General features: G+C 37.5%; 1 pseudogene; it reads left to right on the top strand.

The window, feature by feature from the left end:
• The first annotated feature begins 30554 nt into the window (after nucleotides 1-30554).
• On the top strand, nucleotides 30555-31420 carry LOC147613631 (germin-like protein 8-2 pseudogene; annotated as a pseudogene).
• The last annotated feature ends 40669 nt before the right edge of the window (nucleotides 31421-72089 follow it).

Here is a 72089-nt window from a genome sequence, read left to right on the forward strand (position 1 = left end):
GGAGGAATCTTACAGCTTTCTTCAAGCTTTCATGGTTTTGTTCAATCTTTGTGTTCTTCCAAGCTTTAATGGAAATCTTGGACATAGCTTTATATGACCTTTTCTCCCTTCCCCTCTCTCCCTTTGTCCCTTCCCCTCGCTTTACTCTCCCTTGCCCTAATCCTAGCCTAGTACATAGAGCTCTAATAGAGAGCTTTGATGGAGAGCTCTCCATCAAAGCTTTCTATTAAGCATTATATGCATAGAGCTAGGGTTTAGGCTTAACATAAACTAAAATTTCCATTCACTTATGCATTAATAGTAGGGTTTAGGGTATTCAACTCTTTTTTCTCTTGTTCTTCTTGCTTACTAATGTGTCAATGAGAGGACTAACTTTTTATTATTATTATGTTTCTTTCTTATAGGTTTATTCGAGTGAGCAAGGTTTTGGGCATAGCCTCTTATACCGTTTAAAGCCCTCTTTCTTCATTTTTGCTTATGCTTCTTGTCTTTCACTACTAGAGGTTTAGGGCATACTGACGCTAGAACACCGACGCAAATGTCGAGCGGCGTCGGTATGTACATCCTAAACTTGGAGGCAAAAAGTCGGGCGGGGTAATTTTCAAAAGTGTGTATATCGACGCATATAGCGACACGTATATCGATGCATATTCCGATGCCTATTCCGATGCATATTTCGACAGATATTCTGACGTAGATACCACGATAAATATTCCGACGTATATTTCGATGCAGATATCGACGGATATTTCGACGCAGATACCGACGTCCGCAACTTTTTTACAGTCGAGAACCTATTATTCTCTGTTTTGCAAGGCGTCGACAAGGTATGCATGCATCTCCCTCAAGCATTCGCCTTCTTCCATTCGACCCACTCTTGATGTGTGTGTGTGTGTGTGTGTGGAAAGAATTAGTGAAGTGTGTGTGTAGATCTCCCTCTCTCTCCTTGGGCGTTTTGCCTCTCCCCATCTCCTCATCTTCTTATGTGTGTGTGTGTGTGTGTGTGTGTGGAGAGATGAGGGTAAATGTGTGATGTGTGTATATCTCCTTCCCCTCTCTCCATCCTTTTTCTTACCTTCTTAATTATGTTTGGAGAGAGGATTTGTATGTGTGTGTTGTGAGAGATGTAGAGAGTGAGAGAGCTTGTGTATGTGCATCTATTACTAATGTATGCAATGTGTGTGTAGGTTTGTTCCTCCCACGTGTGTCCTAGCTTGCAGATCTACTTCGAACACGCACTATCCAATCCACATTTGAGAGGTAAGCACATTACCAATTATGTTGTTTTATTACTTCTCTTTTTGTTATGTTTTAATTTGTTCTCAATTTGTAATTATTAATTGAAATTGAGTATGCAAGCTTGTTGTTTTATTAGCATATATGTGAGTGCATAAGAAATTAATGTATGTGCTTATTTGTCTTTACACACACACACACACTTTGCAAGAGAGAGAGAGAGAGAGAGAGAGAGAGAGAGAGAGAGAGAGAGAGAGAGATTTTCTTTTTGGCGCATACCCAAGGCGTTTCGGTCTCTTTTTTGACTTGAAATCTAATGTCTAAGACACGCATGTCAACGCTATGTCTATATGTATATACTCTAATATATATGCCTAAAGCACATATCCATAAGCTAATGTATATGCCTAAACATCGCTAATGTATACTTGATCTCCCTCAACGGCTGGGGAAAAGAAGCCCGTTTGACGCTTTAAATGTTATTTTTAAAATCTCCCTCAGCGGTTGGGGAAAAGAAGCCCGTTTGACACTTTAAATGTTATTTTTAAAATCTCCCTCAACGGCTGGGGAAAAGAAGCCTGTTTCACGCTTTAAATGTTGTTTTTAGAATCTCCCTCACGCGGCTGGGAAAAAGAAGCCCTGTTTTATGATTTACATAATGCTTTGTGTAATGCGTAATGATTTGCATTTAATGAGCTACATATACATGTTATCCTGCTAGATGGAGCCTCTCAATCTTGAAGAGAGAATAGCATGTCCATGCATGCGATGTAAGTACCAAATATTTCAAAAACGAAGGATTTGCAACCAGCATATTCATGACGCTGGCATATTTCCAATGGAGCGCTTACAAAATTTACGGTTTTAATCGTACAACCAAGCAATTGTGCAACCACATCTTGATAACATTGTGCCTATGAATTCTCGTCCCCAACAAAGGATGAGAATATCGAAGGAGGGAGTGACAGATGGAGCTCAATTAACAGCACCTGAGGGAATGGAAGAAGTCAGGGAATGGAAGAAGGTCCAATGGAGGAAATGTTGGATGCCTTTCTCGAGCAACAAGAAGGTGTCTTTGAGGAGCATGAACATGAAGATCATCAACCATGACATTCTCAACAGTCAAATTATGAACGAGAGGACGAGGCCATGCGTAAACTTGCATGCCTTCCACTATACAATGGTGCCACGATATCTGTATTGCGTGCATCTCTTACGATGCTAAATTTATAGTCAATTTTTGGATGGTCTAATACAAGTGTCACTGAACTCTTCAAGTAAGGGATTTATGGAGATTACACCTAATGTTGAAATGATAAATTTTTAACTTGTATTTGACTAAATCTTAATAGTAATGATCAGATATTGCCATACTTGAAAGACCAGATATTGCCATACGACGGCAACGAGATGCCTCCATCTCGTGCAGATGCTAAGAAGTTATTGAAATCCATAGGCATGGATTACAATAATATTCATGCTTGTCGCAATGATTGTATTCTCTTCCGCCATGAATACGAGCATTTGCAAGAATGTCCGCATTGTGGCTCTAACAGATATAGAGAAGATGTTCAGGGGGTAGCTATCCCAGTAAAGGTTCTTAGGCACTTTCCAATCATCCCAAGAATAAAAAGCATGTTCATGTGAAAATCTATAGCAAGCTTGATGACATGGCATGCCACAACTTGATCCACAAATGAAGTGATGCGTGTGCCTACTGATTCACCCGCATGGAGACACATGAAGAGAAATGGCCAGCTTTTAGGGAAGATCCTCGTACCTCCATCTTGGCCTAGCAATGGATGGTGTAAACCCTTTTGGTTTACGGAGCTCTTCATGGAGCACATGGCCTGTTTGCCTTGTGAGTTATAATCTTCCGCCATGGTTAGCAATAAAGAAAGGTCATTTGTTGCTCTCATTAATAGTTCCAAGAAAGTACAAGGTGAAGAACATGGATGTATATTTGGCACCACTTATTGATGAGTTACGCACCTTGTGGAACGAAATTGAAGTGAAGGACATGTCAAAGTAGCAGAGTAGCCAAAGACTTGCAACTGTGCGAGGTATTCTCACGTGGACAATGCATGATTGGCCTGGCTATGGAGAATGCTCAGGGTTGTCTATATCGGGCTATAATGCATGTCCTCTATGTGGTCCTCGACTTTATTCAAGATACTCAAAAGCATTACGAAAGAATGTGTACCAAGGACATGTTAGGTATCTTCCAAAAAATCATGAATTGCAGGATGGTAATCTAGGAAGACCTCCTCCAAGTGCACTGAAGGCAAGCGATTGGAAGCTCAAATGTGAGGAATGTGGCAACTTGGCATGTCCTAGGATGAAGAGGCTCTCTATCTTTCACCAACTCCCCTATTGGGGTGATCTTCTTATAAACCATTTGCTTGACCCGATGCATATTTTCAAGAATGTAGCTGACATTCTGTGGAAGACCATGATAGGAAAAAAGGAGACTAAAGGCCAAAGGGACGACTTAGAAGAGATAGGTTGCATGCAAGAGTTGTGGGATCGCACTAGACCCAATGGAAAGGTGCTACTTCCAAGAGCCCCATGGGTTTTTGGTAAGATGGAGGAACAACAAGTGAAGAGGACAATTTCAGAGTTTTGGACTCCTACAGGTTGTATGCATTGCTTGAAAAGTGCATTTACAAAGGATGATGATCTTAGTGGCCTCAAGAGTCATGATTGGCACAAGTTTTTACAATTTGTGCTCCCCATAGCAATAAAGGATTGCCTCACTGAAGACATTAGAGCTACTATCTATAAGATTAGCACATTGGTGCATTGGACTTCTTCAAAAGAGCTAAAGAGAGACACTTTGGAGACAGCGCGTTTAAACTCCATAGAGGCACTCTGCATGGTAAAGACGTTTTTCCCTACAAGTTTATTAACAATCCAGATGCATCTGCTAGTTCATGTTGTAGATGAGGTTGTAGTTGCTGGAACAGTCCATTCAAGATGGATGTTCTTTTTGGAGAGGTTTATGAAGACATTAAAGGGATTTGTTCGCCAAATGGCTCGCCCAGAGGGAAGTATGTCAGAAGGGTGGTTGATAGAAGAGTCCCTTGTTTACATCACTGAATATTTAAGTTCATCAGATCCAGAGATACCTCGACTATGGTCAGGAACCTCAAGGCCAAGGCATTAAGAGAAAGATGGATAACAATTTGCGGGAAAAAATCAACAAATTTTGCATCTTGAACTCACATGTAATGGAGAAGTGGATTGAGACATATGAAGCTCTCAAGCGACAGTGAGCGACGAGTACAAGATCATTTAAGTTTCAGAAGGAATCGCACTATAAGATATCTCCCATATCCAGAAGGTCTGCAAGCTCTTCCAGACTTTCCCACAGGTAGATGGCTAGAAGCTACAATTTTAGAAGCCAAATGTGCTGGTTTAACTATAACAGAGGAGGAGGAGGAGCTTACAAAATGATGCGATTGGCATGTAAGTGTTTAAGTTCTACATGTCTCTCTTTTTTTTCTCTACATCTCAGTTATTATTTGTCCATCAACAATCTTTATGTGCTATTTGTAGTATCACAAATATGGGGCATTTTGGTTACATGGACGTCATTTTTGAGTAGAACGAATAGACCAAAGAAGAGCAACCTTTGATTATGGTGTCACATCACAATTTGTTCAAGAAAGTCGAGCAAGTGCAAGTGATGATAACACAATTAGTGGAATGCTTGATTACTTTGGAACCATTCAAGACATATTAAAGGTTGGATTTAGAAGTTTTGAGTTTTTTATCTTTGATGTGAAGTGGTTCAAGGTAATCACAAATGGGCCACATGCAACTGTACGTAAAGACAAGAGTGGCCTCATCCAAGTGGACTCCACAAAGGTATGGACCGATCAGCAAGGTGCCCAGAGCATTGTGACCAAGTTGTCTTTAAAGCGGATCCAAAAGATCCACGCTGGCTATTTGTGGTTCAAGTCGGCCCCCGCAGTAAGCAAATTTGTGAAGAATTAGAGCTACAACAGGGTGATGTGGATTCACAGGGTGGTGGGGAGCAACAAGAACAAGCCGATATCAACAATGAAGAGGAGCAAGCAAATGAAGAGGAGCAACTAGAGCAAGATCCAAATGAAGAGGTGCAAACCAAAGAAGCTAGAAAACCTATTGAGGAAGAAGACATAGATGATGAGGACAACCTTCATCAAGGGACTTTTAATGATGAGGATGCTGAAATGTACATAGAAATAGATCTCTTTGGGGCTACTGATCTTAATGAGGATGATAGAATAGATAATGATTTTTAAAATGATGTATCTTAATGATTTTGCAAATAGTTATGACATATTTGTAATGATTTTATGACATTGAAGGTGCAAAGTGATATGGTTTACCATTGTTGTTTAGGGAAGTTAATGTTTGTCGTATGGTCCTTTCATTGTTTACCATTGTTAATGTTTACCATCATAATCACTAGTGCAGGTGCAAAGTGATATGGTTTACCATTGTTGTTTATCATTGTTAATGTTTGTCATATGGTTCTTTCATTGTTTACCATGTAATTTTCATTTCGCACAAGTTTGTCATATGGTTTTTTGTCCAACAGGCCATGGGTGATGACTCACCGCCGCTCAACTACAGTCTTGATTTCTCATTTAACCCTACACCTCAAGGCATGAGTCCCGAGCAGTTATATGGTTTTTTCTCGTCCACAGCAGAGAGCCATGGCTCAAACTTATTGGGGTTCTGGTGGAGCAGGGACATCTGCCTCACCATCTGGCTTCATGACGGCAGTTCCCACACCTGTAGGTACGAAAGCAGTTCCCACACTTCATACCACACAGCCTTCCACTCCTCTTACAGCTCGATCTACCACCTCTTCACATAGACGTCGCTCACGTAGTAGGTCTTCAGGGGGAGGTTGTTGTGGTGGTAGTGCCACAGATGTTGTGACACCACCACCACGTGAGCGTCGTCCTTCGCTCTCATCTGTTGATAGCACACCCATGGGTTCACCTTCCACTCCTTGGGTTGCACATGACCATGACAACAACAAGATATACACAATTAGGGATGGGACACCTATAATGAATAGTGCAGGGAAGGCAATGAAGACACGAATTCGACAATTGTGCACTATACAGTTTCACAACTCTGTTATGACTTTATGGGATCAGTAAGAGAAGGAGAAGAAAAATTACATAAATACAAAGATAAAGCAAGAGTTTCAGCCACATCTGACCCTATGAATGTCGTCTCTAATGAGTGGATACAATATACAGCTCGCATTTTGATGGGGCATCGTAGGTCAGAGGTGAGAGATACATTTAGAGAGGGGAAAGAGAAACCTGTTTGGCTAGATGATAGGGAGTGGGAAGCCATAGCTCAGGAGCTCACAGAGACACCAGAGAGGTTTCAACAACAAAGAGAGGTGGCAAGGATGAGACTTCAAACAGTAGAGTCTTCTCATCTTGAAAGTGGTGGTTATGAAACCATGCGCCATGAACTCGTAAGTATTTGTACAATTTTGTTTATCTAAATGTATGTATGAGGGCTAAATGTTGATCTCTAAAAGTTGTAATTGTTAATCTTTTATGTAGGAGTTGGCCATGAATCGCCACCAAGTAGGCGAGAAGAAAAGTACGCTCACAAATATGGCCTTGTGGCCTTATTTAAGATGCTTGAAGCAGAAGGAGAGACCATCAATTGCGAGGCATTACCATAATGTAAGTCCTCTAAACTATTATGTAAGATGCCTCCCCCAACCCCTTTTTGATGTCTAGTATCTTCCCATGTAATTAAATCCCTCTTCATGAATATAAGAGATCTTGTTTTTGCCTGTTTTAACCTAGAGAGAGAAAATATTTTGGAGAGAGAATATTTAGATTTTTATTATTTTTAGATAGAAAATTATCTCATCTTATTAAAATAAGTTTCCCTGAAACAGAAATTCAAAAAGAACTTTCCAATGTGCAATTGGAATTTATTGGAAATGGGTATAAAGGACCTTAGCCTAAGGGTCTAGATTTTTAAAAAATTTTGGATTATGGTCCAATTAAGGTTCCTATGGGCCAACAGCATCAATCCATGTGTATGGAGGAGATAAATCCAATTTGTAAAAGAAGATACCCAAAAATGAGTAAAGGCTCACATAAGATGAAGAGTTGAATATGTACAAGGTTTATTAGTAAAAAACTATGAGTAATATCAAAAAAATGAGATAAATTGAGTATCCAAAAATGAGTAAATGCTCACATAAGATGAAGAGTTGAAAATGTACAAGGTTTATTAGTAAAAAACTATGAGCAATATTAAAAATATGAGATATTTTGGGTATAATGATTCCATTTTGACACATATGTAAGGAAGGGGAATTCTTTAAAGGAGGTGCATATTTCACATGCTTGAATGAGTTTTAAACTCAAATATAATGTGATATTTTTATCTCTCCTCTCTCTTGAACCAAACCAAATCAAAATGGAACCAAACCGAATCAAAAAGTAACCAAACTAGGTCCAAATCTAGTCCAAATTCAACCAAACTGAATTTGGAAAATTCTAGAATTCAGTTAGCTTTGGTTAGAGCTTCACTCTCCTATAAATAGAACATGAGTCCTTTGAAAAAAATAGAAGAATTTTACTATACTAGAGTTATGCTAAAATAATGCTAGTTTCTACTATTCTCTAAAATTCTCTCCAAATTGAAGAAATTGGAACTTCCCTCTTTCTTCAATCCCCATTGGTGGCTCCATCAACATACTTAACCAATTGATTGGTTGGGGGCCTCTACCATGAACAAAGAATCAAGCAATTTGTAAGGTAAATGGTGAATTTTGATCTTTTCTATAATTTCTCAATGCTTCTCTCTTCTCAACCCCTCTCAAGCTTGAGAAGCTTATTTGGAATGGTTTTTGATTGCTATTGAAGTTAATTGATGAATGATAGTGAAGAGTTATATAAATTGATGAATGCTATTGAAGTTAATTGATTAATGATAGTTAAGAACTACATAAATTTCCATTTATGCTTCATTCAAATGGTTTTTATGTAATTTCTCTCTCTCACTCAAGAAATGGTCATACTCATGACCCATTCTCAATCCAAATGAAGCTTTTACTTAATCCAAGATTAATCTATACTTGAGGTCAAATTAATGGCTTTTTTCTATGCTTTTAGTTTATGTATTTCATGAATATTGATGATTCAATCAATTAGGGATTAATGATCCAATTAGGGATCATTCTAATGATTTTCTTAAAGATAAGCTTTATCCCTTAGAAAAATTGAGATTTATCAGTCATCATAGCAGCGGAGCTATGGCAAAATTTTTATAAAAATTACTCATAAAATAATTTCATTCAAAGCATAAAAAGAGGACTTCCTACCATATTCTAGGAATTATCATCCTAGATTAATTGAAAGATATTCATTGTAATCCTAGAGAAATTGATTTTTATACTATGCATAATTGAATTTCATGCCTGGAGGTATGCATAAGAGATGAATATTTTATTATAAAAGAGTTACTTTTAGCTTAATTGAAATTCATGCATAGAGGTATGCATAAGAGATGAATATTTTATTATAAAAGTGTTACTTTTAGCATAATTGAAATTCATGCATAGAGGTATGCATAAGAGATGAATATTTTATTATAAAAGTGTTACTTTTAGCATAATTGAAATTCATGCATAGAGGTATGCATAAGAGATGAATATTTTATTATAAAAGTGTTACTTTTAGCATAATTGAATTTCATGCATAGAGGTATGCATAAGAGATGAATATTTTATTATAAAAGTGTTACTTTTAGCATAACTGAAATTCATGCATAGAGGTATGCATAAGAGATGAATATTTTATTATAAAAGTGTTACTTTTAGCATAATTGAATTTCATGCATAGAGGTATGCATAAGAGATGAATATTTTATTATAAAAGTGTTACTTTTAGCATAATTGAATTTCATGCATAGAGGTATGCATAAGAGATGATTATTTTATTATAAAAGTGTTACTTTTAGCATAATTGAATTTCATGCATAGAAGTATGCGTAAAAGATATGGGAAGTGATAAGATATGATAAGATGCATATGAGATGAGTTAGGATGTGATAAGATGCATATGAGATGAGTTAGGATGTGATAAGATGAGTAAAGAAGTGATAGGATGTGTATGGGATGAGGTAAGAAGTGTATGTGATGGGATAAGATATATATGGGTTGTGATAGGGTGAGAATATGGATGTGAATGTGGATGGGTATGTATGGATGTATGCATGTAGATGTGGATGCATGAATGTGGATGTATGGATGTGAATGAGGATATAGATGTGAATAGGAATGTGGATGTGGATGTATGTATGTATGTGGATGTGGATGTATGAATGAGGACGTGATAATGGATGTATGCATGTGGATGTGGATATGGATGTGTATGTATGAATGTGGATATGGGATGTGGATGTATGAATGTGGATATGGGATGTGGATGTATAAATGAGGATGTGAAAATGGAGATAAGCATGTAGATGTGGATGTATGGATGTGAATGTATGGATGTGAATATATGATATGTGATGTGAAGGAATCTAAAGTGAAGAGATGAAAAATGAGGTGATTGGATGAGTACACATATAAATGGAATGTGGAATAAGTAATGTGGATTAATGAGGGATAATGTGAAAAAATGAGAGTTAATATAGAAACTGTATTTGTAAACTGTTTGTAAATGCTGTTTGTAAATGGCTGTTTTATGTCAAGAATGTTGGGGAAGCATTTTGACTGTCTTGTGATGGAGACCTAACTGATAAAGTTGCAACTGCTGACGGAGAGTCAATGGAGGACGTCTCGCGTAGCAAAGTCGACCGAGGTCTTGACCAGCCTCGGTTCGATTAAAATGGTGAGCTTCCGGTACGGTGGATGAGGGACCAAGGAAGCGGCCTATGAGCGAAGGATCCTAGAGGGTGCTGACCATACGGTGCTCGGGCTCTGGGTCACCTAGGATACCCACGCGTGCGTCGAGGAAGATATTGGAACAACGAGTAAGAGTTGTTTTCTGAAACCGGGCATGGATCTGGTTGATTGACCTTGCTGGTCTTCAATGGATGAGTCCATGGCTCTTTATATGGATCTGTTGGTTGATCTTGCTGATCTTCAACGAGAGTCCATCTTGATAAGTGATTATATTGCCGAGTATTATGGGCTACGAACTATAATCTGATGAAGGAATGATGGGAAATTGAATCAATCGGATAATTTGGAAGATGGTGATCAGTGATACTATGGTTTTATTAAAGGATTGTTTTAATACTAGTTGAATCTATGAAAAGGCAATCTCATATTGGGTGTGTAAGTGGTGTGACTAGTTTTATTTTGCATGAACTTCCTGCTAGGGGGCCTTGGAACTCTTTTCCTTGGTACCCGGGACAAAACCTAACCAAATTCTTAATTGGATCCCATCACTACAGTGGCTGGGCGGTTGGCTAACCCATGGGATCGGATGGGGTTAGGCTGGACTGATGGATCCGTAAATCGAGACTCAACTTTTGTTATTACGATAGATAAAGTAAATCCCGGACAATAGTTGTTCTATGGATAGAAATCAACGGCTGTGCCTCTTGAATGGGGATAAAAGCGTTGATCTTAATGATCCAAGTGCAAGTTTCTTCCTTGATCTGATCAAGTATCTTGAAGATGCAATTAGATCAGCTCGATCAGAAATGTTCTTGACTACGTTAGAGTAAAAAGTTTTCCTGGTGGAATCGCCCGTGCTTTCCGGTAAAGGAAGTTTTTTCGGGTTCGGTTTTGGAACAACCGACGGACGGATTAGTCTCTTATCCGGATATCTGTGGGTGAGGCCCCGAATGTGGGACCCCTGTCCCGCGCGAGAAGTGCTACTTCCGCTGCTAGTATCCTGAATCCGTTGCCCGGTGGGAACAGGGATCTCACAGTTGGTATCAGAGCCAATTGGTTAATCTTAAGATCAACTGAGAAGCCAAATATGTCAAAAAATTTATCAAGAAACACAAAAAGGTTGTAATTGTGTGATATAAGTCATACAATTTGATATTCAAACTGAAATTTGTAAATTAGTAATTGGGTCTTCAGATGGAAGTACCGCAATTATCTAGAATCCCTGACTTGCTTAAGGCCTAGACATGATGATATTTACCTTATAGTTCCAAGTACCATGACTACCGTATATACCGAGAGTATAACTGCAGCTCTTTACTGACAGTATATACGAGTAAATCTAAGACTTGAAATTATAAGCGTTAATGCTATCCAGATGATGAATTTGAATGTGGTTGATATGATTTTTAATTCTGTTTGAGAATTGATGAATTGATTTGGATTCTGATTGAAAAATGATGATTTTTAAAATTTAGTTGAAATGTAATAAGCTGAGCGAAACCACAATGAGGATGACTGGGACGAGTCCCTGTGATGATATTCATAACAGGAATGATGATAATGAATTCAGCAAATCACTATGAGATTAGTGGATTGTGTTGTCAGATTGCTACTGTTAACACTTGACTCGGTAGATCAAGTTAAGGGATGACAAATTGATAACTTACTTGACAAAAATTCCCATGAAGGAATGTTCAGAAGGAAATTTTTCGGTCTAATGGACCATTATCATGTTAAAGATATGAATGATATGATCTGAATGAATTGTTATTTAATGATGAGTTCTATAAAAGGGATATTTATCCCAGTATTCTGTTGGGTTGACTAGAATATAAGGAACCCCAGAATAAAATTGGATCTTAAGAAAAAGAGTTGTCCTCTACCTTGCGAGATGAGGACATCTCGCACTTTTTTTTAGTGGGATAGAATGTAAGATTTCTCCCCAGCTTTTGAGGTATTCAGAGATAAGAACCTCCCTTCTAATCTTATAACTATTCTCTCTCTAATATATAAATTTTTGACAGAATCATGAGACGAGGAAACCGTAGCCGTCAGCAGCCAGACCCTGTCTCTGAAGATGACGAACTTGACCCTGACGTTCGCAAGGCTCTTCATAGGACTCAGCCAGGACCCTTCAAAGGAGAAGGGGAGAACCTGGGTGAGACTGTGGAGAAATGGGTGGAAGCCATGGAAGAGTATTTTGACGTCACAGGTTATAATGAGCTGAGCAAAATGGCTCTTGGCCAGTTGAAAATAGTGGAAATAGCCAGGGTAGCATGGAGGAACCACTGTGACACCAACCGTCTGAACAGAAATACTCAATCCTGGAACGACCTAAAAACCTATTTGAGAAAGAGATTTTGTCCCCCTGGATTTTTGGGTGGAAACCAAAATGAACGAATTTTTAGAGCTAAAGCAGGAGAACAAAACCATTGAAGAATATCACCAGGCCTTTGCTCTTCTACTCAAATACTCACCACCTCTAGATGAAGAACAGCTCATGGCCAGGTTCATTCGCGGAATGAACGAACCCTTGGACACACTGGTCAAAAATGCCAAGCCAGTGTCCATGGCTGAAGCAGTAAAAATGGCAAAGGATTTTGCCAAAGCCTTTGTAATAAAGGTCCCACCAAAGCCTGCACTAACTTTAAAAGATTCCAAGCCCAGGGAAGTACTTCAAACTTTCCACCCCTAAAGAGGCAGCAAGGGCTCATTCAGAATCAGGATGCAGGAAGATTCCAAAGTGAAGGAAGACCCTTCCCCCATAATACTTTCTCAGGAGGCCCACCTATTTTAAGGATTCAGAACAATGAACTTAGAAGTGAGAACCGGTGTTTTGGATGCCAAGGTTTTGGTCATCAGTTAAAAGACTGCCCAACGCCTGCCATGTCAAGGGGACAGGGAAGTCTAGGGCCCTGAATTCAGAGACCAACCCCTTCATACCAAGGTCCGTCTCACCCAAGCCAGGGTAACCCCAGAAGAACTCCAACCCAACCATCTGACTCTGTCCAGAGTAACCTCAGAAATCCTTTCCAGAACAGGAACAACCAAAGAGAAAGAATTCCACCTCAGACTGCAAGCAGCCAGAGCAGTCACAATTTCAGATAAAGTAGAAGAGGAAAAAAGGGCAGATCTATACTGCAATTGAAAACCAGGGGCTTAACCGACAGTTCTCAAGTCATCCATACTCTAGCAGAATACCAGGGAAAAATCGACCGTCCACTTCCAAGGCGTAACGCTGAAAGAAGTGATTGAAGAAGAAGAAGAAGATGAAAGAGATCATACTCCACTTGCGAGATGAGGACATCTCGCGTTTTTTAAGTGGGGTAGAATGTAAGATGCCTCCCCCAACCCCTTTTTGATGTCTAGTATCTTCCCATGTAATTAAATCCCTCTTCAGGAATATAAGAGATCTTGTTTTTGCCTGTTTTAACCTAGAGAGAGAAAATATTCTAGAGAGAGAATATTTAGATTTTTAATATTTTTAGATAAAAAATTATCTCATCTTATTAAAATAAGTTTCCCTGAAACAGAAATTCAAAAAGAACTTTCCAATGTGCAATTGGAATTTATTGGAAATGGGTATAAAGGATCTTAGCCTAAGGGTCTAGATTTTCAAAAAAATTTGGATTATGGTCCAATTAAGGTTCCTATGGGCCAATAGTATCAATCCATGTGTAGGGAGGAGATAAATGAGTAAAGGCTCACATAAGATGAAGAGTTGAATATGTACAAGGTTTATTAGTAAAAAACTATGAGTAATATCAAAAAAATGAGATAAATTGAGTATCCAAAAATGAGTAAATGCTCACATAAGATGAAGAGTTGAAAATGTACAAGGTTTATTAGTAAAAAACTATGAGCAATATTAAAAATATGAGATATTTTGGGTATAATGATTCCATTTTGACACATATGTAAGGAAGGGAAATTCTTTAAAGGAGGTGCATATTTCACATGCTTGAATGAGTTTTAAACTCAAATATAATGTGATATTTTTATCTCTCCTCTCTCTTGAACCAAACCAAATCAAAATGGAACCAAACCGAATCAAAAAGTAACCAAACTAGGTCCAAATCTAGTCCAAATTCAACCAAACTGAATTTGGAAAATTCTAGAATTCAGTTAGCTTTGGTTAGAGCTTCACTCTCCTATAAATAAAACATGAGTCCTTTGAAAAAAATAGAAGAATTTTACTATACTAGAGTTATGCTAAAATAATGCTAGTTTCTACTATTCTCTAAAATTCTCTCCAAATTGAAGAAATTGGAACTTCCCTCTTTCTTTAATCCCCATTGGTGGCTCCATCAACGTACTTAACCAATTGATTGGTTGGGGGCCTCTACCGTGAACAAAGAATCAAGCAATTTGTAAGGTAAATGGTGAATTTTGATCTTTTCTATAATTTCTCAATGCTTCTCTCTTCTCAACCCCTCTCAAGCTTGAGAAGCTTATTTGGAATGGTTTTTGAATGCTATTGAAGTTAATTGATGAATGGTAGTGAAGAGTTACATAAATTGATGAATGCTATTGAAGTTAATTGATTAATGATAGTTAAGAATTACATAAATTTTCATTTATGCTTTATTCAAATGGTTTTTATGTAATTTCTCTCTCTCACTCAAGAAATGGTCATACTCATGACCCATTCTCAATCCAAATAAAGCTATTCATAAAGCTTTTCCTTAATCCAAGATTAATCTATACTTGAGGTCAAATTAATGGCTTTTTTCTATGCTTTTAGTTTATGTATTTCATGAATATTGATGATTCAATCCATTAGGAATTAATGATCCAATTAGGGATCATTCTAATGATTTCCTTAAAGATAAGCTTTATCCCTTAGAAAAATTGAGATTTATCAGTCATAGCACAGCGGAGCTATGGCAAAATTTTTATAAAAATTACTCATAAAATAATTTCATTCAAAGCATAAAAAGAGGACTTCCTACCATATTCTAGGAATTATCATCCTAGATTAATTGAAAGATATTCATTGTAATCCTAGAGAAATTGATTTTTATATTATGCATAATTGAATTTCATGCATAGAGGTATGCATAAGAGATGAATATTTTATTATAAAAGAGTTACTTTTAGCTTAATTGAAATTCATGCATAGAGGTATGCATAAGAGATGAATATTTTATTATAAAAGTGTTACTTTTAGCATAATTGAAATTCATGCATAGAGGTATGCATAAGAGATGAATATTTTATTATAAAAGTGTTACTTTTAGCTTAATTGAAATTCATGCATAGAGGTATGCATAAGAGATGAATATTTTATTATAAAAGTGTTACTTTTAGCATAATTGAATTTCATGCATAGAGGTATGCATAAGAGATGAATATTTTATTATAAAAGTGTTACTTTTAGCATAATTGTCAATCGGATAATTTGGAAGATGGTGATCAGTGATACTATTGTTTTATTAAAGGATTGTTTTAATACTAGTTGAATCTATGAAAAGGCAATCTCATATTGGGTGTGTAAGTGGTGTGACTAGTTTTATTTTGCATGAACTTCCTGCTAGGGGGGCCTTGGAACTCTTTTCCTTGGTACCCGGGACAAAACCTAACCAAATTCTTAATTGGATCCCATCACTACAGTGGCTGGGCGGTTGGCTAACCCATGGGATCGGATGGGGTTAGGCTGGACTGATGGATCCATAAATCAAGACTCAACTTTTGTTATTACGATAGATAAAGTAAATCCCGGACAATAATTGTTCTATGGATAGGAATCAACGGCTGTGCCTCTTGAATGGGGAAAAAAGCGTTGATCTCAATGATCCAAGTGCAAGTTTCTTCCTTGATCTGATCAAGTATCTTGAAGATGCAATTCGATCAGCTTGATCAGAAATGTTCTTGACTACGTTAGAGTAAAAAGTTTTCCTGGTGGAATCGCCCGTGCTTTCCGGTAAAGGAAGTTTTTTCGGGTTCGGTTTTGGAACAACCGACGGACGGATTAGTCTCTTATCCGGATATCCGTGGGTGAGGCCCCGAATGTGGGACCCCTGTCCCGCGCGAGAAGTGCTACTTCCGCTGCTAGTATCCTGAATCCGTTGCCCGGTGGGAACAGGGATCTCACATATTAGAAGGCTAGAAGAGAAGTACGCTTGAGGCAGAAGGAGAGACCATCAATTGGGAGGCATTACCATAATGTAAGTCCTCTAAACTATTAGTATATGATCAAAATATTCATGAGTAATGTTTCTTGTTTATCTGAAAAATAAAAAAATGAGCACGATTGTCTTTTGTGCTCTATTTTGTCCGAATGGTGCTGTCTTTTTACTGCTGTTGAGTCATGTTGACTGCAGGCAGCCTGGCAACACCATTCTGTCCAAAAAAAATTACTGCTATGGTCGTCGGTATATCTTTCGGTAGGGCTTATACATAGACTTATGCATACGGATTATACATAACCTTATGCATAGACTTATGCATACGGATTATACATAGCCTTATGCATAGGGCTTATGCATAGACTTATGCATACGGATTATACATAGCCTTATGCATAGCTATTTTGCAACAATAAGGTTAGACATTGGCCTTATTCATAGCCTTACGCATAGGGCTATGCATAGGCCTTATGCAATAGGGATTATGCATAGGCTATGCATACACTATGTAGATGCTATGCATATGTTATGCATAGGCTATATCTATGCATAAGGCCTATGCATAGCCTATTCATAGGGATTATGCATAGGGCTTATGCATAGTGCTTATGAACTTATGAACTAATGTTTTGATTTATTATGATAATTTTTTATGTCTATTCAAGTGAAAAACCACTAAGGGTTCTGGCCACGTAGCAGTTCATATGGATTTGGCTCTAGTAGAGGTAAGCCCTCTTTTTTTGTGCTTCTTCTATTTGTGTTTTTGCACCCTTGGGTGTCGAGGATTAAGTTTAGGTCAAGAGTCTATGGCCCCTATGCATAGCCTATGCATAGGCTATGCATACGTTATGCATAGCATATGCAGAAGCTATGCATAGTCTATGCTATACATACCCTATGCATAGTCTATGCTATACATTATGCATAGCATATACAGAAGCTATGCATAGTCTATGCTTTACATACCCTATGCATAGCCTATGTATATCCTATGCTATACCTATGCTATGCATATCCTATGAATAGCCTATGCTATGCATACCCTATGCATAGTGTACATATAGGCTATGCAAAAGGTATGCATAGTGTATGCATAGGATATGCATAGGCTATGCATAGCATATGGTTTAGACTATGCATATGCTATGGTTTAGGTCAAGAGCCTTTACATACACTATGGTTTATGCATAGAGATATGAGGCATTATTATATGCCATCTAGAATGCTGCTTATGTCAAGTTAGGAGTGGTTATCTCTGAGTAGGTGGTTATAGTGGAGGGGGAGCCCTCAATCTTCTCACTATACTTCTCTTGTAAAAGAGGAGGTGCCTTTGGTATTAATAGTGGGGAGCATGTGGAATGATAGCTACGTACTGGGAAAATAGAATCGGATACCTTTCTCGTGCATGTTGCCCAACCTACTTTCTCTTTCTCCACTCATCTTCTACTTTGTGCATAAGTTTAAAGGTCAATACTTTGTAGCTATGGCATGTACCTTACCCTACTATCCCTTGTCCTCCCTTGCCCTTATCAAGCTCTTCTCCCTTCACAAGCCCTTCTCGAGCTCTTCTCATAATCCCTCACCTTTACAAGAAGTCCGGTACAAGATGAAGAACGCGAGATACCACCAACTAATCAAGATGAAGGTGTCACTATCCAAGATAATGAGGAAGGAATTGAATCTGAGCATAATGATGTTGAGTCCATTAGCAATGGGATAGATTTTTTTGTTGATCTTACAACGGAACATATAGATCTTGAGAGCATGTACGAATTTTATGGTAGATGCAACAAATTTTAGGTTGATCTCACCTTTATTCATTAATCAATTTCTTAATTTGCTAGTCTTGCTTTAGTCCATAATTGATTGTATTACATTACATTTTGTACTTCTTCTTTTGTGATATTGGGATATTTTGAGCTCTCAACCTTTTTCTAGAATGTCTAGATTTTTTTCCCAATATGGGGCTATACATATGCATGAGGATATAGCTATACATATGCATGAGGATATAGCCATGTGCATAGATATGCACACTGAAACTATGCACACCCTCCGCTCCTGCCCCCCAGGTCCTCATGCGGCTATGCTCCCCATCTCTTGTAGTGTAGTATACACCCATATGGGTTGCATGTTACCTCATGTACTACTGCATTAATAGTTATTGTTTGATTTTAACACCTTAAATATGGGGTACTTAAGTTTCATAAGCAAGACTCATAAGCTTAAAAGGGGGTATAATTTATTCTTGAGAGAAACCTAAATAGGGGGTTTTTATGAGTTTTGTGAACCTAGCTGACATCCCCTTTTATATGGAAAGTGAACCCCTATCATAGACCATCACTTATCCTCTCATGCTTTATCATAGCGTAGTTGATCTCTACCTTGTTAAAGAATCCTACTTGCAAAGTTGACTAGGAGGTCTAGCTTATGCTAACTGGTTATGCCAAAGAACATCTTGTGGAAAACTTTGAAGCATCTACATGAATATGGTGCATTGACCAATGCTTATTTCAACCCCTCAAAGTCTTATTGACACTCATTTTTCCACTCAAATATTATGAAGAATTTGGATAGTAGACATGCTACCTCAGCATAAAAGATACTAAATTGTCGATAGTACCCCATGTGGCCCATTAAGCGGCGTTGCACTCCCTTGAAGTTTGTGGGAGTTGGTAGTTCTTCAATCACTCAGATCTTACTTTGAACTATAGATATGTCATTCTTATCTCCCAATATCACTCCATGCTAAACTTGGAATTGACATTTGAGAGGATTGAAGGAGATCCTGTACTCTTTGTATTTGATTAATACTTTTTGTAAGCATTCAAAGTGCTCGTCCCATGTGGAATGTGTTAGAAAATGAGTAGATCTCTGGTACAAAACATTCTTATAACTCTAACCCTTATTTCTCTCTTGCACACCTAAGCTCACTCTTGAGCACAATCTCAATTCTTTTGACATGGTATTAGGGCCTAATAGCAAATAGCATATTTCCTAGTAAGCCTAGCATAGCCTAGCATATTATTTTGCAAGGTTAGCATTGTCTAGAATCTATTACATTAGATCTACTGAGTTTAGTTCAATTCTATTTACTACTTATTAGATCTACTCAGTTCAGCTTCACATCTATTTACTTCAAGACTTACTCAAGCTAAGGAGTTCTTCTATCATGGAATATTTTCTAGAGAAGCACTTTTCATTGTCTACAACAAGCAAGAGCTATATACTTCTAAGGTACACCTATTTCATTCACTTTTATTCTATCTCAAAGCATTGGATGGCCTTGACAACATGTTTTTCATCAATGAAAAGAGAAATCTTGATTATAACAACTATGCTACCATGGAGATTTAAGATTGAAATTATTTTTGGTTTGAAGAGGCTACTTGTATAGTTACTGGCCCCATAGACCCAAATGTGATCCTATTGTGAGGAAGAATCTTGGCAAGAAAGATAATAAATGGATAAGTATACGATTCACTTCAATGCAAAGGATAACATGCATACTCATGTAAGAGAAAAAAATAGCTATATTGAAACATGCGAACAAGCTTAACACATCAAAGAGAAATCATTTCAAAAGTGGTCCAAACTACTTGGTAAGGCTCAAAAGCATTATACATGAGCTCTGTGAAGTTGGAGAATTAGTGGATAATGAAAGGTTGGTTCAAATAGCTTTGAATGGTTTAGGAAAGCAGTATGGGAAGTTGGTTACAACTATTATGACTAGAGACACTCCACCAACCTTTGAGATAATTTCAAATATGCTACTTCAAGAGAAAATCAAGAGAGGATAGATGAAGGATCAAAATAGAGGTAAACAAGCATTTGCTGCAAGAGGCCATGGTTTTTACTAAGGTCAAGGATTATTTAATAAATCTAGAGGAGAGATGCAAGATCAAAAAAGAGGTGAACAAGCATTTGCAGCAAGAGGTCATTATTTTTATCCAGGTCAAGGACGATTTAATCAATCTCTAGAACGGGATTGAACAATGTTGGAAGAGGTTACAACAACACCTATGGATCATCGAGTAATTGGCCAACTCAAACCCATCTCTTGCATCAAAGAACATATCATATCATGACGTTGAGAAAATCCAAATGCATTTCACTTTCGTGTGAGTAATGCTAAAACTAATGCATTGCTCTAGGAGTAGTGAGATTGGAGGTTCACGAGAACAAGGTCACACTTAATCGTGTGAAAGAGGAACCCTCATAGATGTTTTTGAATGATTCATCTCAAAGAAATTTTTGATGAGGATCATCCTCGTGTCAAGAAATGCATTCATGCAATCATCATTATGTTGCTCATTGTTGTGAGGTTTCTTTATCTGAGAGACATATTGATCTCTCAACCTTTGAAAAGTACTAGGTCCTTGGGTTCATATAATTCTCATACACTCTACCAACAATCAAGAGTGACCCTCGTGGTATATGGGCACATCTTCCGTAATATCATAATCTTCAACATTGGATCCATGTGGAATCATGCAAGTGTAAATACACAACACAAATGAATAAGTGCCACCAAAGTAATAAGAGAAGTGACAACAAAGCATGCCATAGCCTTATTCAAAGCATAACTTGTATTGAATTTTTCCTTCCACCATCTAATATACACACTATAAAATCTAATCAAATCATGACATCGTATGTAACACTTATTTCAAATACACTAAAATATATTTGATTTTTGAATGCAATGTGACAGTGGCCAAAAATATAAATGACAATGACAAAGTTGTAGACAATGATAATAATGACCATTTTCCTTTTACAAAATTCTAGCCAAAATGACAATTAAAATTCCATCTACTTTGATATGAGGAGGTGGCAGGCATCTACACCAACCATAATTCACTAGTAACTCCTCATGACCATTCTCACAATCCAAAAAACTACAATTAGTTCTTTCATGCCTCCCTTTACTACTATTGATTTTCCCTAATATATTTTCTTGAGTGTAGGGTCTAACATCAATATAAAGTTTCTCTCATTCATTATGCGTAATGCCTCTTTTTGTGGTATAGGAAGTGTTAGCACATATCCCATATGTTGTCATACGCCTAATGTAGCAAGCAAGCTGATGCCATGAGCCCCATGAATAGATAGTCCCACAAAACGTCATAAGAGTGACCTATGAATGAGTTGGCATGTGGAAATCTATGTAATGAAAAGACCTTGCCCACACCATTAGAAATTGTAGATGGTGCAATCAAATAGCAAGAACCAAAAAAGCTAAAAACCTCTCTGTGAGTCAGCAATGACTCTCCCAGCCACCCTCCATAGCGTCTACGATCATATGCCTATATGAGAGGCTATTGGCAATCGGGCAAGGAATGATTTCCATCTTTCTCAGATTGAGGAACAAGAGGCAAAGGATGAGACTATGTCTCCATTTATAAACCACTTGATCATGTCGCATGTAAGGAAGCATAGATGGATCAATCCCATGCCCCTAATCCTCGTCATCAACAAAGATCACACCTACATGCAGGTTTCTAATAACTTTCCTATCAAGATCATGTAAAACTTGAATGTATAATGCACAATAAATAAGAAGCATCACTTACCATAAGTTGATCCTGTCACTTTAGTGCTCGTATATCACGACATATTCCATACTCGAGCTCATGGGCATGACATGGTCGTCGCATCGATGAGTGCCTTGAAAATTCACACACCAACATGGATCTCATCATGTGCATGGGACACGCACCTAGAGGAATTGATGGATGGATCAACCGAGAGATACGAGATATGTGATTTTCATTGAGGAAGACTGGGTTTTGAAAAAGGGTTTTTCAAGAGATATGGGGTTAGGAATTGCTCAATTCCCATCCCGTGATTTGTTGTGGTAGGGGAGCACACAAGGAGACCTGAGTCTCAGTGAATTCATATAGAAGGCTAGCGGTAAATGACACAATCACTTACCAAGACCGCAAATACATATGGTTAACCTCCTCAAAAAGATATCTCCTTTAGTCAAGAATGTTTGCAAGACACAATTTTAGCTTTTCAAGGGGAAGGGAAGTGTGGCTCTGTGTTCCAATGAAGATTCCTTACATAGATGTTAAGTTTGTTGTTTTACCCTTTCGCACTCCTGTTTCTTTCAATAATGTCTCTTTTTGTTTTTTTGTTTTGAATTTTTTTTGTTATTTTCTATTTGTTTTATGGTTTTTTGTTGTTCTCTATGTGGGCATTTGTGTGTTTTGCATGAAGTGAACTAATCTAAATGCATGTGTAGGTGTGTTTCCTTTGGGGTAGGGTACTATGCCACACAATTATCATTACAACACTGAATTATGCTTTACAAAATCAAGAATCACAACGTGAAAACATCAAGAATCACATATTTCTCTAATTCAATAAATCAACGTTAAAGCACAAAGTAACTAAAAATAATGATGATGAACTAAAGATAAATGAATGACTACTCGAGTAGCATGCAACTCCTCCAACAAGGAAGTGTGATTGTGTATGGTGGGTGTGTGTGGATGCAAGGTAAGAAAAAGAGGAAAGCAGAGAGAAAAAGGAAAAAAACAAGAATATATACAAAGGTGGAGTGGCCTAAAGCTAGTTCACAACCTGAGTGGTCTCAAATTAAGTGTAATCTAGATCATTGTGTCACAAGATCATATGTAGTTCAATCAATGGGTTCAAGAGTGGATGTGTGTGAATCTCAAGTGAGTGCTATGAAGGTAGATATGTTTTTATGAAGAACCTGTGAATGCATTGTGAAAGTGCATGTGTTTGTGAATGAGCTATGCAATTAGCTAACTCCGTGAAGGTTCACCCCCATGAGGCTCATGCTAGTTAAAAGTTCACACCCTCGAGATTCATGCCCCTGAGGCTCATGCTTGTCTCAAGAGCCACACTAAGGATGGTGAGAGGTGTAGGCACAACCCCACTTCTTGTAACACTTGCCAAGTAGAAATATGAGGAAATCAACACAAGGAATCACTATGGGTCTTGGAGAATGAGGATTACACCTCGGTGGAAACATTGAGGGGTGTTCACTTAAAAATATGTAAATCTACTATGTGGGATGATTAGGAGGTTTTTTAAACAAAGATTTTGAGAAACATTTATAGGTATCTACCTACATAAGGGGATTTCTATATTTTTAATACCCTTTAAATACACGCTATATTAAGGTCTTCCTAAAAGTACACCCCCGAGAAGGAGGAGATATGAGGCTCTGAAAGTCTAACTACCACCATGTAGCACCTTCTTTCGCTCCTTGTCTCTCTGCATCTCCCATGTATACTCTTTTGGGACTGGGTGAGCACACTACCTCCTTCATTGCTTTGTGCACGTGAGAGTGTGAGAGATCTCTTCTCCGTTGAGGGTCCCAAGCTCTACATAGACAACTCTTACCATGACAATGGGAGGTGGGTGTTCTCAAGTAATAACTAGCATCAACGTGGTTTCCTCTTCTCCAATATAGCGGGTGAGGATATAAGATCCGTGGCGCTAAGAGAAATGTAAGTGAAATTATCTTGGTTAGTCTTAAGCTAGTGAGTGTGTGTATTTGGGCTTTCCATTTGTGTCACTTTCGGGGAGATACCTAGACGCCAAAAAAGTGGAGGATGGGTTAAAAAATTGTCCTCTTGTGTTGCTTAAAACCTTAAAACATGGTGGAGAGCTATCATTTATCCTTTTCTCTTTAATTCTTTCATGTATATATCATTATCCAAGCTGCCTGCGATTGAAAGACACACATAAGAGTCTAAGTCAAGTCAATTGTGTGAGACGAGCAAGCATAGGCGTCAAACATTACTTTTCTAGAGGAGAGATTTATCAAAAATCTCTCAACTTTTTACACCACTCATGCACTATACACTAACACATACACGCGATGCACTATAGTTAGAACCTCTCCATTGAAAATCTTTCCTTGCATTCAACTCTTACGTACACCGCACACATACTTTTTTATTTCATGATGAATATAAGAAAGTAGGTTCTTACATCATTTAAGAAAATGCATTAACCACCCTTACTTGTTTCAATCTAGGTGGTATTAAGAACTCTGTATGCATACATGAGCCTACATATAGCTATGTATGCTCTATTTATTCATACATAGAGCTCTGTATGCTCTATGTATGCATTCATAGGGCATACATAGAGCTATGTATGATCCATTCATGCATACATATAGCATGTATAGATCTATGCATACATACATAGAGAATACATAGTTCTATGTCTGCATACATATAGCATGTAAAGGTTCATGGTGCATGCACAACTTTACGTATCCAATAAATAGAACATACAAAGCTCTATATATATGCATAAATGGATCATGCATAGCTCTATGTATGCATAAATAGAGCATACATAGTGCATGTGTAGCATGTATGGAGCACAAACAGAGCATAGAGCATACATAGAGCTATGTATGTTCTATCTATTGGACATATGGCTAGATGGTAGAAAAGTGGTAATAAGTTCTTATCTATTTATATGGCCCTTATGTTCATGCATCGATAGAGTGCAATCAACTTACATTGAGATATTACATGACGTGAAGAGAGAAGGAGTAGATATCCCTTCAATCCTTATATGTATTTTACCTCAAAACTTTTTTCTTTTGAAAAACGACCAAAAATACATGTTCATTTCAAGATATCTAGATAATATTATCTTTTTGTCACGATGTGAAATTTTTTTTTGTTATTTGTTTGTTGTGATTGATTGTCACATGGCCCTTATATTGATGATTTTAAAGATACCTTACATATTAAATGAAATATCTTTGTATTCCCATAAATACATAAAAATGAAATCATCATTTATGTATCAAGCATGCATATAAGAAAAATTAGACTGAAAGAATGTACTTTCTTTTAAACTAGTCCTCTCTTTAGCTCATACGTGCCTTCGGTCCAAATTACAGGTTTGGTAGAACCTTACAATAGTCTATGTAAGACTCAAGTTACGTAGCAGAGTATACTTATATGGTACTTAGAATTATCAGGGTGGCTATAATCAATAACTTTCATGGACCATTTTCCAAAATAGTGATGTATATTAAAGTGGACTTACTTTTGGTTTTTTATCATAAAGATACCTATTTTTCACTCTTTCATTTTATCTATATAATTATACCAATTTTTAATAATTACATAAGGTTTTTGAAATCCATAAGTATACCTTTATATATGACATTTGGAAATGGGGCATTACAATTTGTAGCCTGCAGTGTGAGGATATTATGTCTTGAGAAGATCTCCCTCTATCCTTAGTATAGTCTAGTATGGGTATCTCATTCTGCACTTACATGTATGCCAAGCCTATGTAACTTGTCTCTTAACCATCACGCTACTGATGGCCTTACCCAGAAAAAGCTGATCTTCAGGGAATCCATGTTATTCCATGTCTCATTGGCCTCACCTAGAAAAAGGGGCATTGTAGTAGTTAATCATGTGACAAGGATGGAGAATTGATTTTCAACAATATGCAGTAAGTAAAAGCTTTTATTACGCAAGGTTAGACATAGCCATATATTTGACAATGAAGGTTGATCATCTAGCGTGTTACATCATGAAGTCACTAACACATGATTTGTGTTCACTTGCCCAGTTTATCATCTAGTGTGTTGCATCATGAATTCACTACAAATGTCATTGGGTTCAAATGTTTACATTTATAGATGTATAGTTTACAATAAAGTCATGCAATCATCTACATACATAATCTGGTAGGTGCTCACGATGTGATGACGGGGTAGGTCTCACGTTAACTATTCGACTACTATCATTGGGTACATACATAATTTGGTAGGTGCTCGAGACGTGATGGTGGGGTAGGTCTCACATTAACTATTCGACTACTATCATTGGGTTCAAATGTTTGTATTTATAGATGTATAGTTTACAATAAAGTCGTGCAATCCACCTCCTAGTTATCGTGTGCGGATCATGAACTTCACCAAATACCTAATGTACTCAAGATCAACCATATCTGTAGGCATCATTTTTTTTTCCTATAATGAATGTTGCTCTATGTCTCATAATCTTTGAAGCATAGTATGGTATGGTTTCATACAAGTTCCTACTAATATGTTTAGATTATTCCATGTCTCATTGGCCTCACCTAGAAAAAGGGGCATTGTAGTAGTTAATCATGTGACAAGGATGGAGAATTCATTTTCAACAATATGCAGTACTAAGTAAAAGCTTTTATTATGCAAGGTTAGACATAGCCATATATTTGACAATGAAGGTTGATCATCTAGCGTGTTACATCATGAAGTCACTAACACATGATTTGTGTTCACTTGCCCAGTTGATCATCTAGTGTGTTGCATCATGAATTCACTAACACGATTTGTGTTCACTTGCCCAATGAATCCACACTTAATATGGCTCTACAAGCATGATCTATGTCTCCACCAGCTTACAATAATGCATGACTTATGCAATTCAGTAGAAACACTTTCTTAAACAAGAGTAAAGTTAGTCATATAGTTTTTAGGTAGGACAGTGGTCCCCATACGAATATAGTGTAGTAGTGGAGAAGGTAGAACGTGCTATTCTTATTATTCGACATTCACGAATGCAAATGCTCTAGTTGGTTGAAAGTCAAAGAAATCTACATGCATAATTTGGTGGGTGGTCGATGTGATGGCAAGGTAGGTCTCACATGAACTATTCATCGACTACTATCATTGGGTTCAAATGTTTACATTTATAGATGTATAGTTTACAATAAAGTCATGCAATCATCTACATACATAATCTGGTAGGTGCTCACGATGTGATGACGGGGTAGGTCTCACGTTAACTATTCGACTACTATCATTGGGTACATACATAATTTGGTAGGTGCTCGAGACGTGATGGTGGGGTAGGTCTCACATTAACTATTCGACTACTATCATTGGGTTCAAATGTTTGTATTTATAGATGTATAGTTTACAATAAAGTCGTCCAATCCACCTCCTAGTTATCGTGTGCGGATCATGAACTTCACCAAATACCTAATGTACTCAAGATCAACCATATCTGTAGGCATCATTTTTTTTTTCCTATAATGAATGTTGCTCTATGTCTCATAATCTTTGAAGCATAGTATGGTATGGTTTCATACAAGTTCCTACTAATATGTTTAGATCTATGGTGCTTCAAATATTTTCTTCCACCATAAGAGTAAAGGAAGGGTGCAACCATATTATATATTTGTAGCCTGTAGGGACGTCAAATTGATGCTTTTGTAGAAGAGTGAAAGTCAAGATTTCATGGGGATTGATGAGTTAGAACCCCTCCATTGAAAATCTTTCATTGCATTCAACTCTTACGTACACCGCACACATGCTTTTTTATTTCATGATGCATATAAGAAAGTAGGTTCTTACATCATTTAAGCAAATGCATTAACCACCCTTACTTGTTTCAATCTAGGTGGCATTAAGAACTATGTATGCATACATGAGCCTACATATAGCAATGTATGCTCCATTTATTCATACATAGAGCTCTGTATGCTCTATGTATGCATTCATAGGGCTTACATAGAGCTATGTATGATCCATTCATGCATGCATATAGCATGTATAGATCTATGCATATATACATAGAGCATACATAGTTCTATGTCTGCATACATATAGCATGTAAAGGTTTATGGTGCATGCATACATAGAACATGCACAACTTTACATATCCGATAAATAGAACATACAAAGCTCTATATATATATGCATAGCTCTATGTATGCATAAATAGAGCATACATAGTGCATGTGTAGCATGTATGGAGGATAAACAGAGCACAGAGCATACATAGAGCTATGTATGTTCTATCTATTGGACATATGGCTAGATGGTAGAAAAGTGGTAATAAGTTCTTATCTATTTATATGGCCCTTATGTTTATGCATCGACGATAGAGTGCAATCAACTTACATTGAGATGTTACATGTGAAGAAGGAGTAGATATCCCTTCAATCCTTATATGTATTTTACCTCAATACTTTTTTTTAAATGAAAAAAGACCAAAAATACTTGTTCATTTCAAGATATCTAGATAATATTATCTTTTTGTCAGGATGTTAATTTTTTTAAAGTTATTTGTTTGTTGTGATTGTTTGGCATGTAGCGATTGATTGTCACATGGCACTTATATTGATGATTTTAAAGATACTTTACATATTAAATGAAATGTCTTTGTATTCTCAAAAATACATGAAAATGCAATCATCATTTATGTATCAAGCATGCATATAAGAAAAATTAGACTCGAAGAATGTACTTTCTTTTATACTAGTCCTCTCTTTAGCTCGTACGTCCCTTGGGTCAAAATTACAGGTTTGGTAGAACCTTACAATAGTCTATGTAAGACTCAAGTTACGTAGCAGAGTATACTTATATGGTACTTAGAATTACTAGGGTGGCTATAATCAATAACTTTCATGGACCATTTTCCAAAATAGTGATGTATATTAAAGTGGACTTACTTTTGGTTTTTTATCATAAAGATACCTATTTTTCACTCTTTCATATCTATATAATTATACCAATTTTTAATAATTATATAAGGTTTTTGAAATCCATAAGTATACCTTTATATATGACATTTGGAAATGGGGCATTACAATTTGTAGCCTGCAGTGTGAGGATATTATGTCTTGAGAAGATCTTCCTCTATCTTTAGTATAGTCTAGTATGGGTATCTCATTCTGCACTTACATGTATGCCAAGCCTATGTAACTTGTCTCTTAACCATCAAGCTATTGATGGCCTTACCCAGAAAAAGCTGATCTTCAGCGAATCCATGTTATTCCATGTCTCATTGGCCTCACCTAGAAAAAGGGGCATTGTAGTAGTTAATCATGTGACAAGGATGGAGAATTGATTTTCAACAATATGCAGTACTAAGTAAAAGCTTTTATTACGCAAGGTTAGACATAGCTATATATTTGACAATGAAGGTTGATCATCTAGCGTGTTACATCATGAAGTCACTAACACATGATTTGTGTTCACTTGCCCAGTTGATCATCTAGTGTGTTGCATCATGAATTCACTAACACATGATTTGTGTTCACTTGCCCAATGTGTTCACACTTAAATATGGCTCTACAAGCATCATTTGTGTCTCCACCAGCTTACAATCATGCATGACTTATGCAATTCAGTAGAAACACTTTCTTAAACAAGAGTAAAGTTAGTCATATAGTTTTTAGGTAGGACAGTGGTCCCCATACGAATATAGTGTAGTAGTGGAGAAGGTAGAACGTGCTATTCTTATTATTCGACATTGACGAATGCAAATGCTCTAGTTGGTTGAAAGTCAAAGAAATCTACATGCATAATTTGGTGGGTGGTCGATGTGATGGCAAGGTAGGTCTCACATGAACTATTCATCGACTACTATCATTGGGTTCAAATGTTTACATTTATAGATGTATAGTTTACAATAAAGTCATGCAATCATCTACATACATAATCTGGTAGGTGCTCACGATGTGATGACGGGGTAGGTCTCATGTTAACTATTCGAGGACTACTATCATTGGGTACATACATAATTTGGTAGGTGCTCGAGACGTGATGGTGGGGTAGGTCTGACATTAACTATTCGACTACTATCATTGGGTTCAAATGTTTGTATTTATAGATGTATAGTTTACAATAAAGTCATGCAATCCACCTCCTAGTTATCGTGTGCGGATCATGAACTTCACCAAATACCTAATGTACTCAAGATCAACCATATCTGTAGGCATCATTTTTTTTTCCTATAATGAATGTTGCTCTATGTCTCTAATCTTTGAAGCATAGTATGGTATGGTTTCATACAAGTTCCTACTAATATGTTTAGATCTATGGTGCTTCAAATATTTTCTTCCACCACAAGAGTAAAGGAAGGCTGCAACCAAATTATATATTTGTAGCCTGTAGGGACGTCAAATTGATACTTTTGTAGAAGAGTGAAAGTATCCTAATGACTCTAAGATTTCATGGGGATTGATGAGTTCATGGATTCTACAAATTCGATATCTAGGATTGATGGTTTCATGGGGTCACGACCCAGTGAGACATGATCTATTCTCATCACGGAATGTGTTCACTACTTACGTAACTTGTCCGGACTTTCTTGGTTTTAGTGGTGGTAGGTCTCAAACTTAGATCACGGGTTTTTCATCTTATGGCAGCAGTGCCTACATTACATTGCATATGGTGTTTGTAATAATAAGAAGGGTATGCAATGTAATAAAAATCGTCCAACTTTTAAAAAATAAAAATAAAAAATTTACGTCGGCAGCGCTGCCGTAAGATGCTGACGAATCGAACTCCTAGTGTAGCGTGGCGTGGCGTGGCGTGGCGTGGCGTGGTGTAGCGTCCCGTCCTAGTGTAGCGTGGCGCCGTTCATAAATTGCAGCGACGAGTGCCTTCTTTTCAATATGTACTCCCTTGCTCGCTCTTTGCTAGTCTCTCAGTCATGGCAGTCAGCTTCTGGCCGCGTTGATGCTGTTGGCCTCCTCTGCGCCGCCGCTCATAGTCGAGGTGAGTGCCGCCGATGAAGACCCTCTGCAGGACTTCTGCGTGGCGGACGGCGGCCCAGCCAACCTAAACAGGCTGACCTGCAAGCCGCCCAACCGCGTGCAGCCCTCAGACTTCATGTCAACGCTGCTTCGTAATGCGGCAAATCCGGTGAAAGGACTGGGCTCCGCCGTTAACCTGGCCTTCGCGACCAACTTCCCGGGCCTCAACACGCAGGGCCTGTCCATCGCGCGCATCGACTTTCAGCCCAAGGGCCTTAACCCTCCCCACGTGCATCCCCGCGCCACCGAGGTGCTCTACCTGGCCCAGGGCATGCTCCAGGTGGGTTTCGTCTCCACCAACAACTCCCTCTTCCAGCAGAACCTCTCCCCAGGCGATCTCTTCGTCTTCCCCCGTGGCCTAGTGCACTTCCAGCTCAACCCCGACATGCACCAGCCCGCCCTGGCCATCTCCGCCCTTAACAGCCAGAACCCGGGCACCTCGCAGCTCGCCGCCGCCCTCTTCGCGGCCAATCCGCCCCTCCCCAACCAGGTGCTCGAAACGGCCTTCGGCATCGAGAAGAAAGAGGTGGACCTCCTCACTGCTAGCGTCAGGACCACTCCTAGCTGTGACAAAGAACAATGCCTTTCAGCGATTTGAGCATCGATGCACTTCTAAATAATTTCACCTTCTAAATAATATCATCGATGTTTCCGTACTAGTGGAATTGCCGAATTAACTTGCCAATGTAAGCTCTTGAGCAAGTTCATTTATCATAATTTAAATCCAAGGAGTATCTAAAATGAGTGTGTTTAGAAACTTCAAGATACAGTACCAAGCAAAATCGCAGTCTTATGGTATGCATCGATTGATTCTAAAATTTGCTATCTTGTATTTGTTACTGAGGTAAATTTGCCAATATTACACTACATGTCAGCACATTACACTCAAAATTTGAAATAGTTGCCCAATGTTTCTATACTTTCAAGTTCAAAAAGAGGATGTAAAGTACTGCTATGTATGTATTTTTGGGTCCAGTTGACTTGGTGATTTTTAGCATCTATATTAAATGTTTTAAAAATGGCAAATACTTTTAATTTTGGTCACAAATTGAGTGATTTTAGAGATGTCGATTTTTGGCCAATTTTGGAGTTTTTATACCTATTTTGTGCCGTCATTTGTAAGAGATTTATATTCCATACCTAACCATGTTCGATAATGTATAAGATTTATATTCAACCTTTATCAAAAAACTTATTTATTGGTATTTTTCCAGAAATAACTATGTGAAGTTAGAAGTTATGATGTAATCCAAAAAATAGACAACGATACTCCATGACTTATAATTAAAATTCAGAACCTAAAAAATTGAGAATTGAAACTTGGTTACAAAACTAAAAAAATCTTCCAATTTCTCCACGGAGTGCTTGAATAGCATAAGAAGATACACATTATCAAGAAAAGAGAGTGCAAGAGCCTCTCTTCAATTCAAAATAAGATAGTATGAAGAGTATTCATATTTTCTGTTGACCTACATATATGAAAAGTGAAAAGGCATACAACAAGAGTATGAATATTATTTGTTGGCATGCATATATTGTAAGTGAAAAGCTATACAACAAACTATAAAAGATATTTTTTGTTGACATGAATAAATGATAAGTGAAAAGACACATAACTAAAGTACAAAAGATAATTTTTAGAGGATCTAACAATGAACATAGTAGTTGTCATTAAATGAGTGCATAGAGATTCATTGGAGTGACTATTACAAAAGATGATTTCATCGAGGATCTAACAATCATCATAGTAGTTTTCATTCCATGAGTGTATAGAGCTTCAATGAAGTGACTACTTAAATCCATTCAAGAATAGAGCATGATTTGTGTTTCCATCAGCTTACAATAAAGCATGACTAGTTTATTTTAATGTAAGGGAATATGTAGATGCATGTTAGAAGAAAAACTTTCTTAAACAAGACTAAAAGTAGTCATATAGTTTGAAGGTAGGAAAGTGGTTTCCATACCCATAAAGTGTAGTGGGAGAAGGTAGAATATGTTGGTCTTATTATTAAAAATTGATGAATACATATGCTCTAGCTAGTGGAAAGTCAAAGAATTCTACATACACAATTTTGTAGGTGGTTGGTCATAGTAGGTCTCACTTTAACTCACTACAAGACAATGCTTCCATACATGCATTCAATACACGCGATAAGTTACGGGCGCGTGTGTGGTCATGCATGTATATGAGTAATATCGGGCGCATGTATATGGGCATTTAAATTTGCGTGTATATTGGGTTCATAAACACGTGTAATAGGGCGTGTATATACGCGTAAACAGTGTGTATTAGACGCAGATATACACGCTTTATTACACGCGAGAGCAGAGAGAAACTCCATAGCAGAGAGCAAATATTATTTAAGAAAAACTCCATACCTTTAAAAAATATAAACCATCTTCTTTAAACCATCTCATAGTACATTAGAATATATATCATTACATAATCCCACTACATGCATTTACAACAATATATATTCAAAAACAAATCATGAGATGATAATTAAAAGACAACAGAATTGTCATCAATTTAGAACAATACAATGATGGATTGGTTAGGATTCTATCTCATCTTCAATAAGATCCATCCTTGCCAAACGATCAACATCAATATCCATTTGATCAATTTGTAAGGCTATGATTAAATTTATTTCACTATCGATATTCTGTCCATTGATAATGGTAGCGATGTCCTAATCATCCTCATCAACATCACCATTATCATCAATGGTAGGGTCATCCTCATGATCATGAGAAATGGCACGCTCATCCTCATTGTCATGATCATCTTCAATCATCGATCACAATATCTTCATTGGCATGTTCGACATCATCTTCATTGCGGCCTGCTACATCCTCCATATGCTCCATATCAGTGAATGTATTGTACATCACTTTGGAACATGGTGCAATAGGGATGACGTACCACCATTTAGTGTCATGTACCATTGGCAGATAGATAACCTACTCAAATACACATATTGCAATTAATTAGCATATCAAAAGTCAATGGGTACGTGAGCTTAGATATATATGTACATGAAACACATTAGTAAAAAAATGCATACCTGCTCACATTGTTGTGGCAATACAAGCCTATCTTTCTTTGTTTGCCAAAACATTGTAGAGTCAATAGTTACATAGCCACTTGCATGGCGTTTTATCGTTGCATTAGGTCCTTTTTCCACCACGTTCATTTGCCATTTGATGTCCAAAATATACACAAAGAAGCGATGAAAGTCAATCCTAAATATGTGTGAGATCCCAATCTCCACCGCGCAACGGATTTGGGTACTAGCAGCGGAAGTAGCACATCGTGCGCGGGTAGGGGTCTCACACTCGAGGCCTCGTCCACGGATATCCGGACAAAAGACTAATCCGTCGGTTTTTCCAAAACCGAACCCGAAAAAACTTCCCTTATCCGGAAATCACGGGCGAATCCTCCAGGATAACTTTATACTCTAACGTAGTCAAGATCATTTCTGATCAAGCTGACCCAATTGTATCTTCAAGATACTTGATCAGATCAAGGAAGAAATTTGCACTTGGATCATTGGGATCAACGCTTTTTTCCCCATTCAAGAGGCACAGCCGCTATCCATAGAACAATTACTGTCCGGGATTTACTTTATCTATCGTAATAACAAAAGTTGAGTCTCGATTTACGGATCCATCAGTCCAGCCTAACCCCATCCGATCCCATGGGTTAGCCAACCGCCCAACCACTGTAGTGATGGGATCCAATTTGGAATTTGGTTAGGTTTTGTTCCCCCGGGTACCAAGGAAAAGAGTTCCAAGGCCCCCTAGCCGGAAGTTCATGCAAACATAAAACTAGCCACACCACTTACACACCCAATATGAAATTACCTTTTACTTAGCATCAACTAACTTTAAAACAATCCTGTAATGAAACCATAGTATCACTGATCACAATCTTCCAATTTATCCGGTTGATTCAATTTCCCATCATTCCTTCATCAGAGTATCTATGGCATCATTGGCAACTAGAACGCTCACCACCTGTCCACTCAGGGGCTGTTTCAATAGTTCCTAGCCCATAATACTCGGCAATATAACCAACTTTAAAACAATCCTTGAATGAAACCATAGTATCACTGATCACAATCTTCCAATTTATCCGGTTGATTCAATTTCCCATCATTCCTTCATCAGAGTATCTATGGCATCATTGGCAACTAGAACGCTCACCACCTGTCCACTCAGGGGCCGTTTCAATAGTTCCTAGCCCATAATACTCGGCAATATAATCACTTATCAAGATGAACTCTCGTTGAAGATCAGCAAGATCAACCAACAGATCCATATAAAGAGCCATGGACTCATCCGTTGAGGACCAGCAAGGTCAGTCAACCAGATCCATGCCCGGTTTCAGAAAACAACTCTTACTCCTTGTTCCAATATCTTCCACGACGCACGTGTGGGTGTCTTCGGCGACCCAGAGCCCGAGCACCGTATGGTCAGCACCCTCTAGGATCCTTCGCAGGTGACCTAGCGCTTCACTCATAGGCCGCTTCCTTGGTCCCTCATCCACCGTACCGGAAGCTCACCATTTAAATCGAACCGAGGCTAGTCAAGAGCTCGGTCGACCTTGCTACGCGAGACATCCTCCATTGACTCTCTCCATCAGTAGTTGCAACTTTAACAGTTAGGTCTTCATGACCTTAATCCACAAGACGGTCAAAATGCTTCCCTAGCATTCTTGACATAAAACAATCATTTACAAACAGTCATAAAATACAGTTTCTAAATCGAACTCTCGTCTTTCCACATTATCCCTCCTTAGTCCACATTACTTATTCCACATTCCATTCAATGTGTACTCATTCTCATCCATTTCCTCATATCGACGACACATTAATTCACATACACATTCACATTCACATCCATACATTCACATTTACATGCATACATCCATTTTCACATCCTCATTTATACATCCACATCCCATATCCACATTCATACATACACATCCATATCCACATCCATACATCCACATCCACATCCACATCCACATTCATATTCACATCCATATATCCATTTATGCATAAAAATCATTTATGATGAAAACCACACTTTTAATATAAAAAAAATCTTTTATGCATACAATCATTTATAATGAGAATCACTCTTTTAATATAAAAGAATTTCTTTTATGCATCCATTTATGCAAAAAAATCATTTATGATGAAAATCACACTTTTAATATAAATTTTTTTTTTATGCATACAATCATTTATGATGAAAATCACTCTTTTAATATAAAATAATTTCTTTTATGCATCCATTTATGCATAAAATCATTTATGATGAATATAACACTTTTATAATCAAATTAACAATTTCAATATGCTTCCTTCTATGCATAGAATTTAATTCTAAAGAAAGTAACACTTTTTTATTAGATATTTTTAGTATCATTTTTCTATACCTAGCATGAAAAATAACACTTTAAGAATACATATACAATGGGAATTACTCTTTTTGAAAAAGTAAAACTTATTTTACACAATTTTAAAAAATTTTGCCATAATCTCCTTTGTATGGCTGACCATTTCTCAATTTTGACTCTCTAAAATTAATTAGAATTTCACCAAGAGTATTTAAATCATTCTAATGTAAACAATTTCTACTTATTTAAGAGAAACATTATGAAAAACTTGATTTTATCCATTAATCATTCATCTAGGATAAAGAATGGTTGGATTTACTAAAGAAGAGAGGGGAATGTCCTTTTTTTCAATGAGGCATAACATCATATTCATTTTAGAGAAGACAAAAATCATAAAAACCATAAAATAAATAGAAAAGAGAAGAATATCCAACTTACAAAGGAATTTGAGAGATTTCCTTTGGCTTGATGGTTTGAGTAATCTACTCTTGTTTGAAACAAGAGTGGCCGCCAATCTTTAGAAGAGGGAAGGTCAAAAACTAATGAATTATGAGTAAATTCACAGTTTTTGGCTCTGGGAGAAGCAGGGTAACAGTGCAAAAAAACTATTAAACTTCAACAAAGGGGAAGGCTTTTATTTATAGGAAAAAGTGAGCCTCTAACCAAGCAAACTGATTCTAGAATTTTCCAGATCAGTTTGGTCAAATTTTGACCATTTTTAGGTCGGTTTTGCTCACTTTTTGGATCTAGTTGAAACAGGAGAGAGGAGAGATAAAAATATCTCATTATTTGGGAGTTTAAAACTCTCCCACACATGTGAGATAGGCGCCTCCTTCATGAGGGAAATTCCCCCATACTGAGGTGTCAAAAATGCATCATTTCTTCTAAATATCTCTCTTTTTTAACTATTAACCTTGTCCTTAGTCAACTCTTCATCTTATGTGAGTATTTACTCATTTTTGGGGGGATTTTCTTTATTTCTTCCATTTATCTCCTCCCTACATTCGGATGAATCTTATTAGTCCATAGGAACCTTAATTTAAAATTTCGACGAAAAAGATCTTGACCCCTAGGATAAGGCCTCTTGAACAGATTATACTTGATTTCTAATGCACCTTCTGAAATTCTTTTTGAACTTCTGTTTTGGGGGAACTTATTCAAATACAAAGAGATATTTTTTCATACAAAAATATTTAAAAACTGAATTACCACTCTCTAGAAGATTTTCTCTCTCTAGGCCAAAACTGGTAGAAACAAGATCTTTTATATTTCTGAAGAGGGATTTGATTATACGGGAAGATACTGGACATCCTGAGAGGCTGGGGAGGAATCTTACAGCTTTCTTCAAGCTTTCATGGTTTTTTTCAATCTTTGTGTTCTTCCAAGCTTTAATGCAAATCTTGGACATAGCTTTATATGACCTTTTCTCCCTTCCCCTCTCTCCCTTTGTCCCTTCCCCTCGCTTGACTCTCCCTTGCCCTAATCCTAGCCTAGTACATAGAGCTCTAATAGAGAGCTTTGATGGAGAGCTCTCCATCAAAGCTTTCTATTAAGCATTATATGCATAGAGCTAGGGTTTAGGCTTAACATAAACTAAAATTTCCATTCACTTATGCATTAATAGTAGGGTTTAGGGTATTCACCTCTTTTTTCTCTTGTTCTTCTTGCTTACTAATGTGTCAATGAGAGGACTAAATTTTTATTATTATTATGTTTCTTTCTTGTAGGTTTATTCGAGTGAGCAAGGTTTTGGGCATAGCCTCTTATACCGTTTAAAGCCCTCTTTCTTCATTTTTGCTTATGCTTCTTGTCTTTCACTACTAGAGGTTTAGGGCATACTGACGCTAGAACACCGACGCAAATGTCGAGCGGCGTCGGTATGTACATCCTAAACTTGGAGGCAAAAAGTCGGGCGGGGTAATTTTCAAAAGTGTGTATATCGACGCATATAGCGACACGTATATCGATGCATATTCCGATGCCTATTCCGATGCATATTCCGGCAGATATTCTGACGTAGATACCGCGATAAATATTCCGACGTATATTCCGATGCAGATATCGACGGATATTTCGATGCAGATACCGACGTCCGCAACTTTTTTACAGTCGAGAACCTATTATTCTCTGTTTTGCAAGGCGTCGAATGTCCAGAGAAGGTATGCATGCATCTCCCTCAAGCGTTCGCCTTCTTCCATTCGACCCACTCTTGATGTGTGTGTGTGTGTGTGTGTGGACAGAATTAGTGAAGTGTGTGTGTAGATCTCCCTCTCTCTCCTTGGGCGTTTTGCCTCTCCCCATCTCCTCATCTTCTTATGTGTGTGTGTGTGTGTGTGTGTGTGTGTGGAGAGATGAGGGTAAATGTGTGATGTGTGTATATCTCCTTCCCCTCTCTCCATCCTTCTTCTTACCTTCTTAATTATGTTTGGAGAGAGGATTTGTATGTGTGTGTTGTGAGAGATGTAGAGAGTGAGAGAGCTTGTGTATGTGCATCTATTACTAATGTATGCAATGTGTGTGTAGGTTTGTTCCTCCCACGTGTGTTCTAGCTTGCACATCTACTTTGAACACGCACTATCCAATCCACATTTGAGAGGTAAGCACATTACCAATTATGTTGTTTTATTACTTCTCTTTTTGTTATGTTTTAATTTGTTCTCAATTTGTAATTATTAATTGAAATTGAGTATGCAAGCTTGTTGTTTTATTAGCATATATGTGAGTGCATAAGAAATTAATGTATGTGCTTATTTGTCTTTACACACACACACACACACTTTGCAAGAGAGAGAGAGAGAGAGAGAGAGAGAGAGAGAGAGATTTTCTTTTTGGCGCATACCCAAGGCGTTTCGGTCTCTTTTTTGACTTGAAATCTAATGTCTAAGACACGCATGTCAACGCTATGTCTATATGTATATACTCTAATATATATGCCTAAAGCACATATCCATAAGCTAATGTATATGCCTAAACATCGCTAATGTATACTTGATCTCCCTCAACGGCGGCTGGGGAAAAGAAGCCCGTTTGACGCTTTAAATGTTATTTTTAAAATCTCCCTCAACGGCTGGGGAAAAGAAGCCCGTTTGACACTTTAAATGTTATTTTTAAAATCTCCCTCAACGGCTGGGGAAAAGAAGCCCGTTTGACGCTTTAAATGTTATTTTTAGAATCTCCCTCACGCGGCTGGGAAAAAGAAGCCCTGTTTTATGATTTACATAATGCTTTGTGTAATGCGTAATGATTTGCATTTAATGAGCTACATATACATGTTATCCTGCTAGATGGAGCCTCTCAATCTTGAAGAGAGAATAGCGTGTCCATGCATGCGATGTAAGTACCAAATATTTCAAAAACGAAGGATTTGCAACCAGCATATTCATGACGCTGGCATATTTCCAATGGAGCGCTTACAAAATTTACGGTTTTAATCGTACAACCAAGCAATTGTGCAACCACATCTTGATAACATTGTGCCTATGAATTCTCGTCCCCAACAAAGGATGAGAATATCGAAGGAGAGAGTGACAGATGGAGCTCAATTAACAGCACCTGAGGGAATGGAAGAAGTCAGGGAATGGAAGAAGGTCCAATGGAGGAAATGTTGGATGCCTTTCTCGAGCAACAAGAAGGTGTCTTCGAGGAGCATGAACATGAAGATCATCAACCATGACATTCTCAACAGTCAAATTATGAACGAGAGGACGAGGCCATGCGTAAACTTGCATGCCTTCCACTATACAATGGTGCCACGATATCTGTATTGCGTGCATCTCTTACGATGCTAAATTTATAGTCAATTTTTGGATGGTCTAATACAAGTGTCACTGAACTCTTCAAGTAAGGGATTTATGAAGATTACACCTAATGTTGAAATGATAAATTTTTAACTTATATTTGACTAAATCTTAATAGTAATGATCAGATATTGCCATACTTGAAAGACCAGATATTGCCATACGACGGCAACGAGATGCCTCCATCTCGTGCAGATGCCAAGAAGTTATTGAAATCCATAGGCATGGATTACAATAATATTCATGCTTGTCGCAATGATTGTATTCTCTTCCGCCATGAATACGAGCATTTGCAAGAATGTCCGCATTGTGGCTCTAACAGATATAGAGAAGATGTTCAGGGGGTAGCTGTCCCAGTAAAGGTTCTTAGGCACTTTCCAATCATCCCAAGAATAAAAAGCATGTTCATGTGAAAATCTATAGCAAGCTTGATGACATGGCATGCCACAACTCGATCCACAAATGAAGTGATGCGTGTGCCTGCTGATTCACCCGCATGGAGACACATGAAGAGAAATGGCCAGCTTTTAGGGAAGATCCTCGTACCTCCATCTTGGCCTAGCAATGGATGGTGTAAACCCTTTTGGTTTACGGAGCTCTTCATGGAGCACATGGCCTGTTTGCCTTGTGAGTTATAATCTTCCGCCATGGTTAGCAATAAAGAAAGGTCATTTGTTGCTCTCATTAATAGTTCCAAGAAAGTACAAGGTGAAGAACATGGATGTATATTTGGCACCACTTATTGATGAGTTACGCACCTTGTGGAACGAAATTGAAGTGAAGGACATGTCAAAGTAGCAGAGTAGCCAAAGACTTGCAACTGTGCGAGGTATTCTCATGTGGACAATGCATGATTGGCCTGGCTATGGAGAATGCTCAGGGTTGTCTATATCGGGTTATAATGCATGTCCTCTATGTGGTCCTCGACTTTATTCAAGATACTCAAAAGCATTACGAAAGAATGTGTACCAAGGACATGTTAGGTATCTTCCAAAAAATCATGAATTGCAGGACGGTAATCTAGGAAGACCTCCTCCAAGTGCACTGAAGGCAAGCGATTGGAAGCTCAAATGGGAGGAATGTGGCAACTTGGCATGTCCTAGGATGAAGAGGCTCTCTATCTTTCACCAACTCCCCTATTGGGGTGATCTTCTTATAAACCATTTGCTTGACCCGATGCATATTTTCAAGAATGTAGCTGACATTCTGTGGAAGACCATGATAGGAAAAAAGGAGACTAAAGGCCAAAGGGACGACTTAGAAGAGATAGGTTGCATGCAAGAGTTGTGGGATCGCACTAGACCCAATGGAAAGGTGCTACTTCCAAGAGCCCCATGGGTTTTTGGTAAGATGGAGGAACAACAAGTGAAGAGGACAATTTCAGAGTTTCGGACTCCTACAGGTTGTATGCATTGCTTGAAAAGTGCATTTACAAAGGATGATGATCTTAGTGGCCTCAAGAGTCATGATTGGCACAAGTTTTTACAATTTGTGCTCCCCATAGCAATAAAGGATTGCCTCACTGAAGACATTAGAGCTACTATCTATAAGATTAGCACATTGGTGCATTGGACTTCTTCAAAAGAGCTAAAGAGAGACATTTTGGAGACAGCGCGTTTAAACTCCATAGAGGCACTCTGCATGGTAGAGACATTTTTCCCTACAAGTTTATTAACAATCCAGATGCATCTGCTAGTTCATGTTGTAGATGAGGTTGTAGTTGCTGGAACAGTCCATTCAAGATGGATGTTCTTTTTGGAGAGGTTTATGAAGACATTAAAGGGATTTGTTCGCCAAATGGCTCGCCCAGAGGGAAGTATGTCAGAAGGGTGGTTGATAGAAGAGTCCCTTGTTTACATCACTGAATATTTAAGTTCATCAGATCCAGAGATACCTCGACTATGGTCAGGAACCTCAAGGCCAAGGCATTAAGAGAAAGATGGATAACAATTTGCGGGAAAAAATCAACAAATTTTGCATCTTGAACTCACATGTAATGGAGAAGTGGATTGAGACATATGAAGCTCTCAAGCGACAGCGAGCGACGAGTACAAGATCGTTTAAGTTTCAGAAGGAATCGCAATATAAGAAATCTCCCATATCCAGAAGGTCTGCAAGCTCTTCCAGAGTTTCCCACAGGTACATGGCTAGAAGCTACAATTTTAGAAGCCAAATGTGCTGGTTTAACTATAACAGAGGAGGAGGAGGAGCTTACAAAATGATGCGATTGGCATGTAAGTGTTTAAGTTCTACATGTCTCTCTTTTTTTTCTCTACATGTCTCAGTTATTATTTGTCCATCAACAATCTTTATGTGCTATTTGTAGTATCACAAATATGGGGCATTTTGGTTACATGGACGTCATTTTTGAGTAGAACGAATAGACCAAAGAAGAGCAACCTTTGATTATGGTGTCACATCACAATTTGTTCAAGAAAGTCGAGCAAGTGCAAGTGATGATAACACAATTAGTGGAATGCTTGATTACTTTGGAACCATTCAAGACATATTAAAGGTTGGATTTAGAAGTTTTGAGTTTTTTATCTTTGATGTGAAGTGGTTCAAGGTAATCACAAATGGGCCGCATGCAACTGTACGTAAAGACAAGAGTGGCCTCATCCAAGTGGACTCCACAAAGGTATGGACCGATCAGCAAGGTGCCCAGAGCATTGTGACCAAGTTGTCTTTAAAGCGGATCCAAAAGATCCACGCTGGCTATTTGTGGTTCAAGTCGGCCCCCGCAGTAAGCAAATTTGTGAAGAATTAGAGCTACAACAGGGTGATGTGGATTCACAGGGTGGTGGGGAGCAACAAGAACAAGCCGATATCAACAATGAAGAGGAGCAACTAGAGCAAGATCCAAATGAAGAGGTGCAAACCAATGAAGCTAGAAAACCTATTGAGGAAGAAGACATAGATGATGAGGACAGCCTTTATCAAGGGACTTTTAATGATGAGGATGCTGAAATGTACATAGAAATAGATCTCTTTGGGGCTACTGATCTTAATGAGGATGATAGAATAGATAATGATTTTTAAAATGATGTATCTTAATGATTCTGCAAATAGTTATGACATATTTCTAATGATTTTATGACATTGAAGGTGCAAAGTGATATGGTTTACCATTGTTGTTTAGGGAAGTTAATGTTTGTCATATGGTCCTTTCATTGTTTACCATTGTTAATGTTTACCATCATAATCACTAGTGCAGGTGCAAAGTGATATGGTTTACCATTGTTGTTTATCATTGTTAATGTTTGTCATATGGTTCTTTCATTGTTTACCATGTAATTTTCATTTCGCACAAGTTTGTCATATGGTTTTTTGTCCAACAGGCCATGGGTGATGACTCACCACCGCTCAACTACAGTCCTGATTTCTCATTTAACCCTACACCTCAAGGCATGAGTCCCGAGCAGTTATATGGTTTTTTCTTGTCCACAGCAGAGAGCCATGGCTCAAACTTATTGGGGTTCTGGTGGAGCAGGGACATCTGCCTCACCATCTGGCTTCATGACGGCAGTTCCCACACCTGTAGGTACGAAAGCAGTTCCCACACTTCATACCACACAGCCTTCCACTCCTCTTACAGCTCGATCTACCACCTCTTCACATAGACGTCGCTCACGTAGTAGGTCTTCAGGGGGAGGTTGTTATGGTGGTAGTGCCACAGATGTTGTGACACCACCACCACATGAGCGTCGTCCTTCGCTCTCATCTGTTGATAGCACACCCATGGGTTCACCTTCCACTCCTTGGGTTGCACATGACCATGACAACAACAAGATATACACAATTAGGGATGGGACACCTATAATGAATAGTGCCGGAAAGGCAATGAAGACACGAATTCGACAATTGTGCACTATACAGTTTCACAACTCTGTTATGACTTTATGGGATCAGCAAGATAAGGAGAAGAAAAATTACATAAATACAAAGATAAAGCAAGAGTTTCAGCCACATCTGACCCTATGAATGTCGTCTCTAATGAGTGGATACAATATACAGCTCGCATTTTGATGGGGCATCGTAGGTCAGAGGCGAGAGATGCATTTAGAGAGGGGAAAGAGAAACCTGTTTGGCTAGATGATAGGGAGTGGGAAGCCATAGCTCAGGAGCTCACACAGACACCAGAGAGGTTTCAACAACAAAGAGAGGTGGCAAGGATGAGACTTCAAATAGTAGAGTCTTCTCATCTTGGGAGTGGTGGTTATGAAACCATGCGCCATGAACTCGTAAGTATTTGTACAATTTTGTTTATCTAAATGTATGTATGAGGGCTAAATGTTGATCTCTAAAAGTTGTAATTGTTAATCTTTTATGTAGGAGTTGGCCATGAATTGCCCACCAAGTAGGCGAGAAGAAAAGTACGCTCACAAATATGGCCTTGTGGCCTTATTTAAGATGCTTGAAGCAGAAGGAGAGACCATCAATTGCGAGGCATTACCATAATGTAAGTCCTCTAAACTATTATGTAAGATGCCTCCCCCAACCCCTTTTTGATGTCTAGTATCTTCCCATGTAATTAAATCCCTCTTCAGGAATATAAGAGATCTTGTTTTGCCTGTTTTAACCTAGAGAGAGAAAATATTCTAGAGAGAGAATATTTAGATTTTTAATATTTTTAGATAGAAAATTATATCATCTTATTAAAATAAGTTTCCCTGAAACAGAAATTCAAAAAGAACTTTCCAATGTGCAATTGGAATTTATTGGAAATGGGTATAAAGGACCTTAGCCTAAGGGTCTAGATTTTCAAAAAAAATTGGATTATGGTCCAATTAAGGTTCCTATGGGCCAATAGCATCAATCCATGTGTAGGGAGGAGATAAATCCAATTTGTAAAAGAAGATACCCAAAAATGAGTAAAGGCTCACATAAGATGAAGAGTTGAATATGTACAAGGTTTATTAGTAAAAAACTATGAGTAATATCAAAAAAATGAGATAAATTGAGTATCCAAAAATGAGTAAATGCTCACATAAGATGAAGAGTTGAAAATGTACAAGGTTTATTAGTAAAAAACTATGAGCAATATTAAAAATATGAGATATTTTGGGTATAATGATTCCATTTTGACACATATGTAAGGAAGGGGAATTCTTTAAAGGAGGTGCATATTTCACATGCTTGAATGAGTTTTAAACTCAAATATAATGTGATATTTTTATCTCTCCCCTCTCTTGAACCAAACCAAATCAAAATGGAACCAAACCGAATCAAAAAGTAACCAAACTAAGTCCAAATCTAGTCCAAATTCAACCAAACTGAATTTGGAAAATTCTAGAATTCAGTTAGCTTTGGTTAGAGCTTCACTCTCCTATAAATAGAACATGAGTCCTTTGAAAAAAATAGAAGAATTTTACTATACTAGAGTTATGCTAAAATAATGCTAGTTTCTACTATTCTCAAGTTAAGGGATGACAAATTGAGAACTTACTTGACAAAAATTCCCATGAAGGAATGTTCAGAAGGAAATTTTTCGGTCTAATGGACCATTATCATGTTAAAGATATGAATGATATGATCTGAATGAATTGTTATTTAATGATGAGTTCTATAAAAGGGATATTTATCCCAGTATTCTGTTGGGTTGACCAGAATATAAGGAACCCCAGAATAAAATTGGATCTTAAGAAAAAGAGTTGTCCTCTACCTTGCGAGATGAGGACATCTCGCACTTTTTTTTAGTGGGATAGAATGTAAGATTTCTCCCCAGCTTTTGAGGTATTCAGAGATAAGAACCTCCCTTCTAATCTTATAACTATTCTCTCTCTAATATATAAATTTTTGACAGAATCATGAGACGAGGAAACCGTAGCCGTCAGCAGCCAGACCCTGTCTCTGAAGATGACGAACTTGACCCTGACGTTCGCAAGGCTCTTCATAGGACTCAGCCAGGACCCTTCAAAGGAGAAGGGGAGAACCTGGGTGAGACTGTGGAGAAATGGGTGGAAGCCATGGAAGAGTATTTTGACGTCATAGGTTATAATGAGCTGAGCAAAATGGCTCTTGGCCAGTTGAAAATAGTGGAAATAGCCAGGGTAGCATGGAGGAACCACTGTGACACCAACCGTCTGAACAGAAATACTCAATCCTGGAACGACCTAAAAACCTATTTGAGAAAGAGATTTTGTTCCCCTGGATTTTTGGGTGGAAACCAAAATGAACGAATTTTCAGAGCTAAAGCAGGAGAACAAAACCATTGAAGAATATCACCAGGCCTTTGCTCTTCTACTCAAATACTCACCACCTCTAGATGAAGAACAGCTCATGGCCAGGTTCATTCGGGGAATGAACGAACCCTTGGACACACTGGTCAAAAATGCCAAGCCAGTGTCCATGGCTGAAGCAGTAAAAATGGCAAAGGATTTTGCCAAAGCCTTTGTAATAAAGGTCCCACCAAAGCCTGCACCCTCTAACTTTAAAAGATTCCAAGCCCAAGGAAGTACTTCAAACTTTCCACCCCTAAAGAGGCAGCAAGGGCTGATTCAGAATCAGGATGCAGGAAGATTCCAAAGTGAAGGAAGACCCTTCTCCCATAATACTGTCTCAGGAGGCCCACCTATTTTAAGGATTCAGAACAATGAACTTAGAAGTGAGAACCGGTGTTTTGGATGCCAAGGTTTTGGTCATCAGTTAAAAGACTGCCCAACGCCTGCCATGTCAAGGGGACAGGGAAGTCTAGGGCCCTGAATTCAGAGACCAACCCCTTCATACCAAGGTCCGTCTCACCCAAGCCAGGGTATAACCCCAGAAGAACTCCAACCCAACCATCTGACTCTGTCTAGAGTAACCTCAGAAATCCTTTCCAGAACAGGAACAACCAAAGAGAAAGAATTCCACCTCAGACTGCAGCAGCCAGAGCAGTCACAATTTCAGATAAAGTAGAAGAGGAAAAAAGGGCAGATCTATACTGCAATTGAAAACCAGGGGCTTAACCGACAGTTCTCAAGTCATCCATACTCTAGCAGAATACCAGGGAAAAATCGACCGTCCACTTCCAAGGCGTAACGCTGAAAGAAGTGATTGAAGAAGAAGAAGATGATGAAAGAGATCATACTCCACTTGCGAGATGAGGACATCTCGCGTTTTTTAAGTGGGGTAGAATGTAAGATGCCTCCCCCAACCCCTTTTTGATGTCTAGTATCTTCCCATGTAATTAAATCCCTCTTCAGGAATATAAGAGATCTTGTTTTTGCCTGTTTTAACCTAGAGAGAGAAAATATTCTAGAGAGAGAATATTTAGATTTTTAATATTTTTAGATAGAAAATTATCTCATCTTATTAAAATAAGTTTCCCTGAAACAGAAATTCAAAAAGAACTTTCCAATATGCAATTGGAATTTATTGGAAATGGGTATAAAGGACCTTAGCCTAAGGGTCTAGATTTTAAAAAAAATTTGGATTATGGTCCAATTAAGGTTCCTATGGGCCAATAGTATCAATCCATGTGTAGGGAGGAGATAAATCCAATTTGTAAAAGAAGATACCCAAAAATGAGTAAAGGCTCACATAAGATGAAGAGTTGAATATGTACAAGGTTTATTAGTAAAAAACTATGAGTAATATCAAAAAAATGAGATAAATTGAGTATCCAAAAATGAGTAAATGCTCACATAAGATGAAGAGTTGAAAATGTACAAGGTTTATTAGTAAAAAACTAGATATTTTGGGTATAATGATTCCATTTTGACACATATGTAAGCAAGGGGAATTCTTTAAAGGAGGTGCATATTTCACATGCTTGAATGAGTTTTAAACTCAAATATAATGTGATATTTTTATCTCTCCTCTCTCTTGAACCAAACTAAATCAAAATGGAACCAAACCGAATCAAAAAGTAACCAAACTAGGTCCAAATCTAGTCCAAATTCAACCAAACTGAATTTGGAAAATTCTAGAATTCAGTTAGCTTTGGTTAGAGCTTCACTCTCCTATAAATAGAACATGAGTCCTTTGAAAAAAATAGAAGAATTTTACTATACTAGAGTTATGCTAAAATAATGCTAGTTTCTACTATTCTCTAAAATTCTCTCCAAATTGAAGAAATTGGAACTTCCCTCTTTCTTCAATCCCCATTGGTGGCTCCATCAACATACTTAACCAATTGATTGGTTGGGGGCCTCTACCGTGAACAAAGAATCAAGCAATTTGTAAGGTAAATGGTGAATTTTGATCTTTTCTTTAATTTCTCAATGCTTCTCTCTTCTCAACCCCTCTCAAGCTTGAGAAGCTTATTTGGAATGGTTTTTGATTGCTATTGAAGTTAATTGATGAATGGTAGTGAAGAGTTACATAAATTGATGAATGCTATTGAAGTTAATTGATTAATGATAGTTAAGAATTACATAAATTTCCATTTATGCTTCATTCAAATGGTTTTTATGTAATTTCTCTCTCTCACTCAAGAAATGGTCATACTCATGACCCATTCTCAATCCAAATGAAGCTTTTCATAAAGCTTTTACTTAATCCAAGATTAATCTATACTTGAGGTCAAATTAATGGCTTTTTTCTATGCTTTTAGTTTATGTATTTCATGAATATTGATGATTCAATCAATTAGGAATTAATGATCCAATTAGGGATCATTCTAATGATTTCCTTAAAGATAAGCTTTATCCCTTAGAAAAATTGAGATTTATCAGTCATCATAGCAGCGGAGCTATAGCAAAATTTTTATAAAAATTACTCATAAAATAATTTCATTCAAAGCATAAAAAGAGGACTTCCTACCATATTCTAGGAATTATCATCCTAGATTAATTGAAAGATATTCATTGTCATCCTAGAGAAATTGATTTTTATATTATGCATAATTGAATTTCATGCATAGAGGTATGCATAAGAGATGAATATTTTATTATAAAAGAGTTACTTTTAGCTTAATTGAAATTCATGCATAGAGGTATGCATAAGAGATGAATATTTTATTATAAAAGTGTTACTTTTAGCATAATTGAAATTCATGCATAGAGGTATGCATAAGAGATGAATATTTTATTATAAAAGTGTTACTTTTAGCATAATTGAAATTCATGCATAGAGGTATGCATAAGAGATGAATATTTTATTATAAAAGTGTTACTTTTAGCATAATTGAATTTCATGCATAGAGGTATGCATAAGAGATGAATATTTTATTATAAAAGTGTTACTTTTAGCATAATTGAATTTCATGCATAGAGGTATGCATAAGAGATGAATATTTTATTATAAAAGTGTTACTTTTAGCATAATTGAATTTCATGCATAGAGGTATGCATAAGAGATTAATATTTTATTTGAATATTTTATTATAAAAGTGTTACTTTTAGCATAATTGAATTTCATGCATAGAGGTATGCATAAGAGATGAATATTTTATTATAAAAGTGTTACTTTTAGCATAATTGAATTTCATGCATAGAGGTATGCATAAGAGATGATTATTTTATTATAAAAGTGTTACTTTTAGCATAATTGAATTTCATGCATAGAAGTATGCATAAAAGATATGGGAAGTGATAAGATATGATAAGATGCATATGAGATGAGTTAGGATGTGATAAGATGAGTTAAGAAGTGATAGGATGTGTATGGGATGAGTAAGAAGTGTATGTGATGGGATAAGATGTATATGGGTTGTGATAGGGTGAGAATATGGATGTGAATGTGGATGGGTATGTATGGATGTATGCATGTAGATGTGGATGCATGAATGTGGATGTATGGATGTGAATGAGGATGTGGATGTGGATGTGGATGCATGGTTGTAAATGTGGATGTGTATGTATGGATGTATGCATGTAGATGTGGATGCATGAATGTGGATATATGGATGTGAATGAGGATATAGATATGGATGTATGGATGTGAATGTGCATGTAGATATGGATGTATAGATGTGAATGGGAATGTGGATGTGGATGTATGTATGTATGTGGATGTGGATGTATGAATGAGGACGTGATAATGGATGTATGCATGTGGATGTGGATATGGATGTGTATGTATGAATGTGGATATGGGATGTGGATGTATAAATGAGGATGTGAAAATGGAGATAAGCATGTAGATGTGGATGTATGGATGTGGATGTATGGATGTGAATGTGGATGTGGATGTGGATGTGGATGTATGGATGTGAATATATGATATGTGATGTGAAGGAATCTGAAGTGAAGAGATGGAAAATGAGGTGATTGGATGAGTACACATATAAATGGAATGTGGAATAAGTAATGTGGATTAATGAGGGATAATGTGGAAAAATGAGAGTTAATATAGAAACTGTATTTGTAAACTGTTTGTAAATGCTGTTTGTAAATGGCTGTTTTATGTCAAGAATGTTGGGGAAGCATTTTGACCGTCTTGTGATGGAGACCTAACTGATAAAGTTGCAACTGCTGACGGAGAGTCAATGGAGGACGTCTCGCGTAGCAAAGTCGGCCGAGGTCTTGACCCCCCAGCCTCGGTTCGATTAAAATGGTGAGCTTCCGGTACGGTGGATGAGGGACCAAGGAAGCGGCCTATGAGTGAAGCGCTAGGTCACCTGCGAAGGATCCTAGAGGGTGCTGACCATATGGTGCTCGGACTCTGGGTCGCCTAGGATACCCACGCGTGCGTCGAGGAAGATATTGGAACAAGGAGTAAGAGTTGTTTTCTGAAACCGGGCATGGATCTGGTTGATTGACCTTGCTGGTCTTCAATGGATGAGTCCATGGCTCTTTATATGGATCTGTTGGTTGATCTTGCTGATCTTCAACGAGAGTCCATCTTGATAAGTGATTATATTGCCGAGTATTATGGGCTAGGAGCTATGATCTGATGAAGGAATGATGGGAAATTGAATCAATCGGATAATTTGGAAGATGGTGATCAGTGATACTATTGTTTTATTAAAGGATTGTTTTAATACTAGTTGAATCTATGAAAAGGCAATCTCATATTGGGTGTGTAAGTGGTGTGACTAGTTTTATTTTGCATGAACTTCCTGCTAGGGGGGCCTTGGAACTCTTTTCCTTGGTACCCGGGACAAAACCTAACCAAATTCTTAATTGGATCCCATCACTACAGTGGCTGGGCGGTTGGCTAACCCATGGGATCGGATGGGGTTAGGCTGGACTGATGGATCCGTAAATCGAGACTCAACTTTTGTTATTACGATAGATAAAGTAAATCCCGGACAATAATTGTTCTATGGATAGGAATCAACGGCTGTGCCTCTTGAATGGGGAAAAAAGCGTTGATCTCAATGATCCAAGTGCAAGTTTCTTCCTTGATCTGATCAAGTATCTTGAAGATGCAATTAGATCAGCTTGATCAGAAATGTTCTTGACTACGTTAGAGTAAAAAGTTTTCCTGGTGGAATCGCCCGTGCTTTCCGGTAAAGGAAGTTTTTTCGGGTTCGGTTTTGGAACAACCGACGGACGGATTAGTCTCTTATCCGGATATCCGTGGGTGAGGCCCCGAATGTGGGACCCCTGTCCCGCGCGAGAAGTGCTACTTCCGCTGCTAGTATCCTGAATCCGTTGCCCGGTGGGAACAGGGATCTCACATATTAGAAGGCTAGAAGAGAAGTACGCTTGAGGCAGAAGGAGAGACCATCAATTGGGAGGCATTACCATAATGTAAGTCCTCTAAACTATTAGTATATGATCAAAATATTCATGAGTAATGTTTCTTGTTTATCTGAAAAATAAAAAAATGAGCACGATTGTCTTTTGTGCTCTATTTTGTCAGAATGGTGCTGTCTTTTTACTGCTGTTGAGTCATGTTGACTGCAGGCAGCCTGGCAACACCATTCTGTCCAAAAAAAATTACTGCTATGGTCGTCGGTATATCTTTCGGTATGCGTGCTGGTATACGCATCGGTATATGCACTGGTATGCATGCCAGTATATGCACCGGTATATCCACCGGTATAAGCGCTGATATATGCGTCGATATGAGCACCGGTATGCATGCTAGTATGAGCGTCGATATGCGCGCCGGTATGTGCGCCCGATGCAAATACCGACGTCGTGGTTCCGGCGTAGACACCGGGGTTTATATCGATGATGGGGCTTTTTTAGACCCCGTTTAATCACGTTGGTATAAGCGCCCGTATTAGGCTATCATGTAGTAGTGTTTGTGTTTTTGCACCGTTGGGTGCCGAGGATTAGGGGTAGGTCAATAGGCAATAGGATTTATGTATATCCTTATGCATTGGCCTATTGCAATAGGACTTATGCATAATCCCTACGCGTACGTTTATGCATACCCTTATGCATAGGGCTTATGCATAGGCTATTGCAATAGGGATATGCATAGCCCTATGCATAGCTATTGCAACAATAAGTCTATGCATAGGCCTTATGCAATGGGACTTATGCATAGCCTTATGCATAGGGCTTATGTAATAGGCCTTATGAAATAGGGCTATGCATAAGCCTTATGAAATAGGGCTATGCATAAGCCTTATGCAATAGGGCTTATGCATAGACTTATGCATACGGATTATACATAACCTTATGCATAGACTTATGCATACGGATTATACATAGCCTTATGCATAGGGCTTATGCATAGACTTATGCATACGGATTATACATAGCCTTATGCATAGCTATTTTGCAACAATAAGGTTAGACATTGGCCTTATTCATAGCCTTACGCATAGGGCTATGCATAGGCCTTATGCAATAGGGATTATGCATAGGCTATGCATATGTTATGCATAGGCTATATCTATGCATAAGGCCTATGCATAGCCTATTCATAGGGATTATGCATAGGGCTTATGCATAGTGCTTATGAACTTATGAACTAATGTTTTGATTTATTATGATAATTTTTTATGTCTATTCAAGTGAAAAACCACTAAGGGTTCTGGCCACGTAGCAGTTCATATGGATTTGGCTCTAGTAGAGGTAAGCCCTCTTTTTTTGTGCTTCTTCTATTTGTGTTTTTGCACCCTTGGGTGTCGAGGATTAAGTTTAGGTCAAGAGTCTATGGCCCCTATGCATAGCCTATGCATACGTTATGCATAGCATATGCAGAAGCTATGCATAGTCTATGCTATACATACCCTATGCATAGTCTATGCTATACATTATGCATAGCATATACAGAAGCTATGCATAGTCTATGCTTTACATACCCTATGCATAGCCTATGTATATCCTATGCTATACCTATGCTATGCATATCCTATGAATAGCCTATGCTATGCATACCCTATGCATAGTGTACATATAGGCTATGCAAAAGGTATGCATAGTGTATGCATAGGATATGCATAGGCTATGCATAGCATATGGTTTAGACTATGCATATGCTATGGTTTAGGTCAAGAGCCTTTACATACACTATGGTTTATGCATAGAGATATGAGGCATTATTATATGCCATCTAGAATGCTGCTTATGTCAAGTTAGGAGTGGTTATCTCTGAGTAGGTGGTTATAGTGGAGGGGGAGCCCTCAATCTTCTCACTATACTTCTCTTGTAAAAGAGGAGGTGCCTTTGGTATTAATAGTGGGGAGCATGTGGAATGATATCTACGTACTGGGAAAATAGAATCGGATACCTTTCTCGTGCATGTTGCCCAACCTACTTTCTCTTTCTCCACTCATCTTCTACTTTGTGCATAAGTTTAAAGGTCAATACTTTGTAGCTATGGCATGTACCTTACCCTACTATCCCTTGTCCTCCCTTGCCCTTATCAAGCTCTTCTCCCTTCACAAGCCCTTCTCGAGCTCTTCTCATAATCCCTCACCTTTACAAGAAGTCCAGTACAAGATGAAGAACGCGAGATACCACCAACTATTTTGGGTATAATGATTCCATTTTGACACATATGTAAGCAAGGGGAATTCTTTAAAGGAGGTGCATATTTCACATGCTTGAATGAGTTTTAAACTCAAATATAATGTGATATTTTTATCTCTCCTCTCTCTTGAACCAAACTAAATCAAAATGGAACCAAACCGAATCAAAAAGTAACCAAACTAGGTCCAAATCTAGTCCAAATTCAACCAAACTGAATTTGGAAAATTCTAGAATTCAGTTAGCTTTGGTTAGAGCTTCACTCTCCTATAAATAGAACATGAGTCCTTTGAAAAAAATAGAAGAATTTTACTATACTAGAGTTATGCTAAAATAATGCTAGTTTCTACTATTCTCTAAAATTCTCTCCAAATTGAAGAAATTGGAACTTCCCTCTTTCTTCAATCCCCATTGGTGGCTCCATCAACATACTTAACCAATTGATTGGTTGGGGGCCTCTACCGTGAACAAAGAATCAAGCAATTTGTAAGGTAAATGGTGAATTTTGATCTTTTCTTTAATTTCTCAATGCTTCTCTCTTCTCAACCCCTCTCAAGCTTGAGAAGCTTATTTGGAATGGTTTTTGATTGCTATTGAAGTTAATTGATGAATGGTAGTGAAGAGTTACATAAATTGATGAATGCTATTGAAGTTAATTGATTAATGATAGTTAAGAATTACATAAATTTCCATTTATGCTTCATTCAAATGGTTTTTATGTAATTTCTCTCTCTCACTCAAGAAATGGTCATACTCATGACCCATTCTCAATCCAAATGAAGCTTTTCATAAAGCTTTTACTTAATCCAAGATTAATCTATACTTGAGGTCAAATTAATGGCTTTTTTCTATGCTTTTAGTTTATGTATTTCATGAATATTGATGATTCAATCAATTAGGAATTAATGATCCAATTAGGGATCATTCTAATGATTTCCTTAAAGATAAGCTTTATCCCTTAGAAAAATTGAGATTTATCAGTCATCATAGCAGCGGAGCTATAGCAAAATTTTTATAAAAATTACTCATAAAATAATTTCATTCAAAGCATAAAAAGAGGACTTCCTACCATATTCTAGGAATTATCATCCTAGATTAATTGAAAGATATTCATTGTCATCCTAGAGAAATTGATTTTTATATTATGCATAATTGAATTTCATGCATAGAGGTATGCATAAGAGATGAATATTTTATTATAAAAGAGTTACTTTTAGCTTAATTGAAATTCATGCATAGAGGTATGCATAAGAGATGAATATTTTATTATAAAAGTGTTACTTTTAGCATAATTGAAATTCATGCATAGAGGTATGCATAAGAGATGAATATTTTATTATAAAAGTGTTACTTTTAGCATAATTGAAATTCATGCATAGAGGTATGCATAAGAGATGAATATTTTATTATAAAAGTGTTACTTTTAGCATAATTGAATTTCATGCATAGAGGTATGCATAAGAGATGAATATTTTATTATAAAAGTGTTACTTTTAGCATAATTGAATTTCATGCATAGAGGTATGCATAAGAGATGAATATTTTATTATAAAAGTGTTACTTTTAGCATAATTGAATTTCATGCATAGAGGTATGCATAAGAGATTAATATTTTATTTGAATATTTTATTATAAAAGTGTTACTTTTAGCATAATTGAATTTCATGCATAGAGGTATGCATAAGAGATGAATATTTTATTATAAAAGTGTTACTTTTAGCATAATTGAATTTCATGCATAGAGGTATGCATAAGAGATGATTATTTTATTATAAAAGTGTTACTTTTAGCATAATTGAATTTCATGCATAGAAGTATGCATAAAAGATATGGGAAGTGATAAGATATGATAAGATGCATATGAGATGAGTTAGGATGTGATAAGATGAGTTAAGAAGTGATAGGATGTGTATGGGATGAGTAAGAAGTGTATGTGATGGGATAAGATGTATATGGGTTGTGATAGGGTGAGAATATGGATGTGAATGTGGATGGGTATGTATGGATGTATGCATGTAGATGTGGATGCATGAATGTGGATGTATGGATGTGAATGAGGATGTGGATGTGGATGTGGATGCATGGTTGTAAATGTGGATGTGTATGTATGGATGTATGCATGTAGATGTGGATGCATGAATGTGGATATATGGATGTGAATGAGGATATAGATATGGATGTATGGATGTGAATGTGCATGTAGATATGGATGTATAGATGTGAATGGGAATGTGGATGTGGATGTATGTATGTATGTGGATGTGGATGTATGAATGAGGACGTGATAATGGATGTATGCATGTGGATGTGGATATGGATGTGTATGTATGAATGTGGATATGGGATGTGGATGTATAAATGAGGATGTGAAAATGGAGATAAGCATGTAGATGTGGATGTATGGATGTGGATGTATGGATGTGAATGTGGATGTGGATGTGGATGTGGATGTATGGATGTGAATATATGATATGTGATGTGAAGGAATCTGAAGTGAAGAGATGGAAAATGAGGTGATTGGATGAGTACACATATAAATGGAATGTGGAATAAGTAATGTGGATTAATGAGGGATAATGTGGAAAAATGAGAGTTAATATAGAAACTGTATTTGTAAACTGTTTGTAAATGCTGTTTGTAAATGGCTGTTTTATGTCAAGAATGTTGGGGAAGCATTTTGACCGTCTTGTGATGGAGACCTAACTGATAAAGTTGCAACTGCTGACGGAGAGTCAATGGAGGACGTCTCGCGTAGCAAAGTCGGCCGAGGTCTTGACCCCCCAGCCTCGGTTCGATTAAAATGGTGAGCTTCCGGTACGGTGGATGAGGGACCAAGGAAGCGGCCTATGAGTGAAGCGCTAGGTCACCTGCGAAGGATCCTAGAGGGTGCTGACCATATGGTGCTCGGACTCTGGGTCGCCTAGGATACCCACGCGTGCGTCGAGGAAGATATTGGAACAAGGAGTAAGAGTTGTTTTCTGAAACCGGGCATGGATCTGGTTGATTGACCTTGCTGGTCTTCAATGGATGAGTCCATGGCTCTTTATATGGATCTGTTGGTTGATCTTGCTGATCTTCAACGAGAGTCCATCTTGATAAGTGATTATATTGCCGAGTATTATGGGCTAGGAGCTATGATCTGATGAAGGAATGATGGGAAATTGAATCAATCGGATAATTTGGAAGATGGTGATCAGTGATACTATTGTTTTATTAAAGGATTGTTTTAATACTAGTTGAATCTATGAAAAGGCAATCTCATATTGGGTGTGTAAGTGGTGTGACTAGTTTTATTTTGCATGAACTTCCTGCTAGGGGGGCCTTGGAACTCTTTTCCTTGGTACCCGGGACAAAACCTAACCAAATTCTTAATTGGATCCCATCACTACAGTGGCTGGGCGGTTGGCTAACCCATGGGATCGGATGGGGTTAGGCTGGACTGATGGATCCGTAAATCGAGACTCAACTTTTGTTATTACGATAGATAAAGTAAATCCCGGACAATAATTGTTCTATGGATAGGAATCAACGGCTGTGCCTCTTGAATGGGGAAAAAAGCGTTGATCTCAATGATCCAAGTGCAAGTTTCTTCCTTGATCTGATCAAGTATCTTGAAGATGCAATTAGATCAGCTTGATCAGAAATGTTCTTGACTACGTTAGAGTAAAAAGTTTTCCTGGTGGAATCGCCCGTGCTTTCCGGTAAAGGAAGTTTTTTCGGGTTCGGTTTTGGAACAACCGACGGACGGATTAGTCTCTTATCCGGATATCCGTGGGTGAGGCCCCGAATGTGGGACCCCTGTCCCGCGCGAGAAGTGCTACTTCCGCTGCTAGTATCCTGAATCCGTTGCCCGGTGGGAACAGGGATCTCACATATTAGAAGGCTAGAAGAGAAGTACGCTTGAGGCAGAAGGAGAGACCATCAATTGGGAGGCATTACCATAATGTAAGTCCTCTAAACTATTAGTATATGATCAAAATATTCATGAGTAATGTTTCTTGTTTATCTGAAAAATAAAAAAATGAGCACGATTGTCTTTTGTGCTCTATTTTGTCAGAATGGTGCTGTCTTTTTACTGCTGTTGAGTCATGTTGACTGCAGGCAGCCTGGCAACACCATTCTGTCCAAAAAAAATTACTGCTATGGTCGTCGGTATATCTTTCGGTATGCGTGCTGGTATACGCATCGGTATATGCACTGGTATGCATGCCAGTATATGCACCGGTATATCCACCGGTATAAGCGCTGATATATGCGTCGATATGAGCACCGGTATGCATGCTAGTATGAGCGTCGATATGCGCGCCGGTATGTGCGCCCGATGCAAATACCGACGTCGTGGTTCCGGCGTAGACACCGGGGTTTATATCGATGATGGGGCTTTTTTAGACCCCGTTTAATCACGTTGGTATAAGCGCCCGTATTAGGCTATCATGTAGTAGTGTTTGTGTTTTTGCACCGTTGGGTGCCGAGGATTAGGGGTAGGTCAATAGGCAATAGGATTTATGTATATCCTTATGCATAGGCCTATTGCAATAGGACTTATGCATAATCCCTACGCGTACGTTTATGCATACCCTTATGCATAGGGCTTATGCATAGGCTATTGCAATAGGGATATGCATAGCCCTATGCATAGCTATTGCAACAATAAGTCTATGCATAGGCCTTATGCAATGGGACTTATGCATAGCCTTATGCATAGGGCTTATGTAATAGGCCTTATGAAATAGGGCTATGCATAAGCCTTATGAAATAGGGCTATGCATAAGCCTTATGCAATAGGGCTTATGCATAGACTTATGCATACGGATTATACATAACCTTATGCATAGACTTATGCATACGGATTATACATAGCCTTATGCATAGGGCTTATGCATAGACTTATGCATACGGATTATACATAGCCTTATGCATAGCTATTTTGCAACAATAAGGTTAGACATTGGCCTTATTCATAGCCTTACGCATAGGGCTATGCATAGGCCTTATGCAATAGGGATTATGCATAGGCTATGCATATGTTATGCATAGGCTATATCTATGCATAAGGCCTATGCATAGCCTATTCATAGGGATTATGCATAGGGCTTATGCATAGTGCTTATGAACTTATGAACTAATGTTTTGATTTATTATGATAATTTTTTATGTCTATTCAAGTGAAAAACCACTAAGGGTTCTGGCCACGTAGCAGTTCATATGGATTTGGCTCTAGTAGAGGTAAGCCCTCTTTTTTTGTGCTTCTTCTATTTGTGTTTTTGCACCCTTGGGTGTCGAGGATTAAGTTTAGGTCAAGAGTCTATGGCCCCTATGCATAGCCTATGCATAGGCTATGCATACGTTATGCATAGCATATGCAAAAGCTATGCATAGTCTATGCTATACATACCCTATGCATAGTCTATGCTATACATTATGCATAGCATATACAGAAGCTATGCATAGTCTATGCTTTACATACCCTATGCATAGCCTATGTATATCCTATGCTATACCTATGCTATGCATATCCTATGAATAGCCTATGCTATGCATACCCTATGCATAGTGTACATATAGGCTATGCAAAAGGTATGCATAGTGTATGCATAGGATATGCATAGGCTATGCATAGCATATGGTTTAGACTATGCATATGCTATGGTTTAGGTCAAGAGCCTTTACATACACTATGGTTTATGCATAGAGATATGAGGCATTATTATATGCCATCTAGAATGCTGCTTATGTCAAGTTAGGAGTGGTTATCTCTGAGTAGGTGGTTATAGTGGAGGGGGAGCCCTCAATCTTCTCACTATACTTCTCTTGTAAAAGAGGAGGTGCCTTTGGTATTAATAGTAGGGAGCATGTGGAATGATAGCTACGTACTGGGAAAATAGAATCGGATACCTTTCTCGTGCATGTTGCCCAACCTACTTTCTCTTTCTCCACTCATCTTCTACTTTGTGCATAAGTTTAAAGGTCAATACTTTGTAGCTATGGCATGTACCTTACCCTACTATCCCTTGTCCTCCCTTGCCCTTATCAAGCTCTTCTCCCTTCACAAGCCCTTCTCGAGCTCTTCTCATAATCCCTCACCTTTACAAGAAGTCCAGTACAAGATGAAGAACGCGAGATACCACCAACTAATCAAGATGAAGGTGTCACTATCCAAGATAATGAGGAAGGAATTGAATCTGAGCATAATGATGTTGAGTCCATTAGCAATGGGATAGATTTTTTTGTTGATCTTACAACGGAACATATGGATCTTGAGAGCATGTACGAATTTTATGGTAGATGCAACAAATTTTAGGTTGATCTCACCTTTATTCATTAATCAATTTCTTAATTTGCTAGTCTTGCTTTAGTCCATAATTGATTGTATTACATTACATTTTGTACTTCTTCTTTTGTGATATTGGGATATTTTGAGCTCTCAACCTTTTTCTAGAATGTCTAGATTTTTTTCCCAATATGGGGCTATACATATGCATGAGGATATAGCTATACATATGCATGAGGATATAGCCATGTGCATAGATATGCACACTGAAACTATGCACACCCTCCGCTCCTGCCCCCCAGGTCCTCATGCGGCTATGCTCCCCATCTCTTGTAGTGTAGTATACACCCATATGGGTTGCATGTTACCTCATGTACTACTGCATTAATAGTTATTGTTTGATTTTAACACCTTAAATATGGGGTACTTAAGTTTCATAAGCAAGACTCATAAGCTTAAAAGGGGGTATAATTTATTCTTGAGAGAAACCTAAATAGGGGGTTTTTATGAGTTTTGTGAACCTAGCTGACATCCCCTTTTATATGGAAAGTGAACCCCTATCATAGACCATCACTTATCCTCTCATGCTTTATCATAGCGTAGTTGATCTCTACCTTGTTAAAGAATCCTACTTGCAAAGTTGACTAGGAGGTCTAGCTTATGCTAACTGGTTATGCCAAAGAACATCTTGTGGAAAACTTTGAAGCATCTACATGAATATGGTGCATTGACCAATGCTTATTTCAACCCCTCAAAGTCTTATTGACACTCATTTTTCCACTCAAATATTATGAAGAATTTGGATAGTAGACATGCTACCTCAGCATAAAAGATACTAAATTGTCGATAGTACCCCATGTGGCCCATTAAGCGGCGTTGCACTCCCTTGAAGTTTGTGGGAGTTGGTAGTTCTTCAATCACTCAGATCTTACTTTGAACTATAGATATGTCATTCTTATCTCCCAATATCACTCCATGCTAAACTTGGAATTGACATTTGAGAGGATTGAAGGAGATCCTGTACTCTTTGTATTTGATTAATACTTTTTGTAAGCATTCAAAGTGCTCGTCCCATGTGGAATGTGTTAGAAAATGAGTAGATCTCTGGTACAAAACATTCTTATAACTCTATCCCTTATTTCTCTCTTGCACACCTAAGCTCACTCTTGAGCACAATCTCAATTCTTTTGACATGGTATTAGGGCCTAATAGCAAATAGCATATTTCCTAGTAAGCCTAGCATAGCCTAGCATATTATTTTGCAAGGTTAGCATTGTCTAGAATCTATTACATTAGATCTACTGAGTTTAGTTCAATTCTATTTACTACTTATTAGATCTACTCAGTTCAGCTTCACATCTATTTACTTCAAGACTTACTCAAGCTAAGGAGTTCTTCTATCATGGAATATTTTCTAGAGAAGCACTTTTCATTGTCTACAACAAGCAAGAGCTATATACTTCTAAGGTACACCTATTTCATTCACTTTTATTCTATCTCAAAGCATTGGATGGCCTTGACAACATGTTTTTCATCAATGAAAAGAGAAATCTTGATTATAACAACTATGCTACCATGGAGATTTAAGATTGAAATTATTTTTGGTTTGAAGAGGCTACTTGTATAGTTACTGGCCCCATAGACCCAAATGTGATCCTATTGTGAGGAAGAATCTTGGCAAGAAAGATAATAAATGGATAAGTATACGATTCACTTCAATGCAAAGGATAACATGCATACTCATGTAAGAGAAAAAAATAGCTATATTGAAACATGCGAACAAGCTTAACACATCAAAGAGAAATCATTTCAAAAGTGGTCCAAACTACTTGGTAAGGCTCAAAAGCATTATACATGAGCTCTGTGAAGTTGGAGAATTAGTGGATAATGAAAGGTTGGTTCAAATAGCTTTGAATGGTTTATGAAAGCAGTATGGGAAGTTGGTTACAACTATTATGACTAGAGACACTCCACCAACCTTTGAGATAATTTCAAATATGCTACTTCAAGAGAAAATCAAGAGAGGATAGATGAAGGATCAAAATAGAGGTAAACAAGCATTTGCTGCAAGAGGCCATGGTTTTTACTAAGGTCAAGGATTATTTAATAAATCTAGAGGAGAGATGCAAGATCAAAAAAGAGGTGAACAAGCATTTGCAGCAAGAGGTCATTATTTTTATCCAGGTCAAGGACGATTTAATCAATCTCTAGAACGGGATTGAACAATGTTGGAAGAGGTTACAACAACACCTATGGATCATCGAGTAATTGGCCAACTCAAACCCATCTCTTGCATCAAAGAACATATCATATCATGACGTTGAGAAAATCCAAATGCATTTCACTTTCGTGTGAGTAATGCTAAAACTAATGCATTGCTCTAGGAGTAGTGAGATTGGAGGTTCACGAGAACAAGGTCACACTTAATCGTGTGAAAGAGTAACCCTCATAGATGTTTTTGAATGATTCATCTCAAAGAAATTTTTGATGAGGATCATCCTCGTGTCAAGAAATGCATTCATGCAATCATCATTATGTTGCTCATTGTTGTGAGGTTTCTTTATCTGAGAGACATATTGATCTCTCAACCTTTGAAAAGTACTAGGTCCTTGGGTTCATATAATTCTCATACACTCTACCAACAATCAAGAGTGACCCTCGTGGTATATGGGCACATCTTCCGTAATATCATAATCTTCAACATTGGATCCATGTGGAATCATGCAAGTGTAAATACACAACACAAATGAATAAGTGCCACCAAAGTAATAAGAGAAGTGACAACAAAGCATGCCATAGCCTTATTCAAAGCATAACTTGTATTGAATTTTTCCTTCCACCATCTAATATACACACTATAAAATCTAATCAAATCATGACATCGTATGTAACACTTATTTCAAATACACTAAAATATATTTGATTTTTGAATGCAATGTGACAGTGGCCAAAAATATAAATGACAATGACAAAGTTGTAGACAATGATAATAATGACCATTTTCCTTTTACAAAATTCTAGCCAAAATGACAATTAAAATTCCATCTACTCTGATATGAGGAGGTGGCAGGCATCTACACCAACCATAATTCACTAGTAACTCCTCATGACCATTCTCACAATCCAAAAAACTACAATTAGTTCTTTCATGCCTCCCTTTACTACTATTGATTTTCCCTAATATATTTTCTTGAGTGTAGGGTCTAACATCAATATAAAGTTTCTCTCATTCATTATGCGTAATGCCTCTTTTTGTGGTATAGGAAGTGTTAGCACATATCCCATATGTTGTCATACGCCTAATGTAGCAAGCAAGCTGATGCCATGAGCCCCATGAATAGATAGTCCCACAAAACGTCATAAGAGTGACCTATGAATGAGTTGGCATGTGGAAATCTATGTAATGAAAAGACCTCGCCCACACCATTAGAAATTGTAGATGGTGCAATCAAATAGCAAGAACCAAAAAAGCTAAAAACCTCTCTGTGAGTCAGCAATGACTCTCCCAGCCACCCTCCATAGCGTCTACGATCATATGCCTATATGAGAGGCTATTGGCAATCGGGCAAGGAATGATTTCCATCTTTCTCAGATTGAGGAACAAGAGGCAAAGGATGAGACTATGTCTCCATTTATAAACCACTTGATCATGTCGCATGTAAGGAAGCATAGATGGATCAATCCCATGCCCCTAATCCTCGTCATCAACAAAGATCACACCTACATGCAGGTTTCTAATAACTTTCCTATCAAGATCATGTAAAACTTGAATGTATAATGCACAATAAATAAGAAGCATCACTTACCATAAGTTGATCCTGTCACTTTAGTGCTCGTATATCACGACATATTCCATACTCGAGCTCATGGGCATGACATGGTCGTCGCATCGATGAGTGCCTTGAAAATTCACACACCAACATGGATCTCATCATGTGCATGGGACACGCACCTAGAGGAATTGATGGATGGATCAACCGAGAGATACGAGATATGTGATTTTCATTGAGGAAGACTGGGTTTTGAAAAAGGGTTTTTCAAGAGATATGGGGTTAGGAATTGCTCAATTCCCATCCCGTGATTTGTTGTGGTAGGGGAGCACACAAGGAGACCTGAGTCTCAGTGAATTCATATAGAAGGCTAGCGGTAAATGACACAATCACTTACCAAGACCGCAAATACATATGGTTAACCTCCTCAAAAAGATATCTCCTTTAGTCAAGAATGTTTGCAAGACACAATTTTAGCTTTTCAAGGGGAAGGGAAGTGTGGCTCTGTGTTCCAATGAAGATTCCTTACATAGATGTTAAGTTTGTTGTTTTACCCTTTCGCACTCCTGTTTCTTTCAATAATGTCTCTTTTTGTTTTTTTGTTTTGAATTTTTTTTGTTATTTTCTATTTGTTTTATGGTTTTTTGTTGTTCTCTATGTGGGCATTTGTGTGTTTTGCATGAAGTGAACTAATCTAAATGCATGTGTAGGTGTGTTTCCTTTGGGGTAGGGTACTATGCCACACAATTATCATTACAACACTGAATTATGCTTTACAAAATCAAGAATCACAACGTGAAAACATCAAGAATCACATATTTCTCTAATTCAATAAATCAACGTTAAAGCACAAAGTAACTAAAAATAATGATGATGAACTAAAGATAAATGAATGACTACTCGAGTAGCATGCAACTCCTCCAACAAGGAAGTGTGATTGTGTATGGTGGGTGTGTGTGGATGCAAGGTAAGAAAAAGAGGAAAGCAGAGAGAAAAAGGAAAAAAACAAGAATATATACAAAGGTGGAGTGGCCTAAAGCTAGTTCACAACCTGAGTGGTCTCAAATTAAGTGTAATCTAGATCATTGTGTCACAAGATCATATGTAGTTCAATCAATGGGTTCAAGAGTGGATGTGTGTGAATCTCAAGTGAGTGCTATGAAGGTAGATATGTTTTTATGAAGAACCTGTGAATGCATTGTGAAAGTGCATGTGTTTGTGAATGAGCTATGCAATTAGCTAACTCCGTGAAGGTTCACCCCCATGAGGCTCATGCTAGTTAAAAGTTCACACCCTCGAGATTCATGCCCCTGAGGCTCATGCTTGTCTCAAGAGCCACACTAAGGATGGTGAGAGGTGTAGGCACAACCCCACTTCTTGTAACACTTGCCAAGTAGAAATATGAGGAAATCAACACAAGGAATCACTATGGGTCTTGGAGAATGAGGATTACACCTCGGTGGAAACATTGAGGGGTGTTCACTTAAAAATATGTAAATCTACTATGTGGGATGATTAGGACGTTTTTTAAACAAAGATTTTGAGAAACATTTATAGGTATCTACCTACATAAGGGGATTTCTATATTTTTAATACCCTTTAAATACACGCTATATTAAGGTCTTCCTAAAAGTACACCCCCGAGAAGGAGGAGATATGAGGCTCTGAAAGTCTAACTACCACCATGTAGCACCTTCTTTCGCTCCTTGTCTCTTTGCATCTCCCATGTATACTCTTTTGGGACTGGGTGAGCACACTACCTCCTTCATTGCTTTGTGCACGTGAGAGTGTGAGAGATCTCTTCTCCGTTGAGGGTCCCAAGCTCTACATAGACAACTCTTACCATGACAATGGGAGGTGGGTGTTCTCAAGTAATAACTAGCATCAACGTGGTTTCCTCTTCTCCAATATAGCGGGTGAGGATATAAGATCCGTGGCGCTAAGAGAAATGTAAGTGAAATTATCTTGGTTAGTCTTAAGCTAGTGAGTGTGTGTATTTGGGCTTTCCATTTGTGTCACTTTCGGGGAGATACCTAGACGCCAAAAAAGTGGAGGATGGGTTAAAAAATTGTCCTCTTGTGTTGCTTAAAACCTTAAAACATGGTGGAGAGCTATCATTTATCCTTTTCTCTTTAATTCTTTCATGTATATATCATTATCCAAGCTGCCTGCAATTGAAAGACACACATAAGAGTCTAAGTCAAGTCAATTGTGTGAGACGAGCAAGCATAGGCGTCAAACATTACTTTTCTAGAGGAGAGATTTATCAAAAATCTCTCAACTTTTTACACCACTCATGCACTATACACTAACACATACACGCGATGCACTATAGTTAGAACCTCTCCATTGAAAATCTTTCCTTGCATTCAACTCTTACGTACACCGCACACATACTTTTTTATTTCATGATGAATATAAGAAAGTAGGTTCTTACATCATTTAAGAAAATGCATTAACCACCCTTACTTGTTTCAATCTAGGTGGTATTAAGAACTCTGTATGCATACATGAGCCTACATATAGCTATGTATGCTCTATTTATTCATACATAGAGCTCTGTATGCTCTATGTATGCATTCATAGGGCATACATAGAGCTATGTATGATCCATTCATGCATACATATAGCATGTATAGATCTATGCATACATACATAGAGAATACATAGTTCTATGTCTGCATACATATAGCATGTAAAGGTTCATGGTGCATGCACAACTTTACGTATCCAATAAATAGAACATACAAAGCTCTATATATATGCATAAATGGATCATGCATAGCTCTATGTATGCATAAATAGAGCATACATAGTGCATGTGTAGCATGTATGGAGCATAAACAGAGCATAGAGCATACATAGAGCTATGTATGTTCTATCTATTGGACATATGGCTAGATGGTAGAAAAGTGGTAATAAGTTCTTATCTATTTATATGGCCCTTATGTTCATGCATCGATAGAGTGCAATCAACTTACATTGAGATATTACATGATGTGAAGAGAGAAGGAGTAGATATCCCTTCAATCCTTATATGTATTTTACCTCAAAACTTTTTTCTTTTGAAAAACGACCAAAAATACATGTTCATTTCAAGATATCTAGATAATATTATCTTTTTGTCACGATGTGAATTTTTTTTTTGTTATTTGTTTGTTGTGATTGATTGTCACATGGCCCTTATATTGATGATTTTAAAGATACCTTACATATTAAATGAAATATCTTTGTATTCCCATAAATACATAAAAATGAAATCATCATTTATGTATCAAGCATGCATATAAGAAAAATTAGACTGAAAGAATGTACTTTCTTTTAAACTAGTCCTCTCTTTAGCTCATACGTGCCTTCGGTCCAAATTACAGGTTTGGTAGAACCTTACAATAGTCTATGTAAGACTCAAGTTACGTAGCAGAGTATACTTATATGGTACTTAGAATTATCAGGGTGGCTATAATCAATAACTTTCATGGACCATTTTCCAAAATAGTGATGTATATTAAAGTGGACTTACTTTTGGTTTTTTATCATAAAGATACCTATTTTTCACTCTTTCATTTTATCTATATAATTATACCAATTTTTAATAATTACATAAGGTTTTTGAAATCCATAAGTATACCTTTATATATGACATTTGGAAATGGGGCATTACAATTTGTAGCCTGCAGTGTGAGGATATTATGTCTTGAGAAGATCTCCCTCTATCCTTAGTATAGTCTAGTATGGGTATCTCATTCTGCACTTACATGTATGCCAAGCCTATGTAACTTGTCTCTTAACCATCACGCTACTGATGGCCTTACCCAGAAAAAGCTGATCTTTAGGGAATCCATGTTATTCCATGTCTCATTGGCCTCACCTAGAAAAAGGGGCATTGTAGTAGTTAATCATGTGACAAGGATGGAGAATTGATTTTCAACAATATGCAGTAAGTAAAAGCTTTTATTACGCAAGGTTAGACATAGCCATATATTTGACAATGAAGGTTGATCATCTAGCGTGTTACATCATGAAGTCACTAACACATGATTTGTGTTCACTTGCCCAGTTTATCATCTAGTGTGTTGCATCATGAATTCACTACAAATGTCATTGGGTTCAAATGTTTACATTTATAGATGTATAGTTTACAATAAAGTCATGCAATCATCTACATACATAATCTGGTAGGTGCTCACGATGTGATGACGGGGTAGGTCTCACGTTAACTATTCGACTACTATCATTGGGTACATACATAATTTGGTAGGTGCTCGAGACGTGATGGTGGGGTAGGTCTCACATTAACTATTCGACTACTATCATTGGGTTCAAATGTTTGTATTTATAGATGTATAGTTTACAATAAAGTCGTGCAATCCACCTCCTAGTTATCGTGTGCGGATCATGAACTTCACCAAATACCTAATGTACTCAAGATCAACCATATCTGTAGGCATCATTTTTTTTTCCTATAATGAATGTTGCTCTATGTCTCATAATCTTTGAAGCATAGTATGGTATGGTTTCATACAAGTTCCTACTAATATGTTTAGATTATTCCATGTCTCATTGGCCTCACCTAGAAAAAGGGGCATTGTAGTAGTTAATCATGTGACAAGGATGGAGAATTCATTTTCAACAATATGCAGTACTAAGTAAAAGCTTTTATTATGCAAGGTTAGACATAGCCATATATTTGACAATGAAGGTTGATCATCTAGCGTGTTACATCATGAAGTCACTAACACATGATTTGTGTTCACTTGCCCAGTTGATCATCTAGTGTGTTGCATCATGAATTCACTAACACGATTTGTGTTCACTTGCCCAATGAATCCACACTTAATATGGCTCTACAAGCATGATCTATGTCTCCACCAGCTTACAATAATGCATGACTTATGCAATTCAGTAGAAACACTTTCTTAAACAAGAGTAAAGTTAGTCATATAGTTTTTAGGTAGGACAGTGGTCCCCATACGAATATAGTGTAGTAGTGGAGAAGGTAGAACGTGCTATTCTTATTATTCGACATTGACGAATGCAAATGCTCTAGTTGGTTGAAAGTCAAAGAAATCTACATGCATAATTTGGTGGGTGGTCGATGTGATGGCAAGGTAGGTCTCACATGAACTATTCATCGACTACTATCATTGGGTTCAAATGTTTACATTTATAGATGTATAGTTTACAATAAAGTCATGCAATCATCTACATACATAATCTGGTAGGTGCTCACGATGTGATGACGGGGTAGGTCTCACGTTAACTATTCGACTACTATCATTGGGTACATACATAATTTGGTAGGTGCTCGAGACGTGATGGTGGGGTAGGTCTCACGTTAACTATTCGACTACTATCATTGGGTTCAAATGTTTGTATTTATAGATGTATAGTTTACAATAAAGTCGTCCAATCCACCTCCTAGTTATCGTGTGCGGATCATGAACTTCACCAAATACCTAATGTACTCAAGATCAACCATATCTGTAGGCATCATTTTTTTTTTCCTATAATGAATGTTGCTCTATGTCTCATAATCTTTGAAGCATAGTATGGTATGGTTTCATACAAGTTCCTACTAATATGTTTAGATCTATGGTGCTTCAAATATTTTCTTCCACCATAAGAGTAAAGGAAGGGTGCAACCATATTATATATTTGTAGCCTGTAGGGACGTCAAATTGATGCTTTTGTAGAAGAGTGAAAGTCAAGATTTCATGGGGATTGATGAGTTAGAACCCCTCCATTGAAAATCTTTCATTGCATTCAACTCTTACGTACACCGCACACATGCTTTTTTATTTCATGATGCATATAAGAAAGTAGGTTCTTACATCATTTAAGCAAATGCATTAACCACCCTTACTTGTTTCAATCTAGGTGGCATTAAGAACTATGTATGCATACATGAGCCTACATATAGCAATGTATGCTCCATTTATTCATACATAGAGCTCTGTATGCTCTATGTATGCATTCATAGGGCATACATAGAGCTATGTATGATCCATTCATGCATGCATATAGCATGTATAGATCTATGCATATATACATAGAGCATACATAGTTCTATGTCTGCATACATATAGCATGTAAAGGTTTATGGTGCATGCATACATAGAGCATGCACAACTTTACATATCCAATAAATAGAACATACAAAGCTCTATATATATATGCATAGCTCTATGTATGCATAAATAGAGCATACATAGTGCATGTGTAGCATGTATGGAGCATAAACAGAGCACAGAGCATACATAGAGCTATGTATGTTCTATCTATTGGACATATGGCTAGATGGTAGAAAAGTGGTAATAAGTTCTTATCTATTTATATGGCCCTTATGTTTATGCATCGACGATAGAGTGCAATCAACTTACATTGAGATGTTACATGTGAAGAAGGAGTAGATATCCCTTCAATCCTTATATGTATTTTACCTCAATACTTTTTTTTAAATGAAAAAAGACCAAAAATACATGTTCATTTCAAGATATCTAGATAATATTATCTTTTTGTCAGGATGTTAATTTTTTTAAAGTTATTTGTTTGTTGTGATTGTTTGGCATGTAGCGATTGATTGTCACATGGCACTTATATTGATGATTTTAAAGATACTTTACATATTAAATGAAATGTCTTTGTATTCTCAAAAATACATGAAAATGCAATCATCATTTATGTATCAAGCATGCATATAAGAAAAATTAGACTCGAAGAATGTACTTTCTTTTATACTAGTCCTCTCTTTAGCTCGTACGTCCCTTGGGTCAAAATTACAGGTTTGGTAGAACCTTACAATAGTCTATGTAAGACTCAAGTTACGTAGCAGAGTATACTTATATGGTACTTAGAATTACTAGGGTGGCTATAATCAATAACTTTCATGGACCATTTTCCAAAATAGTGATGTATATTAAAGTGGACTTACTTTTGGTTTTTTATCATAAAGATACCTATTTTTCACTCTTTCATTTTATCTATATAATTATACCAATTTTTAATAATTACATAAGGTTTTTGAAATCCATAAGTATACCTTTATATATGACATTTGGAAATGGGGCATTACAATTTGTAGCCTGCAGTGTGAGGATATTATGTCTTGAGAAGATCTCCCTCTATCCTTAGTATAGTCTAGTATGGGTATCTCATTCTGCACTTACATGTATGCCAAGCCTATGTAACTTGTCTCTTAACCATCACGCTACTGATGGCCTTACCCAGAAAAAGCTGATCTTTAGGGAATCCATGTTATTCCATGTCTCATTGGCCTCACCTAGAAAAAGGGGCATTGTAGTAGTTAATCATGTGACAAGGATGGAGAATTGATTTTCAACAATATGCAGTAAGTAAAAGCTTTTATTACGCAAGGTTAGACATAGCCATATATTTGACAATGAAGGTTGATCATCTAGCGTGTTACATCATGAAGTCACTAACACATGATTTGTGTTCACTTGCCCAGTTTATCATCTAGTGTGTTGCATCATGAATTCACTACAAATGTCATTGGGTTCAAATGTTTACATTTATAGATGTATAGTTTACAATAAAGTCATGCAATCATCTACATACATAATCTGGTAGGTGCTCACGATGTGATGACGGGGTAGGTCTCACGTTAACTATTCGACTACTATCATTGGGTACATACATAATTTGGTAGGTGCTCGAGACGTGATGGTGGGGTAGGTCTCACATTAACTATTCGACTACTATCATTGGGTTCAAATGTTTGTATTTATAGATGTATAGTTTACAATAAAGTCGTGCAATCCACCTCCTAGTTATCGTGTGCGGATCATGAACTTCACCAAATACCTAATGTACTCAAGATCAACCATATCTGTAGGCATCATTTTTTTTTCCTATAATGAATGTTGCTCTATGTCTCATAATCTTTGAAGCATAGTATGGTATGGTTTCATACAAGTTCCTACTAACATGTTTAGATTATTCCATGTCTCATTGGCCTCACCTAGAAAAAGGGGCATTGTAGTAGTTAATCATGTGACAAGGATGGAGAATTCATTTTCAACAATATGCAGTACTAAGTAAAAGCTTTTATTATGCAAGGTTAGACATAGCCATATATTTGACAATGAAGGTTGATCATCTAGCGTGTTACATCATGAAGTCACTAACACATGATTTGTGTTCACTTGCCCAGTTGATCATCTAGTGTGTTGCATCATGAATTCACTAACACGATTTGTG

This window comes from Cibotium barometz, chromosome 43 (assembly GCF_041138505.1).
Source record: "Cibotium barometz isolate CiBa-2024 chromosome 43, ASM4113850v1, whole genome shotgun sequence".
Classification (NCBI taxonomy): Eukaryota; Viridiplantae; Streptophyta; class Polypodiopsida; order Cyatheales; family Cibotiaceae; genus Cibotium; species Cibotium barometz.